Genomic DNA, 72,089 nt, shown 5'->3' with positions numbered 1-72,089 from the left:
ACCCCTTTTATCACTAATATTCTTCTACAATATTATTTTTAATGTATACATAAGCATTCCATTTCATAACCCTATCACAGCTTACTTAATCAGTTTCCTAGCTGCTATTTGGATTATTTTTACTGTTCCCACCATCATCAACTACACTTGGTGAATAGTATTATGCCTAAATCTATCAATGGTATCCTTAGGATAAAATTTTACGTTTCCTAGAGATGAGCCAAATATAGAGCATTTTTGAGTGTTTGATGTAACACTAAGAAAAATTTCCTTCAAAAAAGTCTTTACCCGCTCAGCCCACAAGGACCCCATCACCATATGTGAACATGTTCGCCCTGCAACCCTACCAGCTCTGGGTGTCTCAATTACTGTAAGCTCGATTGAGGGAAAAACATGATCTTGCTGTTTTAACTGTTAATTACTAGTGAAGTTAAACGTGCTTATTGGCTATTTTTATATATTCTTTCATGAACTGCCTCTCTGTGTCCTTCATTAACGTTTTCCCTCAGGGCAAAAGAAAAGTTTGTCCTTTTCTTACAGAGCTTGTGAGTTCTGATGCTGTTGGTAAATTTCCTGATTAGCCTTGACACGTTTGCCTGCATTTCCAAGAGGACAGAACTTGGCTTTATAATCTACTTATTAATTCTACTGTTTTTCTATTTTCTATTTCATTAATTTGTTTTTCTCTTGTTTTCCCTAGATTTATTTAATGATTTCCTCTAAAGATGCTTGAGATGAAAGGTTAATTTATTTATTTTCATTATAATCACTACCACAGGGATCATGTCTGCTTTGCTTACCACTAATGCAGTGTTCAGAATATGGTGAGCAAAAAATAAAAGTCTTTATTCAATTAATTAATGGAAATTTAATGATATGAATTTTACTCTAAGTTTGGCAATTTCCATAATTAATTTTGGATGCATATCATTCACAATTCCATTATTTTTTAAATAAAATGAAATTGAAGGTTGATTACTTATTTGCCCTAAAATAATTAGAGTATTATATCTATAAACTTCAATGTAGGATAGCCACTGTGTTGTTGTGTTTTTTTCTCAGATAATTTAACAGGTAGAAATTCTGTTTTCATGGAATAAGGCTATAGTTTATTTTTATGTACTTTGTTGCCTAAAAAATGATCGATTTTTAAAAATTGTCCCAAAGTTAAGGAGACCCAGAATTTGCGTAATTTTCGCTTTTCTCCCAAGATATTTGTTAGCAACAGAGAGAAAAACAGGAACTTTGCAGTTGGAGAAATTCAGCAGTCACCATCATAACCAACTAATTAAAGTCAGTATCACAAATAATTAGACATATCAGGCCAGTGAATCCCATATGATGCACTGGGAAGGAAATGATACCATTTTATGATATTTCTGCCAAAACTCTTTAACTTCAGTCCAATCTGAGAAAACATCAGATGAACCCAAATTGGGGGACATTCTATAAAACAACTGACCAAATATTCTCCAAAAGTGTTAAGGTCATGAAAGACAAGGTACACAACAAGGAGCTATTCCAGAATGAAGGAGGCCAAGCAGGAATTCAACATGAAATCCAGGATAGGATCCTGGAGTAGAAAGACTTTAGTGGAAAAATGAGTGATATTTGCAAAGGGTCTTTAGTTAATGACATTGCACCAATGTTGATTGGAGTTAAGCTGCTTCCCCCTTTAGGGAAGCTTGGAGAGGGGTGTAGGGAACTGTCTGTACTATTTTTCATTTTTTGTAAATCTAAATTTGGTTCCAAATTTCTTTTAATTGTGTCTGATCTATCACTTTCAAACTATGTAATCTGATAAAACTCTTACTGTTTTAGTGTCCTTATCAGTAAATCTAGAAAAACAGCTGCATCAAAGGATTATTCTGAGCAGTAAATACATAAACTCTCTTAGCTCATTGTACAGGCTCCACAAATGTTTAATGCATCTAAAATGACTGTCTTAAACACTTCTGAAGGCAATGCATATTCTTTATCTGTAGGATGCAAAGTCTGATGCAAGTCTACTAAACCCATATTTATTTTTTAATTTACTTTATCTGCTGAAGACAGAAAAAGGGGTATCAATATTTTCCTGTCATTTTCAATTTTTGAAAAAAATTGAAATAGACTTTTGTGGTATTATTTGGTGGATCAATATTTATGGCTATTCTAATCTTGAGTGTAAATACCTGTTTCTTTGTACTCTTGATTATAGGGCAATCAGTAATACTATGGATGCTTCCTCTTTTTTTTTTTTTTTTTTCAGAGAGAGAGAGGAGAGAGAACATGAGTGGGGGGGAGCTGGAGACAGGAGGAGAGAGAATCTCAAGCAAGTCCCAGCATGGAGCCTAACATGGGGCTCACTCTCATGAACCTAAGATCATGACCTGAACTGAAATCAAGATTTAGATGCTTAACTGAATAAGCCACCCAGGCGCCCCTGGCTCTTTCCTCTTTATTTATAATCCTCTGGCATATAATTTATTCCTTCCTGTGAAAGGCTTAGTCTTTTATTAAAATGATAATTATTTGTATATTTGAGAATGTTGTCTTTTGTCTGTCATGTATGTTGAAAGCATATTGTCTTCATATACCTTTTGTATTTTATTTGAACCATGTGAATTCATTTTACACCCAGTGATACTTCTGCTCAGTTCCATGGTTTTTGGGGAAAAAAAAAAGTATATTTAACAAGTGTTGTCTCTTGAACCACTTGAAATGGTTCTACCTCAAATTTCTCAGGCAGAGGTCCAAAGACAAAAGAAAACGTGTATTGACTATTCTAAAGGACAAGTAGCCTGTCAGGAGTCAGGAAGGGGGTGTCTATAGGTGTGAGCTTTAATTCTGGGCCAAATTGTTTCTTGGTTCAATTTGAGTTGGCAGCCAAATATCATTCATTGGCTTTCTCTCTGGTTTCCACTCCTGCCCTTATGTCAATGCAAGTGAGCCCCGTGTTCCCCCATATGCTGTTCATAGTAGTTCCTGCAGGGTTTCCTAAGATTCTAGAGGATTTGTGTATGACCCCCCACCCCACCCTGCTGTCCCAGAGTTCAGCTCTCCCTTCCCTAGAGATCTCTTCCACCCACTCCCCTGGCCAACGTTAGCTTTATCAGAATATAAAAAGCAAATTAGTCAGTTTTATCTTCAGTCTTCCCTCAGCTATTCTGGATCTTAGGGAAATGTGGATGAAACCCTTGTCCAGGTGCCACTCCAGGTGCTAGCCTCCTTTGCCTAGTTTGGTGTTGTTTTAAGATAGTAGGGAGACAAAGGTATGAGGTCAAATTGTCATGTAGAACTGAAAAATCACCTTAATGGAAACATCAAATGTCAGGTGAGTAACTCTGATGCGATAAATCCAGTTGGAAACAAAGCAAAAGTTTTTATTTTAAATACATTATAGTTTTTGCTGGAATCCTTTTTTTTTTTTTTTTTTTTGCTTTAGATGGGGAAAGTGGGAAGTATAGACATAAAAAGCTGGAAAATGGAGGGAGAAAAACAGTGACTTGGTTGTATTTTTTAAATTCCATTATTCCAATCTGTATGGCAGTAACTCCCCAAAGTTTATTTAAATTCAGTTTTTTTTCAGCTGAGAAATGGGGAGAAATGTTAAGTTTCCTGCCTCAGAAGGTTGTTTTAGGGTCTAGATAAATTATTCTCTGCAGAAGTGCTTTGTAAATTTTAAACCCTTGTCAGTGTTGAAACCTTGCACAACTCAAAAGACCACCATTTACACTAAAAATGGTGCCCTCTGAGCAAAAATCCCATAGAACTCATGTAAAATACAAAGTGAACAATAGTCCCTGCAGGTGTATGTGTGGTCCTGAGACATTCTGAGCACTGTTAGTACAATTACAAGTCAGACCCAGTAAATGATAAAAAGATACAGTGTGGTAGGTAAGACTCAATCAAAAGGAGACTCTTGTGTGAAACCATACTTGGTGTCAGAGAATCTAATGAGAATTCTGGGGCAAAGTCTGAGGAGAATTTCAAAATCTCATTCCATTCCAGGAATCAGTGAGTCAGGGTATTTGGTTGCTGGATCAAACAACACGGAAGACTTAGAGGATGCAGCATGGTTTATTGAAAAGAACCCACAGTCTTGGTGGACAAAACTGATGAAGATAGCCAAGACTGTTGGCAAAACTTCATCGAAACATGTACCCTACCAGAAGGACAGCCTGTAGCCTTGCTCTGGACACGGATCTCTAGACCAAGAGCAGCATCTTTCCCTGGGCGTTAGAGAGGCAGAACCTCAGACCACATTCCAGATCTACTGATTCAGAATCTGATTTTAACAAGGTCCCCATGTGATTTGCACACATTAAATGTGAGACATTCTGATCTACAAGGATCACTTTAGGTCTTCTACACGTGATATTTAGGGTGGTGATTACCGGATGATGAAAAGCACACGTATAACTCTATATTTTGGTAGCACCTGATGTTTTTCGCAGAACTCTCGCAAGCATTTGTTCGCTTGAACCTTACAACTACTCATGAAGAAACAGCACCAAAGGCTTTAATCGCCAGGACAAAGTTAAGTGAATTGAACAGAACGGCCTGTAGAGATGATCACCTTATTTCCTTTCAAGTAGTAGTTTTTTGAAGCTAATCCTTCCTTCTCATAAAATCCCATAGGAATTTGCTTATATTTTGATTAAAGCAATTGCCACAACCTGCCTTGTATTAATGTCATTTATGAATGTTGATTATGACCCCAGGGAGGTCTGGTATTCTCCCATAGTACCTGGTACATTACTGGCTCACAGTAAGTGAACTCAAAACTTGAATTGAATCTTCTATAAAGTTCAATTTTTTTTTGCAGTTTTAAAATTATTTACTTATAAGGATGCCAGGCTGACTCAGTCAATAGAGCATGAGACTCTCAATTTCCAGGTTGTGAGTTCAAACCCTACATTAAGGGTAGAGATTACTTAAAGCAAAATTAAAATTATTTACTCATATATTGCTGATGGGAATATAAAATACCACTTAGGAAAACAATCTGACAATTCCTTAAAAAGTTATGCCGACACCATCTGACCCAGCAATGCCACTCCAAGGTATTTACCAATAAAAATAAAAATATACATTCACATAAAGAGTCATACGAAAAGTCCAGAACAGGGGCAACTGGGTAGCTCATTCGATTAAGCATCTGCTTTTGGCTCAGATCATGATCCCAGGGTCCTTGGATAAAACCCCACATTGGGCTCCCTGCTTAGCAGGGAGCCTGCTTCTCCCTCTCCTTATGACCCTTTCCCCCACCCCCTCCCCCATGCGTGTGCTCTCTCTCTCTCTCTCTCTCTCAAATAAATAAATAAAATCTTTTATGGAAAGTCCATAAAAGTTTTCTTCATAATCACCAAGCACTGAAAAAATAAATAAAACAAATTTCCACCTGCTAATGAATAAACAAATTGGGATATTTTCTTACAATGGAATACTACATGGCCATTAAAAGGAAAGAAATACTGAAACCTGCAACAGAACACATGAACCTCCAAAACATTAGGTTGTGTCAGAGAGCCACGTACAAAAAAACTGCAAACTTTATGATTCCTATTTGTATGCTATTCTAAACAGAAATGCAAAACTGCATTAGCAGAAAGCAAATCAGTGGTTGTAGGAGGACTAGAAACACGGAAGAAAACTAAATATAAAGGGACACAAAGGAACTTTTAGGGGTGATTAGAATGTTCTACATCTTGATTGTGGTAAAGATTTCACAACTACATACAGTTGTCAAAACTCACAAAATCAGACACAATGGGTAAATTCTATTATATGTAAATTATAAATCAATAAAGCTGATTTCAAAATTACGGTTAGAAAATTTGTGGTTAAGATATATCAATAGTGTGTTTTCTAGGTTCACATAGTTTTATATGTTTTTGACAAAAACATTTATCATATCAACTTCCATTTTCCTCTCCGTATGCTTACAAATGATGTGATGTCAGAAAAAGTTACAAAATGGGGGCACCTGGCTGGCTCAGTTGGTGGAGCTCATGATTCGTGATCTGAGGGTTGTGAGTTCCAGCCCCACATTGGGTACAGAGCTCATATAAAATAATATTTTAAAAGTTGCAAAATGATCTTTTCATCTGAGAAGGAACAACTGCTTTTGCCTAAAGGCTTATCAATGAGATTTAAACAAAATCTTTGGATGTTTATACCAGTGAAGAAAAGAAAGAAATGAGAGACAGAGAGGGAGAGAAATAGAAAACTAAGTAATATATTATAAAAAGCATTAGAGGACCAGAGATTAAAGGAGGAAAGAAATCCCCTACATAAGGTCAAGAGTGTTGAAGAGGTACTGAAAAAGTCTCCTGGGTTACTTCTCTTTTTTCCCCTAGTTTTATTGAGGTATGATTGGCATAAAACACATGTAAATTTAAAAAGTACAATGTGATGGTTTGGTATATATACTGCAAAATAATTACAACAATAAGGTTGGCCAGCACCCCCATCCCCTCACAGAATCATCACTTTTTTGTGTGTGGTGAGAAGATTTAATATCTACTCCCTTAGCAACATTCAAGTATAGAATATAGTATTGATAATTCCAATCAATAGCCATGCTGCTAATTATAGCTCCAGAACTTACTCATCCTATGACTAGGAGTCTGTTGCCTTTGTTTCCCCATTTCAACCACCCCACTTCCAGTCCCTGGAACCACTATTCTACTCTCTACTTTTATGCATTTGGCTTTTTAAAATTCCACATGCAAGTGAAAACATGGGGGTATTTGTCTTTCTCTGTCTGACTTATTTCCCTCAGGATAATGTCCTTGAGATCCACTCATTGTTGTAAAGGGCAGATTTCTCTACCTTTTTATAGCTAAATAGTATTCCTTTTTTTTTAAAGGATTTTATTTATTTATTCATGAAAGACAGAGAGAGAGAGAGAGAGAGAGAGAGAGGCAGAAACACAGGCAGAGGGAGAAGCAGGCTCCATGAAGGGAGCCCGACTTGGGACTCGATCCCAGGTCTCCAGGATCAGGCTCTGGGCTGAAGGCGGCGCTAAACCGCTGAGTCACCGGGGCTTCCCCGCTAAATAGTATTCCATTTAACACTTTCTTTACCCATTTATCCATCAGCGGACAGTTAGGTTGTCTTGGCTATTGTGAATAACGCAGAAATGAACATGGGGGTGCAGATACCTTTTTGAGGTAGTGTTTTTGTTTTCTTTGGATATATATACCCAGAAGTGGGATTACTAAATCATCTGGTGTTCTATTTTAAAATTTTTGATGAAATTCTATATTGTTTTCTCTAGTGGCTGTGCCAATTTACATTCCCACCAACGGGACACACATTTCCATTTCTCTTGCCTTTGGACACTAGCTGTTCTAGTGGTACAATGTGGTATTTCCTTGTAATTTTGATTTGCATCTAAGGATTAGTGATGCTGAGTAGCCTTTCACACATCTGTTGGCCACTCATATGTCTTCAATGGAAAAATGTCTATTCAAGACCTTGCCCATCTTTTAATCAGATTTTTGTTATTATTATGACTATTATTTGGCTGTATAAGTTCTTTATGTATTATGGACATTAACCTCTCATAAGATTTAAGTCTTGTAAATATTTTCTCCCATTCTATAGGTTGTCTTTTTTGATTGCTAATTGTTCCTTTAGCTGGTGCAGGAAATGTTTAGTTTGATGTCATCCCACTTCTATAATTCTTTGTTACTCATGCTTTTGGTGTCTCACCAAAAAATCTTTGCCAAGGCTCATGTCAAAAAAATTTTTCCTTGTTTTCTTCTGGCAGTTTTTCAGTTTCAGGTTTTACAGTTAAGTCTTTAATCCACTTTGACTTAACTTTTGTGAGGGGTGTAACATAGGAGTCCAACTGCGCTCTACAGCATGTGTCCACCAGTTCTGGCATGAGTCACTTTTCATTCTACCACCCATCCCTACAGGATAAGTGAGGATTGTTTTGCCTCTTTTACTGAGTTTTGAGCTGTGATTTCTTCTACTCTCTACTACCCAGGGTCATTTTATGTAATACCACCTTTTAAAATATTACCTGCCTCAATCCATCTGGCCCAAGTCAATTCTTTTTTTGAATCTCTCAAATATTCAACCTAGCAAGTGCTGAATAAACATTCATTGAGCAAACTAAAGATTTCATGAATCAATAGTACAGCTAACATTTATTGAGTCTATGTTCGCCTACTAGGGAGCATATTTCAAGCATTTAACGTAATTTAACTACCTTAAACTTAGCAAGAATCTTGAGATAAGTACCATTATCATCCAAACTTTATGGTAGAAAAAAAAAGGGGGTGGGGGTTAAAGGGGATTGAACAACTTGTTCCAGGTAAATCTCGGTCTCAGGCGGGACTGAGAGATGCACCACCACGCAACGTAACACCAGAGCTCAACTCGTGTGTATCCTACCACACCATCCCCAGCATAGGACAATGGGCAGACTCTCCTTCTCCTGGTGGCATTCAAGTTTGACCTGGAGGAGATCATTTTTGTTTCATTGATCTTGGTAAGGAAGCTGTGAGAACGTCAAAGCTGCTCGGTCAGTAGTGATTAAATGAACCAAGCCTTATTGCATAGGGGCTCTGGGCGAACATTGTCTTTCCAAAATGGCAATCTTTCTGAAAAGTACGAAAAAATTAGTTTTTGTTTCCTTTGACATGTCATTTCTCTAAGCAGTCTTCTTAACTCGCTGCTCTTCTGACCCCCTTAGTAGCAGATACAATTCATTTCTTATGCAGACTGACAAAAACGATGCCCGGTATATGGCACTGCATATCTTGACTTCATTATTTCCTCATAGCAAAGACTTGAAACTGTAATGTGTGAGAAGGAAAAGGTGCCAACATGACATTTACTACTGCTAATATGAATCTGATTAATTCTACAACAAGAAACATCATTTAACTCTTCGCATTCTACAGTGAGCGAGACTGGGGGAAGCCAGCAGAGTACCCTTACTCAATCACACACATCACAGGATTCTTTGGGGATGGAGTGATAATGTAAACACCACCTCGGCAAGACACATCTGCAAATTTCCTGATACAAAAGGGACCTTTTTCCTGCAAAAAGAAAAAAAATCTCCAAGCCAGGCACAGGCAGCTTTCTCTGCTCAGTGCTCAGCTGGGACTCCCTTCAGCTTTCAGGGGAGTTTGCTCATCGAGGGGAAAACAGACCCCGCTGGGTGACCGGGCCACCAAGAGCCGCAGTACCACTCTCCAAAGAATGCGGTGGCTGGTTTTATTTTCTTTTATTGACTCCCTCGAAATGTTCTTCATTGTCCTGTGGCCTCAGGGTGCGTGTTCAAAAATGATTCTACATTTCAGCAATCCTGTACTTGGAATTGCTATTAAAAAGAAAATGCCAGAAGACTACTCACTCTTCTCACTTAGGGGCGGCTAGACTAAAGAAGAATGCCCTTGCTCGTGACCTTAAGATTAATTTCAAACACACACACACACACACGCACACAAGTTTCAGGTAATTCAGGATTCTGTGGGACATCTAGTTGGTAACAACTTATTCCTGACCTGTTTTCTACAGAATATTTCTCATTATAGAAAACTTTGATTTCAGCCAGGCTCCCCCTTTCTTTTTTTAAGATTCTATTTATTTATGAGAGACACAGAAAGAAAGGCAGAGACAGGCAGGGGGAGTAGTAGGCTCCTGTGGGGAACCTGATGCGGGACTTGATCCCAGGACCCAGAGATCACAACCTGAGCCCACCGCAGAGGCTCAACCGCTGAGCCCCCCAAGGAACCCCACCCCCTCCGTTTTTATCTTCCCCTCCTCCTTCTCTCCTTACAGCATACACATCTCAAAATATTTATACATCGTTTTAAAAAATCACTTTATTGTCTCCCATTGACTGTTGGTAGTAAATCTTTGAGTTCTTAGAATGTATACTAAACTATCATGCCCCCCAAACTTTGCTTTCCCTCAACTCTTCTATTGGCAGTGGTTATTGAAAGCTAAATATTGCAGTTCTTCAATTTGATTTCCCCTCCTAACAGGTTTGGCTAAAATGTCAAACATGTAGAAACTGTGAAAAATACCATAGAATGTGCCGAATAATGTATCACAAGAAAAATGTTTTTCATCAACACACACGCGCGCACGCGAGTGCACACACACACACACACACACAGACACACAGGAAAGGAAAAAAAAGGGGGGGAGAAAAAGAAAAGTGGCTCAGGAGATTGAAACATGCATTTGATCATGTGTCCCTAATCTTTTCCTTATGTATTTAGCATGTATGTACTCGGGAAGCTTGGCAGTTCTAAAGAACAAGATCACTTTTTGAGGTAGGTCTTAAAAATTCTTTCCAAAATGGTGTTTTAAAGAGAGTGAGAAGTAACTATCTTGTGCCTTGGTAAATAGCATCCCCTCGGATTATTTATCCCTGTTATTGTTTAGGGCAAAGGCGTGAAAGTTACATGTCAGTGGCAAAGTCGCAAGGGTGAAAAAGCCAGAGCTCCCCCAAGCAAATAACACTAGTGGGTCAGGAAAAGAGAGACGGGGCATTTGGAGCCGAGTTTATTTTCGGAGGTAAATTGTACGTGCTCCTGTTTACAGGCTACTGGTGACCAAGGGCGGCCACGGGGGCTGCCGCTTTGCAAATCGAAGAATACAAATAACTCTGAATGCAGGCAAATGACACATGGGGCAGGGTTTTAAATGTGAACACATGCTCCGGAGGAGCCCATGCAGGAATTAAAAAAAAAAAAAAAAAAAAAAAAGAATGTTCCTGTTTGGTTAGTTTAGATTCTGAAAGAAGCTTTTGTGCGTAAAGATGTAACGGGATCCCGGGCTGGAGCGCTGCCCTGTGGCATATAGGTCACGGCGTCCGTCCCAGCGCCCGGCTCCGAGCTGCCAGCTCGCCTGTGCCCGCCCCCTGGCACCGCCTTTGTGAGCCTCCTTTCGCTTTTGCCAGGATGATTAAGAAAGGGCCCCATTTGTGCCCCTCTGTGGAGGTCTTTAATAGGGGGGCCAGGAGGCTGCGGAGAGGTGTTTTTTAGACGACGGATGCTCACAAAAATTAAAGAGCGGCTCTGTTGCAGCATTATAAAACTCCACTCATTGAATACCGTCCAGAAATCTGCTGGTTCAATTTCTTCGTCCCATCTGTTTCCCTCTCCCTGGCTATATTTGTTAATATTTCCTCAAGCAGCATGCTGGATTGCCCTCCCTGTGCCGGAGAAGAGGGCGTAGATTGATCATTTTTGCGGGCCGCCGAAAATGTTTAGTTTGGGAGGGAGAACAGGGCATTGACTTGCTTCCTGTCCAGAGTCAGAGACAAAACTTCTCAAAAAAAACAAAAAACAAAAAACAAAAAACAAAACAAAACAAAACAAAACAAAAAAAAGGCCTATAAGGGAAAAAAAAGGAAAAAGAAAAAAAGAAAAAAAACAAAAAACAATAAAAACCCACAGAGGTTGTTTTGGCGACCCGGGTGGGGGTGGGGAGCGCGGGCAATGTCAGGAGAGCCATCAGCCTGCTTATCTGTCTTTCTACTTTGGCACGTGAAAGCTCCCAGCTCAGCACGCCATGTGTCAAATCTATCATTTCGTATGTCAGCAACCATTATTCCCTCTTTTGTCACCAGTTTTGACCAAAGGATGAAAAATTGCTGTCTTACTCAGACAAAATTATTGCTGGGGATGAAAAAAAAAAAAAGAAAGAAAAAGAAAGGGGAAAATAAAAAAAGAAAGAAAGAAAGAAAGAAAAGAAGGCCACTCCAGTACAGAGGAGTAGGCCAAGGTGAAACGCGGGGAGACTCTCCTCAGATTAGGTCTGGGTTAAGAGAATATTGATCTGTGTGCTAAAAACTGTTGATCTCTGAGCAGAGGATGACAAATGGTGGCAAACAAACAAACAACAACAAAAAAATTGACTGTCTCCAAGGACGTTTGAGCTGCTCCGTGTTTTCCGCTAGTATTTGTTTGGTTTGTGGGTTTCTACACTGGGGATTTCAACACAAATAGGCAAATATTAAACAGAAATGAAGCAGCCACAAAAAACGATACAGGGGAAAATCTAGGGTATGGGCAGAGAAGCCCAGAAACTGGGCAAGGTCCATCTATATGTTAAGTAGCACGAGCAGTGAACATAGACAGTACTCCTTGTCTATACTCGTGGGTTATGCATTTTTTTGGGGGGGGAGGATTGTTTAGTGCTGGATTGTTATAAGTAGGAGAGAAGGGCTCTCATCCAAAGTAGGTATCTTTAATTACGGCAGGTTAGGCACTTAAAAAAAAAATCCAACCACATATAAAGTAGGATGCTGACGTTCATAAACCCACAAATGAAAGGAAATATAGAGGCTTGCATTCATTAAGCAAATGCAGTATGACAAGGCACAAATTCAAATTGTTTGGGGGTTTGAGTAATTTTTCCCAACTGTACGATCTGAACTCCAAGTATGAAGAAGGGATCGAAAGAACATAAGATACCAACAACTTGCTCTGCATTCCAGAAGAATGTGGGATTGTGGCTGAGGGCAGGGACATGGACCCGTAGGCCCCAGTTGGAATTTATCTCTTCAACTCTTCATGTAACATTTGAAGTGTGATTTTTTTTTTTTTTTTGAAGTGTGATTTTTAACCTTTGTGATCCTCAGAGACCACTCGTCTCATAGGGTATAGTCCCAGAGTATTTGTGTGAGGATTAAAAAAATTAGGGTCTAATTTGACCCAGCACAGGGTGGCACAAAGGAGGTGTGAAATAAATAGTAGCTGTACCGATATTATCATTACTTGTTTTTTTATAAATGTATGGGTTTCTATTAGAAAATCCCTTCTCTCTATTCCTTCACAGACTCTGTTCCGGGACACCTGGGTGGCTCAGCCAGTTGGGTGTCTGATGCCTGATTTCTGCTTGGATCTCTATCTCGGGGTCATGGGATTGAGCCCTGTGTCGGACTCTGCCCTCAGTGGGGCATCTGCTGGGGATTCTCTCTCCAAGATTCTTTGACCCTCTCCTAAATCATGTGTGATATCTCTCTCTCAATTAAATAAACAAACAAATAAATCTTATTTAAAAAAAACAAAACATACTCTGTTCCTTGCACATGGAACACACTCACTCACCCCCACCCATTGTCCCCTTGACTCCCTCCCGTCCTTCAGCTTACACCCCAGCATTATATTCATAGAGAGTCCTAACCCAGCCTGCCCCTTCCTCACCTTCCCCAAATAGTATTGGACACTCTTCATTATTCTCTCTCATGTCTCCCTATTTAGTTCTCCCGGGATCTGTGTACTACAGTTTCTCCCATACTCACAGATGAATCTACTCATTTAATGAATTATATTAGAGCTACTATTTCCTCAGTAGTGAGTATCTTACCATAGACCTGGTGAGTAAAGGGACAGAAGTGCCACCATGTGAAAGGCATGTCTAGTCTGTTCTGTTTGCAATGAACTCCCAGCCCCTAATCCAGGGGCCCATCTGGAGAAGATGTTTAAGTAATATTTGTTAATAGAGTGAACCAACAAATGAATGAATGAATGACTCCCTCAATACCCCTACAAACCAGGATCCTGTTGGAGAACAGATCTGGGGGTCAAGGGGCAAGGGTCCTTGTTTTGACTCTGTGACTTGGAGAAAGACATCATCCCTCCTATTTCTGGGCTTCTGGAAGACACGAGGATGGCTTCACAGGGGAAGAGCTCACCTCTCAAAAGGCCTTCTCAGCCTGATTTCTCTTGGATCCTAGGAGCCACTCACATCTTCCTGTCCTGAAAAGTTTAAATGTTTCAACTTCATAGTTGAAAAGTGTGTTCAGATGCAGTAATACTCAGTACTGATACATGAAGATTGTGTTTACACACCACATGACAGAGCCTGATGGAACACCTGACACATCAAAGTCTCTGCTAAAATATATGATTCAAAAATTAATTGTGGAATGAATGAAAGAAAGAAGTACATTAGAGCTCTGTGCATGTATCATTACTTAAATGAGAGCGAAGGAGTTGTCCAAGACAGAGTCTCTCTTAACACTGATTTTAATAGCTCTGTGTGAACTCTCATACTGAATATATGCAAATTAGCTGCTTCCCTCAGATTAAAACAATGTGTCTCCCTTCTCTTTCACTAGGCAAAAGTTTTGATCAGGTTAAATAAACGACCACAGTTCAAAATTTCGGAAGGAGAAAAAGATGTTGCTTTTACTTCTTGTGCCCACAAATATAATTTTGTTTCACTGAAATAAAACCAAAATTAACAAATTTAATTGCCACCAAATGGTAATCAAAACCATGAAAGCATGTTTGAGCAAGTTGCTCTGTCTTATGCTGTGAAATGTGAGCATCAGTAATAGACTATTTTATTTTAGATGTTTTCAAGGAAAGAAAAAGTTTTCTTTTATTTGAAACACAGCACGTAGACTAAAAGTTGTTTCAATACTAACTAAAAATTTAGTGCAGTGTAAAATGAAACCTTCGCAGAAATGAATTTCATAATTTAGTGTACCACATACTTGTAAACTAAATGTTCCCAAAGAGTAAATGTTAATATTAACTAATAGTGTAATTTTAAGAACACTGGGTTTACAGTTAGGAAGACTCATGTTCCACTCCCAACGGTGTGATTTTCTGTCTTTGTGTGTTTTCTGGCAAGAACCTTAGTCTCTCCAGCTAATTTTCTCATTATAAAGCTTACAATTCTAACAAGATGGGTTGCTTTGAGAATTGAATTAAGTAATATATATCTTCCTACCTACATCGTTAGAACACAATAAAGATATATCTATAGACTGTTATAAGTAGTTAAATTTCTCAGAAATTTTATAGTGCAATGCAAGCATACTAAACATCTTGGAGATTCAAGATTTTTTTACCTGAAAATTCACTGTCATCATATTTATTACAAAATCTAAAAAACTGTCTATTATGAGGTTTTTTCTTCATTAAGAAGATATCCAAAGCAATGCAAATGAAAATATGAAACCTCATAAATGCATAAATATGGAATTTGCACAGTTGTTTTGTACTAATAAGAAATGTTTGCTCTTAATCTACTTGAGAATTCGGTGTCTAACACATTGTCAGGATACCATAAGAGTTATTAATAATAACTCCACATATTAAAATTATTAGCTTTAAAGTGAAATTCCAAAACAAAATTTCCTAGCCCCACATGGACCTAAAATGATTCTTTAGCGTGAGAGGGATAAGAATGTATAAATTGGCTGTAAGTTAGAAACCTATCCTCAGCCATTGACCCAAAGGTCTTCCTTCAAGTTAGCATAAAACATGCTTGGATGTCCTGATCACTGTTTCTTTTCTCTTGTCTCTCTCCTGGTCGCTCTTGTATTGACTGTGATCCTCTCTTGCTCACTCTTTTCTTCCTGCATTTCTTTCTATTTTCCTCCAACATACTCTGACCTGATTCCAAAAAGATATTGGGAAATGTGCCAGCAGGAAAGAGATGATACAACCTAATTAGGATATTCATAAATCTAATAAAAAACACTGTCTACAAAAGCAACATTTAGGGCAGTGCCCTGGACTAGCAAAAGGGCTTCTTACCTTATCCCTAAACCTGAAGGCATCAAGGTGGGGGTCTACAGAGGAGGGTTATGGGGAGGCAGGGGGGTCTGGAGACAGAGAAGTCCATGTAGAGAGGGGTGCCTTGTGTGAGCTGAGAATCTCAGCAAGCATGGCCCAGGAAGCCCCCGATGTGGACAAAACAAAGGCATAAATAGCTAGACTCATGACCGGTGCTCCTTGCTATTTCCTGCTGGAGTGCCCCATTGTCAGGGCCTAGCTGTAAGCCAGAGGCAAGAGCATCATCATTAGTCCATACAGGCTAGCCTGTCTGGACACAGAGAATGGAAAAAGGTGGAAAGTAAAGTTGGAGAGATAAGTGGAAGTCACCCAGCCAGTGGTTTTAATTACACACATCCCCCCCAACACCATCACTCTATGTGATAAGTGTTAAATGATTATGAAAGGGGAGTCACCCCTTCAGGACTGGGACAGGAAATATATAAGATGAACCCGGAGCAACTTACAGTCCCAGAAAACAAGAAAGTGCTCAGAACCACAATAACATTGACCCACAACGGTGGAGGTGTGCTAACAAAACACAGGAGCCAATCGTTGCTCACAATGACCGACACTAGAACCATCCTAGCCACAGAACGAAGTATTGCTGGATCATAATCCCAAGTACAAAATAAATATAGAGTCCATACTGATACTCAAAAAATGATTGCATGAATAATAAAAAAATAAATAAAAGAGAGAGACAAATGTCCCCTGTAGAAGAATTCCATAAAATTTAGTAGAATCTCCACCCTCAGAAAAGTAGAGCAAAACTCCCCACTCCTCGGGTGTGGACTGCACATGGTGCACTATCCCAAAGAATAGTGTATGGAAAGGGAGGGGAGGAGGGAGAGTAACTTTACAGTGGAGAAATCTGAACCCCCAGCTTGGTGCTTAAGTCAACATTAACGGCAGTAAGTCCCGTGGATAGCTTGTACCACCCTTGATATGATGTGATGAAAATGCCACTTTATATCTCTGGTGTTCCTCCCCCAAACCCATAACTTTGGTCTCACCATGAGGAAAATATCAGACAAACCACAGATGAAGAACAGTCTACTGAGTAACTGATCAGGAGCCATCAAAACTATAAGGGGTACAAAAAACAAGGAAAGTGAGAAATCGTCATAGCCAAGCAGAGCTCAGGAGGAAATGGGGTATACTGGATGGGTTCCTGGGACAGAAGAGAACATAAAGGAGAAACTAAGGAAATGGAAATAAAGTATCAACAAATCTTAATAGTAACACATTAATCCAGGCTCATTAAATGTTAGCAAACCTACCATGCATATAACACATGTGCCAAGACTTTAATAACAGGGGAACTGGCTGTGGGGTGCATGGGGATTCTCTGTACTAAAGCTGTAATGTTTCTGCACATTTAAAACTGCCCTAAAAGCTGAAGTTAAAAAAAATCAGTCTGTGAAAATACAGATAGGAAAGCAAGACAGAAAAATCCAGGAGTGAGGCTGATGCCTGTAGTGAGTGCCATAATAAAGTTGGCGATCTTTACTGTTAATTCTGGTCATTCTGTTTTGGAAACTGGAGTTCTTCCATCACTAATCACAGTAATCAAGACTTTGAGTCTGCTGGATTCCTACAAGTGGGAATTTGGAAGCGTTAGCGAAAAATTCTACCCCTACAATCTCATTTTATCTGCTTGTACAGCTCCTTCTCCACTCACACAAATGTAATGTTGACACACACGTGCATTCTCAACAGACACACAAAGCCCTGCCAAATCTGTAGGAGGGAGAAGCAAAGATCACCGGTCTTCTACCGCAATCAACCCCATGACTCTCTCAAAATTTTTCAACTTCTTTTTATCTTCTTTCAACTACCCTTTTATCTCCTTTTTAGCCTATAAAGTTATAGGGCCAGATGAACTTCTACTCTTCCTATCTCTAAAATTATTTTTCCAAAAGTAGCTGGGTAATTGATTTGGGTGAGGGAAGAAGCTCTCTCTCAAAGCTCCTTCTCAGCAATCGAAAAACAAAAATACAAGGTCAGTATCTTACTAGCATCCCATTGTTCCAGGACTAAAAGCATATTATGGCGGGGTGAGGACTTCTCCATCTGTGATCTCCTCCAAGATTCCCAGAAGACACATCCTGAAAGCACACTTGCTAGATGCTTGCATTTCTACCTATGACCAGAAAATTGAACAAAGTACCTAGCATTTGCACAGATTACTTTTGCATCGTGCATCAGATTCAGAGCTTTCAGGTTTTCCTAAGCCATCACAATAACAGCTAGTCTAGAGAATAACAAGAAAGTTAATTTTCAAAGGTAATTTTAATAGACCATATCTCTTTCATTCCCTCTGCCAAACTGCCTTTGAAATTCTTCATGACACTTTAATGATCTTGAATCGAAAAGAGGTGGTAATTCATAAATCCCTTCCGTTCTCTGGGCCTCGGCTTCCCCTTTCTGTAAAATAAAGAAATTGGATTAGATTATTTGTAGGAATAATTAAAAGGCCACTAGACCAACCACCTCTTTATTCATTGAATCCCTTGTATAAGACCTCTAGTAATGGATGCTTCTTAAATCTAAAATTCAAAGATGTAATCATTGATTTTAATTATTACATTTTGTCAGTTAAATGTTTACACGTAGCTCATAAAATGTCTGGTTACATAAATACGAAGCTGTGTTCACGATTTCAAAAACTCATCTGTATCTTTTCCAACATGGATGATTTTAGCACAATGCTGTGGTCTGAACACTTGTTTCCTCCAAATTCATATGTTTGAAGTTTTAACCCTCAAAATGATAGCATGAGGAGCTGGGTTTTTGGGAAGTGCTCAAGTCTTGAGGGGGGAGCCCCCGTGAATGGGATTAGGGCTTTATAAAAGAGGCTCCAGAGAGATCTCTAGCCCCTTCCCCATGTGAGGACCCAGTGAGAAGGCATTGGTTGTGAGCCAGGAAGAGAGCCCTCACTGGGCGGTGACCATGCTAACACCTTAATCTTGGACTTTCCAGCCTCCAGGTCTGTGAGAAATAAATGTCAGTAGTTTATAAACTACTTAAGCTCTGGTATTTTGTTATAGTAGCAGCCTGAATGGAATAAGACACATCACCTCCTATTTTCATCATTTTAGTACCAAAAATCTTTTACCCACTGTCATGGCACCGCAATTAATAAGGGCTCTTAACAAGTGGCTCCAAAAAAAGTGGAACTTATGGAATCCTTTTTGAATTAGATGGAAGCTATGAAGCATTTTCCCAGAAATGATACTTATATGTAAATACACATTTAAAAGTACGTGAGCACACACACGCACACGCATGCACACACACACAATAAGTTCACGAACACATCTCCCCGAGGTCCACCTCTTTTTCCAAAGTACGTATGGATGTCAGTTTATGAAATCCTGATCTAAGGACTGATTATTGTTGAACTAGGGAGAGCGGTAGAATGTAGATTAATTCCCCCATCTGTTTCCAAGACTTTTAAGGGAGTCAGCCCATGCACAAATTAGTAGTTTTTTGACCAGATATTAAAAAAAACAATATGTGAAAAAAGAGAAATACAAAATAATGTATATAATATATATGAGAACTATAAGTAATTTTTAAATGGCCAAGTAAAATAATATTGCATGGATATGTATGCTTTAAAGTATAAAAATATACCGGAAGGACCAATACCAAATTTATGATAGTGGTTAGTCTTAATAAGGAAGAGACAGCAATTAAAGTAAATTAAATTATTATCTGTAATTCTTATTTCTTTACAAGAAGACAGCAGAAATTCAATACCTTGTTAACCTCCTGTTAATGCAGGAGGTTGGCCTTTGGGTATCCTTTGATCATTCTTTGTACTTCTTGGAGACTTTTTTGAATCTCCCACATGGTGCCCAATGCCCAGCCTAGCACAGCTACAGAGGGCCATTGTCAGGACCGGTTTTCATCTTTGCTACAGGAGGATGTTAGCAAGCTGACAACGGGAGGTCTGGGACAGGTCTTATTGGGAGGGACTGGTCAGCTGTATGGCCATTGAAGGGTATGTGGAAAGGACAGACCATATGTGTGTAAAAAAGGGTGCATATACTTTACTTTTCTGAGGAAGCAAAAGTACTCATCTGTGTTACTACTCCTTTGTTGCTTGCAATCCCCAACACCAGCCCCAAACTATCTGCCTGTCCCCCTCTGCTATCTCCCTGGTATAAGGCAATATAAAATATAATGACCTGGATATAATCACTGTTTGCATACATTCTCTCAAAATAATTGACTGCCTACATAAAAATTAGCTCTTTGAAATGACAGCATGTGGTGTATTTTCATGCTTTATCAGTTTAACTCTCAATCACATCAAACCTAAAATACTGAAATTTTAATTTCTAAATAAAATAAAATTCTGAATAAATTTCAGGTAAAGAACAAATATAAGTAATCCAAATTTTCTAATTTCATCAGTGGAATAAATCTTTTTTTGCCTGATGTGCCTTTTGCCCTAAAATAAATTCTGAATAAATATTTTTTGATGAAAGAGTAAGTGACTTTAAAACATTGATAATTGTTATCTAACATATATTTTTAATCAGCTTTTGTGTTGATTAAGAATTTAAATGCCAAATTGCATGAGACTGATTTCATTTTTTTAAATGTATATTGAGTACCTACCATGTGGCAGTTACCGGTTAGCGGCTGGAATAGAATTAGTCAACGTGAAGACATATATAAAGTGATTTTTCTTTCCATGAGGCCATGATTAAAAATAAAACTAACCTTCTCTTCTAGAGTTAAATCAGATCTGATTTAAAATATGCTGTTTTAAAATGAATTATAAACTGTCAGAATTCATGGTTATAAAAAGGAATTTCCAGATATTTCTAATGACTTGGAATTTGTGTTTAATCTAACAAACCACACTGACTATTGAATTTGTGTGTCTGTGAATATAAAGATTTATTGTCCCTGGAGGTAATTATTGACCTCAACATCTTATCAGTCAATATTTACCTCTCGGGCCAATAAATCTTGATATAACCTCATGAAAGTCAATATCTGTTTAATAGTATACATGGAAATCTGTAATAGTTTGATTACAGGCTTCAATGTCATGCTGGCTGGTGCACCTCTTCACATCTAAGGGATACTGAATCATTTCTTTTTTCTTCTCAACATAGAACATTTCTGATTGCTATGATTCACTTGTTCTCCATCCAACATTGGGTTGGACATATTTATATCTTTGCTTAATTCTCTTTAGCATACAAGTTTTGCCTCTTCAATCAAATTGTAAGCCCCTGTGAAGCCAAAGACTATTTTAATGCTTTGTGGTTTCACTCTTTGCTCCTAGTACAGCTCTCCATCACTGTAAATAAAACAGTTTCCATGGATGGATATGTCTTTCAAAGCACACGTGGTCCCCCAGAGGTTACAAAATAAGTCATCGCCCTTCCAGCATGCACATCACAAAATATCTTCCAAAGCCAGAAAGAATCCAGTGTTATCACATGCCAAGACATCAGAAATGACTGTTTAATACTAAGCATGATGTTCCTTGTTCTGGAAAGTCAGAAAGTGGAAGCATGTAGGGTGGTAGTGTGTTCAAGTGTCGTGCTGTGACACTGGATAATACATAGCTAGCTTACATGGCACACTGGTTACTTAATGCCCAGGAAGTATTTATGACCAGATCCTTGAAGTGGAAAATATTGAAATCAGTTTAATTGTTTCATGGGTAGCTTCTAATACATTAAAAATGCTGGGGAAAGAAATCCCAGGCTACTTTAAAGAGTCCTTTCTATTGATTAAGCAAAAATGCAGGCCAAAAATTAGGTTGCATCAAAGGGGCTACATTTTCTGTAGTTCCTGATATCCTTAGCAGAGTTTCCACAGCATCCTACAGCTTAGACGGCACCACTGGGCTTCTAAAGGTATGAGTTGGGAAGCTCCACCACATTTCAGAGCCTCAGCTTGATTTCTGTGTTAATAACTATTTGCCTTTGTAAACCTGCCTACAGTGGTAGTTCAGAAACCAAATGTATCTTCAGCCTATGGTGTCTTGCACACTGCCCAACAGCATGCAGTCCAGGCCTCCTGGAGCAGCGAACAGGGGGGAGACTCATGTGGACATGATTGGTGGGCTTCCTCATTGCCCATTCAGATTCAGATCTCAAGAGCCCCTGAGATCTAACAGGATTAATGTCATCACTGAGGAAGGTGCCTGACCCTTGAACTGTGCACCTTTTGTGAAGTGTGGTTTAAAAAGTGCTAAGTCCTCTCCTGATTTGATCATAGGCCAGGATATAAAAGTAATATGAGATGACAAAGCATCATCTTCTGCCCTGTATTACCAGCTCAATGGCTGCGGTCAGTAGCAGCATTAACTCTTCCTCTGGCACTGGGTGCAGAGGTTGAGCAGGGGTGGGGAAGACTGGGGTCTGACCCTGCTGTGGACCAGGATTGATTGCAAGAGACACTGGACTTGAACCAGTTTGCACAGACATGTGCAAGAGGCCAACCCTTTCCCATGACCAGTCTTAAATAAGATATTTTTTTACCCCCTCTGTCTATGCTACAAACCCAAAGGATGTTCCTGAGCATAATACTCAAGCCCATCAACAACCCTTACCACTTAAACCTCTAAGATGTCTGAGGCCATGTACTGACATAGTCACAGAGGACACTAGGCATGGTTAGAAATGGCTGGGTCGCTGCACCTTGCAATCATTTGTAAGATCAAGCTAGGATATATACACTTTCCCAGAAAATGTCATAAGACCAGCATCAGCAGTCTTTTTGGAAACACCACCTCTAAATCTCTTCTAGTGGCTTTGGAACCTCTATCATCCTAAAATTAAGAAAAACCTTCACACACAATTTACTCAACACCCAGCCAAGAGATAACAATGTCGACAGGTTGGTGTCTGCCCTGTTTGAGGCATGGGCTACATTCCAGATATTTCAATTGCTTAAGAGAATCTGAGTGGAGGAAAAAAAATATTCTCTGCAACTATGTTGATCCAAACCATCCCCCACACCTAACTCTGGTGTTGCTAAGACACAGATGTGAGAAGGGAGAAGCCTTAGGTTTATTCAAGGCTTGTATACACTGGTTTAGGACAAGCACTGAGTGGGTGCAATTTGTCTTGATTTGGCTGTTCCAGGGTTCAATTCCTCTGTCACATTAAGGGCCATTGTATCCCATGTGAGACAGTCCAGCATCATATTTGCTGAGAAGGGAAGGGTCCATGTCTGATGACTTATATCTGAATATCTTAAGTCTTGACTACAATCAGAGTCAGCTGCAGTGGGTCATCTAATGCCTCTGCCATGACTCCAAAGTCTGCCTTGAAGATTCTGATGTTTCAGCTAACAACCAAAGGTCATCCCTTTGGGCTGATGTTTTACTATCCAAATCTCAAAGGATATAACATAATTCTTAGGTTCCTCTCATTTCTGTCATCCTGAGAGTATATTCTTTAACTCTTTCTTTCATCAATACTACCCAAATTGTCACCACTATGTCCAATGTATTGGTCATGAAAAATGTACAAATGCAATTTCCAATTTTAAGAGTTTTGCCATATGGATTCAGGGGAAAAAAAATGTGCTGGTATGACCAGATAAGTCAGTGGATATATTTTTTAAAAAGATTTATTTATTTATTCATGTGAGACAGACAGAGAGAGAGAGAGAGAGAGAGAGAGAGAGAGGCAGAGGGAGAAAAGGCTCCAATCAGGAAGCCTGGCACCCTGGGATCACATCCTGGGCCAAAGGCAGACGCTCAACCACTGAACCACCCAGGTGTCCCTAAATCAGTGGATTTAATGATGAATCAAAGCCACAAAAATATGAAATCTTTTAAGATGGGGTTGGCCTATGTGTCTAATTAGTGTTGGGGTATCTGAATTTGTTCAGGACTATTAATGTTCCAAATACCAATACCCCAATCTAAGCTATTCAAAGGTACTCACATCAGGCCTCATTTCTTTCTCCATACAACACAGCAACAAAATATTTTTAGATAGCGAATCTGATTGTGTTAATCACCCTCACCCCAGTCTATTTGGAGGACCTTGAGGGAAATAGATTTGATTGGGTAAGGCAGAGCTGGAGATCATTCTAGGAGGGAAACACTTTGTGAACAAAGTCAAGGAAACCTGTGGAAGCATATGATACTTTTAGGAGAAGATGCAAGATTCACATTAGAAACTAACAGATAGAAGGTTGAAAATGTAACTATAGCAAGTTATATTTTCCAGAGATGGGCACAAGAGCATTTCCCATTCCCTGTGCTCTTCTGCAATGTCTACTGTGGTGATCTTACGATGCCTCCACTATGGGGGCAGATAGCTTGTCTCAAGGAACTGCACTCAGAGACTTTGATGCGTCAAGCTTCCTCTCCATCTAGTCAATGAGACCTTGAGTTGATGCTGTAATGAGATAAGACTTTGGGGGTGTTTGTGCATTTTGTATGAATATGAATGGTTGTGGCTAAAGGATGGACTGTGGTAGATTTTATTCTCTGAAGATGACAATATCAATACCCCCCATCCCACAATGTAATATAGACAGTGCCACCATCAAATAATGGGGCGTATGTCCCTTACTGTGGAATGTGAACAGAACTTTGGGACTGCCATGACTGATAAAGTACAGAAGACTTCTGAGGCTACTTCATAAAAGTTCATGCAGCCTCTGTCCAGATTTCTTGAAACACTCTCTGTCTATAAAATCCCTATTACAACACTCCATCTCGGAACCCAACTACCTTGTTGAGAAAAAGCCCAAGCCAAATGGAGAACCCACATGGAAATGCTCAAGCCAACACTCCCAGATGAACTGAGCCTCTCATTCATCCCAGTCCAGGTACCAGACATGTGGGTGAGCAAGCCTCCAGAAGATTCCAGCCACAGACATTTGAATCTCCCCAGCTGAGGCTCCAGACTTCCAAAGTGGCAGACATGTGGCCTGGCTGTTGTGCAATCTTAATTTCTGAGGCACAGGTTCCATGAGCACAAGGGAGGAGTGGTTGTTTCATGCTGTTAAGTTTGGGGTGGTTTGTGTGCAGCAATGAATGGTGGGAATGATAAAATCAAATTGTGGAAGCTTGCCTACCAGCCTGAGGAATGTTAATTTCACCCTACAGGACAATGATTTTCTTTTTTTTTTTTTCTTTTTTTTTTTATGATAGTCACAGAGAGAGAGAGAGAGGCAGAGACACAAGCAGAGGGAGAAGCAGGCTCCATGCACTGGGAGCCCGACGTGGGATTCGATCCCGGGTCTCCAGGATCGTGCCCTGGGCCAAAGGCAGGCGCCAAACCGCTGCGCCACCCAGGGATCCCAGGACAATGATTTTCTAACTCTGGTCCACAGAGAACCTCAGCAGCCTTGAGTGGGGCAGGGTGGGGAAGGGAAGATGGAGTATTTGGGGTGCACATCCATCTGCTTCTACCACGTGTGTCTGCTTTATATGCTGGGTTTCCATGTGAGGTTTTGCTTGCAGGCTACCATGTCAAAAATAATAGAATATAGATATTAGTGTCTATAAACCAATAGATAAGTAGATAAAGTCATGATCTTAAAACAGAATAGCTTCTCGTGGACACCGTGCTGGTGGTGTAATGGTTCGATGGTCTTTCCAGGTATATGATGCCATGTGCACAGTTACCACTGTGATGCCAGATTCAGTTTGGGTCATTCTAGTAATATCTTAGCACTCATTGCTCTCCGGTCAGGCCTATGCTACTCTAACAGACTGTATGTTTCACCTGAGGCTATTTTTTTCTCGAACTGACGTGTAATACTAAAATGCTACTCAAGTAATGTCTCTGGACTGCCCTGCAACAGAATGACCTGTTAACAATGAGTTACATCTACCTATGGAATCAGAATCTTTGGAGATTATAACAACTAGCTATTCCCAGTGTGAGAAATAAACTCTACCTCCTGGTAGGACTGGTTATGAAGTCACAACATAAAAGCTTGGATATAGGGGAGGTCCCTAATTAGGGCTGGCAACATAGTAGTCTACCATAGGGGTAGAGATTGAAAGTATGCACTTTTTAATATCTTATTAGAGCATAAGGGAATCTTTTACACATAAATGTTTAAGAGCCCTAGAAAATACAAATAAATAAGTTAAATAGCCCTCCCAGGATTATGTCGCATAGTCAACTCTATGAAGCGACATCAATGTCACAAAAGCCATTCAAGGTTCATGTGATGGGTTTCACTAATAATGTGTTAGCTTGGTGCAGGCTGGATTGGAACAGAGATAAATGGTGAGCAAGTTAGGTTATTTTAGTAACTCAGGAGTAAAGTGACAAGGCCCCAGAAAATCAAGGTGTCAGCCAGCCTGTATTCTTTTCTGGAGTCTCTGGAGCACAATCCGTATCCTTGCCTTCCCTAGCTTCCAAAGGCAGTGTGTATCCCCTGGCTCATGTTCCAATTTCCAATTTCAAAACCAGCAGTGGCAATATCTTCAAATGTGTCTCTGATTGTCCAGCCTTGTTATCTCCTTTGATTACATTGGCCGACCCAGAGAATATAAGATAACCTTACCATCTCGAGATCCTTCACTTAATCTCATCCAAAAAGTCCCTGACGCTATGGAAGATAATATTTCACAAATTCTGGGAATTAGAATGTGGATATCTTTGATTTTATTCTCTTTCTTCCACCATCCCTTTCCCTTCTGGGGGCCTTCATAGAAACTGCTGTGTGGAATGAGGGGCAAAACAGCTGGGGTATGGGTGCCTGGGTGGCTCAGTAGTTGAGCGTCTGCCTTTGGCTCAGGGTGTGATCCCAGGGTGCTGGGATTGAGTCCCGCATTGGGCTTCCTTCATGGAGCCTGCTTCTCCCTCTGCCTGTGTCTCTGCCTCTCTCTGTGTATCTCTCATGAATAAATAAATAAAATATATTTAAAAAGTTGGGGTATTCGTTCTTTGGTTTCCCATTCTTGATTGGCTGAGGGTTGTACTGGAGGCATTAAACCTTCAGACACTTCCTGACTGCCTTGTCCATGGGCTCAGCAAGCTCCTGTGACACAACAAAAAGACCTTGGGCAGAGAAGCAGAGGAACACAGTGCTTAGGTGGAACGCTATCCTTAGTGATGGCAACAGTTGCTCCCAGGTTGTGGGTGAGCTCACAGGTGGACGAAGGGCTAATGGCACAGGCAGTAGCAATGCTGCTACAAGCTCTTATTACTTTCACTCCAAGATCTGTAACATGATCGTACTGGGCTCACCTATCCCTAGGCTAATTTTTCTGCCCCTTCTCTTTGCATTCCTTTTATTGAAACCATATTTTCTGATCAACGACCAGCAGAAATTTAACCTCATTTACAGAATGTTCTAGGAGTTCTAGGACAGTAACCTTCTCTGTTCTTCCCTGGGATTTTGCACTTCATAGTGGCTGAGATCTGATACCACCTGGCTTTATTCTGTAACAGTATCTACTATTTTAACATCATCTCCACTCTGCAATTGGGCAGCTAACTGCTTGAAAGCAGGAGCTATATTTTTTGAAGTCATTTCTTTATTTCCAGCCAGAGGAACAGAGCTCAGACCATGCTTGGTGAATAAGTACCTGGAAAGCTAAGGGCTGCTGTGTCAGCTAGGGGTTTGTCCAATCCATCATCAATGATCTTTTCTTAACATTACCTGAGTATCTGTGGTTGGTTTGGGAATGATGGAAGAAGTTTCACTTGGGATCTTCTTTCGCATTTCCCTCTCCATGGTTGTTTTTGTTTTTGTTTTGTTTTGTTTTGTTTTACCTAAACCTCGGATTTTACAGCAAGGAGAAAAAACATCATAGGTTGGTAAACCAAAGATCACACATGATGGGAGCACTGAGTATTAATTGAGCCTTAAAATCTGCCCAAAAGGTAACCACAGGAGAATGAATCACCACCTTCACTGCTGAATCACTCAGGGCCCCTCTCACCCCAGAACACCAAAACCTCAGCTGGGTTTTGATCCTTTAAGCCTTGGCCCTCTCCACATCAGTGGGCCCACCAGTGAAGTGGTGGGGAACCAGAGCATGAGAGGCAAAGGAGGTAGGAGACCACAGCGGTGACTTCTCAGCCTGTAATTATTTTTAAGAGGTGGAATAAAACCTTCATTTTTAAGAAGCAAATAAATGTGATAGCAACGTGGTGGGCTTTAGGAAATGTATTGACCTTATTATCAACTATGGATGCCGCAATTTTGAAGTCAGCAAGTTGGCTGCTTTGGCTTAGAAAGACATTATTATAATGATTTCACAACTCATTATCTACTTATTTTAAAAAAATACACACTTCTTCAATAAAAAAAAAATGAAAAAAAAAACCCATAGTCCCCAAACCTGGAATGAATGATCACTAATACTGTATTTGCCTTCACTTTAAAATTAAAGAAACAAACTATTATAAAACACACACACACACTCCTGATTTTATTGTCCATGGGGATTGCATAGTGGTTACCTGGAGCTTCATCATGTAAATCTCATGCCTATTGGTCTTTGCCTAATGAATTCACCAGTCGTCAAATGAGTTTAAATGAGATACATATATGATTTCCAAAAGGTGAGTCTTTCATTTTACTTTCATAACATTTGTTCTCTTGTGCTTCAGGTCAACTGGATGCTAGAATAAAAGATTATTTCAGGGACTATGCAAAACTGACAGGACAATCTGATTTAAGCTCAGACTGAAGATAGGGTGACTTTTCAGTCATTTCCATGGATTTTTCTCCTCTGCTTCCCTTCTCTTCCTGTGTCAGACTCTCTGAAGGAGAAATACATGAAAGATGTTCATTCACTCATTCATGGACATATATTTATTCAGAAAAGAGTTATCAATATCTCCCTTATTATTTTTATATCACTCTTACTACATACAAATACACAAAAAAAATGATACTAGCTATATATTGGATAGAAAATTACCACTAGAGCAATGATATAATGAATAAGAAATATAATTCTTAAATTATACTGTGTGATATTCAATCTGAGTTTTTGCCAGAAGCTAACATACTTGTCTAACTCTCTTAGGTCAGACTTGATCATAACTTACGTGCAACTGGATGATATTGTTCGTACTTGGGAATTGTATTAAGGTAATAATTACTTCAGTCAAAAGCCACCTTTAGGCTAGTTAGAGAGATGATCTCACTGTTGGGTTATAATGTCTGCCTTCATTTCTCCTACAAATCCATCACTTTATCTGCTTTTCCTCTCACATTGCCAGTATATGCTTAACAGATTTTATCTATGCTTTTTGATTTATAATGCACATTACTCATATGATTTTAGATATCTGGCATAAGATATGAACTCTTTTTATGAATATAAAAGTAATATAAGGTTTAAAAATTAAAATCAATACATTTACCATTGTTCTCCCAATCAATGGGAATGGACACTTTCTCTTAGCTTCGATTCCCTTCTCCCTTTCATGCCATACATTTAGTCGAGACTTCTAAAAGTTATATCAGGCAGGGTCAGAGAGCAAAGCCATAGTCAAACTACTGATTTCATAATTCTGGTCTTAATATTACTTACTTTCAACTGTACGTGGATAAATTAAATCCCACTTAAGTATTATGGAAGGGGCATTTTGGTGTGAACATTAACACTGAACCACAGGATACAAGTTAACATAATTTTTAAAAATTCACTCATGTACATATGAGTGTACTTTTTAAGATATTCTTTCACTTATAGAGTACATTTATTCTTCAAAACTTTATTATTTAAAATTTCAGATGTCTCCTTCCAGGTCCCTGTCCTAGCCATGCCCCAGACACCAGCCTTCTTTGCAAACTGATATCCACAAACCCTGCATTTATTTGCACTGCTCTTAAGCTCAGAACATCACAAAGTCCCCAGGTCCTCAGAAAACAGATGCCTCCTGAGCCTAAAAGTCAAGTCCTCAGGACCTGGCCTCAGTTAAACTCCCATCTGGAATAACTCCAGTCCTCCCACAAGACTGGCTGACAGCCTGGCCTCTATGTATCATTTGCCTATAATAATCCTCATACCTTTCTTCACGGATCCATCTCCATTCACCCAAGCATATCTGTCCTGAATCTACAACCTTCTAGAAACTTTCTCTTATCAATCCAGTCTGCAATGACCTCTCACTTCTCTCTTTAGCCATTTTCCCTTCCAATCATTGACCCTTAATTATGCACTGCCCTGTAGTATATAGGCCCTTTTTAAGGTATGTAAGTAAAATCTCTTCAAGAAGATCTTAGGCCTGAAAGTGAGATTTTTATCTGTTTTTTTTTTTTTTTTTCGAGTCACCACTGTGCCTAGCACAGAATCTATTTGCATTGGAGCATGTTAGAGGCATGGCTTGGCTTGATGAATTGATATAGCACAAAATTAGGCAAAATCACTCAGGATATTCTCCCCCAATAGATCCTGGTGTGTAATCTTTTTCTAAGTCTTAATTAGTCTGAATAATTTACTCTATGTTCCAATCAAACCTAGGAGATGTTCAAAACAAAAGAACCAAGTTCTGTAATTTGACATGCCATTGAATAAACCGGGCTCTTTGGTGATTTTATTTGAAAATGAAATGTTAATCCCTGCCCTGGTGAATGTCTGAACCACTTGGAAACTGCAACACTGAAAATCAAGATCTTTGTTGTGAAGGACAATGGTGCTGCAGTGGTTAAGGCACATTGCCTCATGGAGACTGTCCCTTCAAACTCGAAAGTGAGACCTGCAATTATGGGTGTCAGGGTTCTTAAGATGAGATGACTTTACCATTCTCTTTAGCTGAAAATTCTTTGGTAGCAGCAGATTTTTATCCCTGCCCCCAAATCCCACAGCATTCTGTGTGGTTCTTTTTTTTTTTTTTTTTTAAATTTTTATTTATTTATGATAGTCACAGAGAGAGGGAGAGAGAGGCAGAGACACAGGCAGAGGGAGAAGCAGGCTCCACGCACCGGGAGCCTGACGTGGGATTCGATCCCGGATATCCAGGACCGCGCCCTGGGCCAAAGGCAGGCGCCAAACCGCTGCGCCACCCAGGGATCCCCCTGTGTGGTTCTTAAACAACTATTGAGCATGCCTTGAAAGAGCGAATTATTGTAGAACATTCCCTAATAGTCAACAGATGATATAAGCCCATGATAGCAATACAGCTCAAGTGACCTTTTTACTAACTGATCTGCTAACTGGACCTGAGAAAGTAGTATCAATGAAGACTTTACATAAGCTATTTGACTTCTTGTTCATACAAGATGGAACAGATTCATTTCTTCTGGGTTTTCCCTTCCAAAGTACAACTATAATCCCTGGAAATAGCACAAGAGACAACCAAAGGAGAACTATCAAAGGTGAAAGGAAGAAGGAGAAAACGTCAGGGACCTCAGGGCTAGAGGAACAACATGGCTGCAGGGCATCTTAGGGCCACCACAAACAGCAGAAGTGAAAATTAGCTTGGCATTTCCTAACCTCCAACCTAAAGGCAGTCTAGGTAGTAGGATCATTTTTCCAGAGGACTGAACTGGAGTCCCATCAACAACACCAGGTGAGCTGAACAACATAGGCAAACAGGAACGACTGAGAATCCTGCTTAAAATCACTGGCCAGGAGAAGTGTTCTCCTTCCCTATTCCTGGCCTGAAACTTCTCTCCTCTATTAAGACACCTAGCAGTTGGGAAGCTCCAGCCAAGAGACAAGAAGTGGCTGAGCTGACCAGCAAGGGAGAATCCCACCACAACAAATAGCTAGACTGGGAAACTCAGTTATCTCAAAATAAATAAATATATACATAGAACAGAATAAAAATGGAAATATGACATATTAACATATATGAGATGCAGCCATAGCAGTACACATAAGGAAATTGTTGCCACAGAAAAGAAGAAAATTTTCAATCAATAACCTAAGCTCCTACCTCAGGAAACTAGAAAAAGAAGACCAAAGTAGACCCAAAGCAAGCAGAAGGAAGGGCATAATAAAGATAAGAGCAGGAATGCCTGGGTGGATCAGTGATTGAGCATCTGCCTTTGGCTCAGGTCATGATCCTAGGGTCCCAGGATGGAGTCCTGCATCCAGCTCCATGCAGGAAGCCTGCTTCTCCCTCTACCTATGTCTTTGTCTCTTTCTGTGTGTCTCTCATGACTAAATAAATAAAATATTAAAAAAAAGATAAGAGCAGAAAACAATGAAATTGAAAATAGTAAAGATGACCAATGAAACAGATATTTGGTTCTTTGGAAAAAAAAAATAAAGTTTATAAAACTCCAAAGAGACTGATAAAGATTTTAAAAAGGAGAAAACCAAAATCACTAATATTAGGAATTAAATGGGAAATATCACCATAGATCCTGCAGCTGCTAAAGGAATTATAAAAGAATATAAACAATTTTATGTTTACAAACTTAATAACTAGCAGAAATAGACCAATTTCTCAAAAACCATAAAGAGCAAAATTCAACAAGGGTGAATGAAGTAATCTGAATAGTTATATAGCCACTAAGGAAATCAAATTTATAATTTAAAATCTCCCAGCAAGCAATCTCTAAGCCTAAGTGGCTTCACTGGAGAATTCTACCAAACATTTAAAGAACAGTTAATATATTTTACACATTTTTCCCTAAAAACAGAACTAGAGAGAGCACTTTCCACCTCATTTTATGAGGTCAATATTATCTTGAAACACAAACTAGAATGGCCAGCAAAAAAGAAAACTACAATCCATCGTCTTCATAGACTTAGACAAAAAAAAATCAACAAAATATTAGCAAGTCAAATCCAACTCCGTAGAGGGGCACCTGGGTGGCTCAGTGGTTGAGCATCTGCCTTTAACTCAGGTCCTGATCCCAGGGTCCTGGGATCAAGTCCTGCATCAGCTTCCCCATGTGGAGCCTGCTTCTCCCTCTGCCTCTCTCTCTGTGTCACTCATGAATAGATAAATAAAACTTTAAAAAAAATCCAATACAGTAGAAAACAAATATTACATGATGACTCAGTAGGATTTACTCCAGGCATATAAGATTGGCTCAGCATTTGAAATCAATCAATATAATTTCCATATCAACTGTCTAGAAAAGGAAAAGCATATGATCATATTAAGTGATGCAGAAAAAACATTTGACAAAATCCAACACCCATTCATGATAAAAACTCTCATCGAATTAAGAATGCTGTTACAGGGAATCACCTCAACCTATAAACAATAGCTATAAAAAAATCTACAGCTAGCAACATACGTAATTGTGAATGTTATGCCCTTAAAACCAGTAACAGACAAGAAAATCTATTCTCACCACTCTGATTCAACACAGAATTGTAAATTCTAGCCACCTTAATAAAGCAAAAAATAAAATAAATGAAAGAAATACAATTGTAAAGTAAGAAAGAATACTATCCTTATTTGCAGATGACATGATGATTTCCCTTAAAAATCCAAGGAATCTGTAAAAATTTCTTAGAACTCATAAGTTTGATGAAGTCATAGACTATGAGTTCAACATACAAAAAGTAATGACATTTTCTATATAGCAACAATGAGTACGCCAAAACCAAAATTTAAAACAATACAATTTACAATCACACCAGAAGAAATTAAATGCGCAGGTATAAATATCCCAAGGCATGTATAGTGTCTGTATGCTGAAAATTACAAAATCCTGATGAAAGTTATCAAATAAAACCTAAATGAATAGTAAGATGTGCTGTGTTCATAGATTGGAAGACTCACAGTAAACATAGCAAAGATGTTTATTCTTCCCAAATTGATTTATGGGTTTAATGCAGTTTCTATCAAAACTCCAAGAAGATCTTTCTGTTGACATAGATTAACATATTCTAAAATTTATATGGAAGGCATAAACTCTAGGAAAGCTAAGTCTATTGAAGAAGAAGAAGGAGGAGGAGAAGGAGGAGGAGAAGGAGAAGAAGAAGAAGAAGAAGAAGAAGAAGAAGAAGAAGAAGAAGAAGAAGAAGAAGAAGAAGAAGAAGAAGAAGAAGAAGAAGAAGAAGAAGAAGAAGAAGAAGAAGAAGAAGAAGAAGAAGAAGAAGAAGAAGAAGAAGAAAGCATGAGAAGTCATTGTACCCTCTATTAAGCTAATTTTTCTACTTCTCTATGAAGTCCGTAGCAGTTAGGCATGCTCTCCATTACGTATTTATGGTATAAGCCCTTTTGAAGAGTCTTCTATAAATGATGCCTTACTTCCCTGTCTCCACCCAGTGAACAGTGAAATCCACAGGGTAGAAGGAAGGAAGGAGTCATATTGAACACTTTTTAAAAAAGATTTTATTTATTTATTTATTTATTTATTTATTTATTTATTTATTCATGAAAGGCAGAGAGAGAGAGAGAGACATAGGCAGAGGGAGAAGCAGACTCCATGTAGGAAGCTCGACGTGAGACTCGATCCCAGGACTCCAGGATCGTGCCCTGGGCCAAAGGCAGGCGCTAAACTGCTGAGCCACCTAGGGTCCGTCTTATTGAACACTTTGGGGGAATTAGCATTTGCTAAGAGACTGAACTCAACAAATATTATCGTGGGCTCTCTGTGTATACGAGCCCATGCTACTTATACGATTTCAGTTGTGCTATCTAACTTGTTTTGCTGTTGCAATAAAAATACGATCCTATTGTTTCTCATGTTTTAAAGAGAAACAGCATTTATTCACAAATTTCTTCTCAGAGGTGTCGAAGAGTTAACTAGAAGCATGGTTATGGTGTTTGTTTAAATCCTTAGAAATTGCCTTCAAGGAAGGCAAAGCTGCAAATTGATAGGAGATGCCAAACAGGGTTAATCCAGTTGGGGGAAAAATGAAATATTTACTATCAGAATAATCCGGATTTGTTGAAAATAGAAGTCTGCAGCTTTGTTGTCTGGGGCTTAACCATTTTTGAACAAATTTCTGGGCATTCTTTGGGCTTCGTCTAGTTAACATTAAAATTTCAACTGTCATTAGATTATCAGGGAATTATAAGAATCACAGCTTTGACTTTGCACTTAAATTTTAAAACCTGGAGGTAGAAGTCCACATATTTATTGCTATAACTATTGAAGAACCTCACAGCAGGATTCTAGGCTTAAAGACAAAAGGAAATAAGCACTGGCATTTAGGGGAATAAAAGTTGTAACATGCATTAATAATGACAAAAACACTCCAGATAATATCTGAAAATCCTGGGAAGTCACACTGAAAATGTTCCCCTTCATCAAATAACATGAGACTGTAAGCACTTGTACAGAATAGCAACTATGATACCACTACCACCCCTACCACCAATTGACAGCCAGGAGGAAAGAAGGGTGTATAAATTTCTCAGATTCAAAAATCAAGTACTGTATACCCAACAAAAACAAGTTTAAAGGATCTAGACACACCCCAGTTTTATAAACCAGTTGTATTCAACAAAGAAGGGGCATATCTCTTCTTCATCCAACACCTGTCTGGTTAATCAACTTGCTGCATTGTCCTGCGCTAGGACCTAGAAGGGTTTCAGACAAGTAGACTTCATTCTTGCCCGCAAGGAGTGTGAAGCACAGACAATAGGCAAGATGTCTGAATACAAACAAAATGACATGGGTAATCAGAGAGTCTGCAACTTTTCAGACAAGAGCTTGTTAAGGTCAGTTTGATTTGGACAAGGGAATGTGAGTGGGGAGAGAGAGGTTAAGTAAAAGGAATGCAGGAAGACTAAGTATGGAGTGTCTTTTGGGAATGGCTGCCATATTGGCTTCATTTTGGATATTGATTAAAGATGATGCTGGAGAAGAGGATCAAACCTTCAAAGACAGCCATGTTGCTTACAGATTTTTTTTTACAATAGTTTCTTGGGGAGACTGGGTTCTGGTCAGAAGAATGATGAAATCAGATGTATTTGAGAAGGGTTGGGTAATTAATTGGAGAAATGTGTGTAAAACAAATCAGAACAGTCAGAAGTTGGCCACTAACCAGAGCAGGAAGAAGGCTGTTGTAACGGTGCACAGGTTACTTAACTGGGACTTCAATTAATGATGGCAATGCAAATCAGATGGCCAGAGAGATGCCTCCCAAGTAGATCAAAAGGGGAGGAGGAATTAAAAGGATAAATTTTGAGAGTATGTAATCTGTGGGAATGGCAGGGCGTTGGTGTGAGCTGTGTGACAGGGAGAAAGAAACTTCCAGGGAAGAGGAGAGTTGAGGAAAGATGTTTAGTTTTTATTGTAAACATGAGTGAAAGTTGGTCTCTTGCCACCAAGAAGTAAAGAAGCCATTTAAAAGACAGTGATAAAAAAAAAAAAGACAGTGATAGAAGGAAAGAAGCTAAGGAATCAAGGGAATAATCCTACAAGAGGCAGGAAAAAAAATAAAATCAAAATTCAGGTGGTGCACATAGACTTGGGGAAAGGTAGGATGCTTCCTTCTCCAAGATAGGAAAGAGGGAGGAGAGAATGCACAAAGATGGACCTCAGGCATTGAAATGATTGAAATGTAATGAAATAATTGAGCTCTTCTAACTTAAGGCAATAGCTATAGATTTGCAGGATTTCAGAAAAGAGGCCCAAAGGAAATAGACCTTCTAATTTAAAGAAAAAAGAAAGAAAATGGTGTCCCCATATCACACAATGTCCTTTGTCCAATGCTGCAGATGTTAAAAATACACAAAGGACACTTCTCACAGAAACCTTCAATGTCAGCTTGGGGCTGAGTAAGGTGAGTGAGAAGAGTTCAGTTTCACTGCACTTCAGGATCTCTAGCAGACATATATGAAGATACAGGATGAGCAAACTGCCAGTTACTGAAGTGAACTAATTGGAATTTTGAAGACCAAAAAAACAAAATTTAGAAGAAAAGATTTGTGTCACCATCCTCTTCCTTCTTTGACCTCCCCATTTTCATAGCTTCAAACCCAAAGAAGCTAGACATGTTAATGTAGACAACAATAACTAAGTGACTCAGAGAATCCTTGAATCGGAAATATTCCAAGGTCATTTACCCCACTCACGGCAGAAATGCACTCACAATATTGCTAACAAATAATGGTCCAGCTGCTGCCTGAATGATTTAGAAGAAGGTAAGACCACTGTATGTCAGGAAACAATATTCTAGTTGGAAGTAGAAGTTTCCTTTCTACAGTTACATGAAATCCTCCAGCCACTTCTGGAATAAGGTGGAATAATACATCTACAGGTACGTAAAGAGGAGAGTTGTGCTCCATCCCCAAGTGTCCAAATCTCCATAACTGTCCCTCCACGTAGTCCTCTTAGTGAGAGAACTTCACCAACTCAGCATTTCCCCCAGATGCTCAAGTCAGTCTTTTTCCATACAGAGGAGGACCCCACCATCGTGATGAATGCAGAGTTCAGCCACCTTGCTCCCCACCTTGCTCCCATCCCCTATGTCTACTACATCAATATTCCATGGGCTCCCTTGCATTTTCCATCTTCTCTTTCAGTTAAGTTGGGGACTTGCAACTAGTTTTGGCAAAAGGATTCTTAACCCACCTTGGAGGTCTCATGTTCAAAAACAACAAGAGCCAGGATGCCTGGATGGCTCAATGGTTGAGTGTCTGCCTTGGGCTCAGGGCATGATCCCGGGGTCCTGGGATCAAGTCCCACATCAGGATCCTTGCAGGGAGCCTGCTTCTCCCTTTGCCTATGTCTCTGCCTCTCTCTTTGTGTCTCTTATGAATAAATAAAATGTTTTTTAAAAATGAACAAGGGCCACCTGGCTCACTTGAGCAACTATTTTTTTTTTATTGTTAAGCTACTGATGTTTAAGGGGATTATTTATTTAAATATATTTTAAAGTATTTATTTGTTTTTTATGCATAGCCCAGCCTATCTTGATTGTGATGAGTAAATATCCATACCATTTTTCTTTTTTTCTTTTTTAAAGATTTTATTTATTTATTCATGAGAGACACACACAGAGAGAAAGTGAGAGAGAGAGTCAGAGACACAGGCAGAGGGAGAACTAGGCTCCATGCAGGGAGCCCAATGTGGGACTCGATCGCAGGATTCCAGGATTGTGCCCTGAGCTGAATGCAGAAGCTCAACCACTGAGCCACTCAGGTGTCCCTCCATATCATTTTTCATATGAACTTGTTTTAAGCTGATCTTTCTCCTTTTCTCTGGTTTAATTTGAGTAACATCTCACCCTAGTCTTTGAGGCAAGAAAAGAGATCCTATGTTTTCTCTGTAAGGATTCCCATGTCATTATATGACCCATCTATAGACACCTCCTCGAGCTTCCTTTCCTGGCTTTCTTACACTCACATCGAATCCATCAACAAGCTCCGCTGATTCTACCTCCAAACTCCATCTCTGCTACATGCATGTCTCTTTTCCGAATCCTGATCCTTGCACATGCTGCTGACTACCTGACCCCTCTTGTTTCCAGGTTCGCTCTTTCCTAAACAATCTCTTCAAAGAAAATGGAACTGTATTTCAGAAATGTAAAGCAACAAATCCTGCTTAAAACTCATCAGTGGTCTCTGTGAGGGTTTGGTAGAAAAAGGTGGAAAGACAAAAAAAGTTTTGTTGCAAAATTAACAAGAAGCATATCATCTGTCTCTCTAACCCTGAAGACAAGAGCTGTGATCTCAATAGGAAAGTCTCCTGTAGAATTAACCCCGCAAAATAGCAGTATGCAGGCTGTCCTGTGTGATTGGAATGCAAACAAATGTGAATTATTTTGTAGCATCTCTTCAGGAAAAAGTCAAAGATGGACTGGGAGAGTCTGTGGAAGAACCCCAATCACTTGCTTTTACAACTAATGCTGAATCACATTCTCAGTCATCCCAGCTATTAAAATATGTCTACCAAGATTTTTAAAAATTATTTTCTTTTTCATCTTATTTTTTTCCTCTTAAGGAATTTGAATTTAACAGATTTCCAAACTCATCCTGTTTCAAAATAATTTAGAAATTAATTAGCTCCAGTGATGTCACCTTCCCTGTCACCAACAGCCAGTGTTCTATGGAAGTTTGTGGATCACTCAAAGCACTTCATAAAAAAATACATTAATAGCATTTTTGGAAAAGGGGGTGATGTGTAATCTTTACTTTTCATCTTATAATAACTGAGTAATTGAAAATCTTGAAAAAATTATTTCTGGAAAACTGGGTAAATTGTCAGATTAAACATTGTTAAGGGGTGCTCATCTTGAACTCACTGCTACATTTTATTTCACTCTGCTATTGTTAACTCTCTCCTTTCCAGTGGGTTCCAGTCTAAATGCAGTGGTGGTCCTGGCTGTGTCCTGGACCATGAATTAAACTAAAAAATATTCACTTTATAAATTCATTGCTTCATCTTTGCTATTTGCTACTTAATGATGAGACTGGATCCTCAACTAAGAAATGGCCTTGTCTGGGAATTGTAACTCTCTACATTACAAACAGTTTGTGAAGGTCTATCCATCATCTCCTCATCTTCTCTCTCCTAACTGAGTTACTAGTATCCTTGAACTTTGAGGGTAGAGCGTGGCAGTTACTACAGATTCAATACATTGTAATAATTAGTAATATGATACAATAACTCGTTCATATCTACTAAGGACTTTCAGGCATATAAGGCTGTTTATTACCTTGGGAAAACAAAATACTCAATGAGGCAGGTCCAAGGTTAATAATTCACTTATAAAATAATATCAAGCTCTTGGATCTGTTTTTCTGTGCAGGTCTTGGCTTTCCCCTCATGCTTGCAAGATGGCTGCTGCAGCCCCAAGCATCCAGCCTTCAAACAACACCTCCAAAATTAATAAGGAAGAGATATTTTTCTATATATATCTTATTTATTTATCAAAGGGGAAAAATTTTTCTCAGAAACCCCAACAGACTTCTCCCAGTCCCCACCAGGCAGAATGTAATCATATGTTCATCTTTTAACCATTGCTTGGCAAAGGGTAATGGTTTTACTACAATTGGCTTAGTCCTATTAAGTCTCATCCTCTGACAGTGGGGGAAGAGCCCATCTTTGCTGAGTACCTCATTCCTCAAAATCTGATTCTTTTAGTTGAAGGTATTGGCAGGAAGCTCTTGGCAGGGTACTGTTTGCCCCAGACAGATCCTATCAATGTCCTTATTGAATAAATGAGGAAACAGAGGTTGAGGAGACTTAAATAACCAGCTCAAGGTCACATAGGAAGCATGTAGCAGCAGAAGTGGGACTTGAACCCAATCTGGGTCAAGTGACTTCAGAGCCCTCTCATCAAGTAAGCTGTGCTAGCTCTCAAGGAGTATGAAGCGTGGCACAATTTCAAGACTATCCTCTTTGAAACAGATAAAACCCATGCACTCTATTTTAAGATTTATGTATTTATTTGAGAGAGAGAGCAAGCAGAGGGAGGGGCAGAGAGAAAGGGAGAGAGAGAAACATCAAGCAGACTCCCCACTGAGTGTGGAGTCGAATGTGAGGCTTGATCTCACGACCTCAAGTGAAACCAAGAGTCAGACACTTAACCGACAAGCCACCCAGGCACTCCCAAACCAGCACTTTTTATTTCTAATCCTCCTCAAGAAATATTCTAGATTCTCCCTGAAGGCCTAAACTCCAGAAAGAGACTGGCCACAGCCAAGGTCCTTGCAGCTTCCCTTGGTGTCTAAGAAAATGGAGCAGAATCCCCAAGGAGTGAGGCCAGCAGCCAGGGGGTAGGGGGAGGCCTCCATGCCATACCTAGAAAAGAAGGAACATTCAGGCTCTGAAACATTGCTGGGAGCTCTTGATGTGGCTCTGGAAGCAGTGAGATGGGGGTGAGAGCAGAAATAGAGCTCATAGGGCCATGGGGTCTCTCGGAAGCCTTACAACTGTAAGAAGGAGACACAAATGTTCCATCTCAGCACTAGGGAAGCCTAAGGTCCAGGTGGCAGGAGCAACAGCAGTCCCCTCTCATTCCTGTGCTGGTAGTCTGTAACTTAACAATCTCTAATTCCAAGAGAAGAAAAGCCTTCAGATTCCATCAGCCAGATTTATCTATGCTTCTCAGTCATTCAAGACTTTTTACTACCTTATTCCTTCCCCAACTGGTTTTCTAACAATCAACTTATAAGAATGGACCAACTCACATGAGTAGCCATTAAATTCATTTTGCAAGCTTCCTACCCATTTGTTTTCTTGTTATATTTGTTATGATTTGATGACCAATACTATCTCTCTGCTTAGAATAATTTTATTCATCCATAAAAGCGTTCAGTAAATGTTGCTAGTTCCATCACCTAGCCATTTGTACAAGTGGGCATGTACATATACGTGCACATGTACATGCCCATATTCATACACACACACACACACACACACACAAGTTAGACTTGAGAGTACACCACACATCAAGATATAAGGTCACGGGGATGAAAAGTACACAATAGGACATAAAGTCAGTAGCATTGTATTAGCATTGTATGATGACAGGTGGTAGCTACACCTGTGGTGAGCACAGCATAATGTATAGAGTTGCTGAATCACCATGTTGTACACCTGAAACTAATGGAACATTGTGTGTCAACTATATTTCCATAAATAAATAAATGTATATAAATTCCAAATGAATAAAATTTTACATACAAAAAAATAAAACAATGAAAGTTCTAGAAAGAAAGATGGAAGTTTAGATAATATTTTTTGAAAGTGTGGTACACAGCAGGAAAAACAGAAACCATGAAAGAAAGATGATAGAGAAACATACACGTCAAATATGTGGAAATCACTATAAAAAACAAAAATACTCAAAACATTGTGGTGTATATCAGACAAATGGCTATTAGTTTTAATGTACCAAGAGCTTTCACATATCTTAGAAAAAGTTAAGAAGGGCAAGGAAAATGCATAGAGATTTGGAAGAGGTAATTCACAGAAAATGAGCAAATTTTCAATAAATATATATGAAAAAGTCACTATTTTTCATAATTAAATAAGCACTGGTTAAAAGTAGGTATGAGGTTTTTTTAACCTTTAAGGGAAGACTAAAACCCCAGTCATAGTACCCATGTTTGTGAGGTATTGTAACTCTACTATAATGCAAACTCTTATAGTAATAAAACCAAAGGGGCATCTAGGAGGCTCATCCCATTAAGGATCTGTCTTTGGCTCAGGTCATGATCCCAGGGTCCTGGGATGGAGTCTTGTATCTGGTTCTCTGCTCAGCAGGGTGTCAGCTTCTCCCTCTTCCCTTCCCTCTCCCCTCTCTCTGTCACACATGTACTGTCTCTCTCCCTCTCAAATAAATAAATAAATAAAATCTTTTTAAAAAAGTAATAAAACCATAAATTGGTGCAGCTTTTCTGAGTATGCAGTTTGGCACTATGTGCATTACCCTAAAAAGTTTTTAATATAGATCTAGATACCTTTTGATTTAATTATTTATCCTTTAGGAATTTCTCCTTAGGATATCATTAGCTAAGATTTGCCTGCAGGGATTTTTCTTGCAGCATTGTTTAGAACAGGGAAATAAATAACTTAAAAATTAATCAATAGACAGTTAAATTATTTATTGTACATAACATTAGTTGGAATGGAATGCAACCATTTAAGTGGAAAGTAATAAAACTATTTAATTTTGTAGAAAATATTTGTAATGCATTGTTATTAACAAAATTGTGTTCTTAAATACATTTCAAATATATATACGCTTATGCATAGAAACATGGTAAAAATGAAGGAGTTTTGCATGTTTTTCCCTTTTCTCCAAATTTTATACAATAAAAGTGTATTACTTTTGTAACAAAACAAATTTATCTTTATCTGATCCATCTTCCCAGGCCCTCTTTACATATGATCTTCATAAAATGTTCTCTGATTTCCCCAAAGACGGCGTTCCTTCTCATGAAGTCCTATATCTAACTCATCGTCTATAAAACTCAAAGTATTTATGAAAACCCACCTGTGTCATATGTGTTGCTGTTATTATTCTGTGTACATGTCTCATCCTCCTCATTATACCATCAGTTCCCGAAAGGTCAGGACTTGACATTTGTGCTTTAGTATTCTATATAAAATACTCAGCAATTAATATGTGCTCAGTAAACTGAACCATTATAATGAGGTTTTCCCTTTTCTGAGATAAAACTCTCTGAGATAGTGTGTGACAAAGAATCCTAAAAATGCAAGAGCAAAAGTGATGATGTCCTTTTGCCACAGCATCTGGTGACCCAAACTGCCCAGTACCCATACCTTTGGATAGTTCCCTCCCACATTGAGGCTGAGGTTGGCCATGCGATTTTCTTTGGCCAATGGAACATCCATAAATATGATGCTGGCAAAGACTTGACAAACACTTGTACAATGAGGCTTGCTTTCGTGGGACACTACCACCAGCATTAAAAAAAAAAAAAAAAAAACCAGTCTATCCAACTGAATGGATCACAAGAAACAAAAAAAAAAAGAATTGTTCCAGTCAACAACTTCAATTAACTGCCAGGCATGTGAGTGAAGCCATCTTGAACCATTAGCCTCAGGCCAGACACCAATTGAGAGAAGTTGATTAAGTAACCCCAGGCCGCTGTCAGAACTGCCCAGCTAACCCAAACCAAATAAAGAATTGTAAGCAAATGAATGTTGTTGTTTTAAGCCACTAAGTTTTGGAGCAGCTATTATAACTGACACATGTCCCTATCACTGCATCCTATCCGTCCGGCCACCCCAGCTGATCTTCATCCACCATAGGATATGTGTAATGGGTCACAACACTCTTTTACCTCAAGTCCTCACTCGACTTCACAATCCTTTCCACCAGGACTCTCTCTGGTCAGCCCTTTCTAATCACAGGAGCTGACATGTAAGTTTGAAACTTTGCCGTCCCTGAATAAGATCACCCTCTCTCTTGTCTAAATTGAGACAGACAAGGTTTTGAACATGATTGTAAATCTATGTGTCAGATAGTTCCAACATTTAGTTTGAATTATATATTATTTTTTATAAGCAAGGGATTTCTGCTGCGAATTTATCTGTCCATAACTATACCATCAGATTGGTAGCAACATGTATCAGGCTGGCCTCCATCTTCTGGGTGGACTGGTACACCAGGACCTACTACTCTCTGTTTCTGAAGTAAGGAAGGTAGGTAGAAATTGGGCAACAGTTATCATTTGCTGTATATCGTTCCTTCTGTTTAAGCAAAGAATTTAACATCAAAATCCATAAAAGTCTCAGTAGAAGCCAGTATCTAGCCCAACTTCACTTTAGGCGAATTTGGCCATCTGCACCCCCCTTTTCCTTATCTGTAAATTGAAGACTGTTACATCTGTCCCTTACAGGGATCTTATGGTAACAAATGGGATAATATACATGAAAACATATTCTTCAGAGGAAACTAGCTATAATTATCATAATTTAAGAGAATGCAGAAATCAACTTGTGTTTATCAAAATGTGATACATCTTTCGATTGTTGTCAATTGAATTCCTACCAGGTATGTGAATTTAGATTTTGTTTACAATGATTTCAATGAAACCATAATTTAGCTATTTTAATATCGGTCCAGCTGTTTTATCATCAGTAATTTCAATTTGGGTAGAATCCTATTCAGATAAGTTATATGTGTATTGGAAACTCTAGTGAGAGTAGTATTTCTCTGAGAAATCATTTTGCTTTATGCCCTAAAAGGAAAACTCTTTGAAGTCAATGATAGTTTGTAAAACAAAAGATTTATCAGTAAAATTTTGCAAATGAAGTTGTCATATCTAAAACTGAAGCATGTCTGATTTTAGTCTGAATGAAAATTGTAACTGCCATAATAGGTAAACTTTCTGGTTACCTGTGACTTAACAGAAACTTTTCTTTAAACCAAAAACAAATGTAACATCTGTGGTGACTAAAAAACCTTTTAATCAGTCATAAATCATAGAAATTTCATCACTAAGACGTATCTAACTGATCATTTTAGAATTCTCCAGTTTGGGGCATCTGGGTGGCTCAGTGGTTGAACATCTGCCTTTGGCCCAGGTCGTGATCCCGGAGTCCCAGGATCAAGTCCCACATCCAGCTCCCCGCAGGGAGCCTGCTTCTCCCTCTGCCTGTGTCTCCGCCTCTCTCTCTGTGTGTCTCTCATGAATAAATAGATAAAATCTTAAAAAAAAAAAAAAAAAAGCCTCCAGTTAGCTCTACAAACTAAAAAACTAGGGGGAAAAAAAGAAAAGACCTCCATGCCACTTCTCATCTTCCATGCTTAGCCTAAGGCAGAAAGCCAGCAAAATAAAATAGAGTTGAGGAAATATATACATAGTTCAACCTCAACTTTCTGCCCTGTTTCTTCTCAGATTTGTCTTCATCGTTCCGTAGTTAAACCAATTTTCATACTCCTTTTTATCTTGTGCAAATGTAGACCCCTGAACATAATTTTTGAAATCCAACCTGGATATAAGCAGTTTCAAGGCAACTTTCTTTTTTCATATGATTTGCCTCCTTCTGTAGTCCTCTCTGGCCCTAGAGTTTAGCTGAGCAGATGTTAGGATCATCCACATTTTAGGGAAGAAACATTCAAAGCCTGGAGAGATGACTCTGATTGAAAGAAAACCAGCAGAAGTAAACCCAGCTGTCTGGACTTCTACTGAGGCATGGCCGGGTGTTCCAGGCCACCTTCAAAAACACGGACCGATGGAAACATGGAGGTGTCTCAAAATCCTTTTTCCAAAATGATGTGGCTAGCCTGCAGGCTGCCAGGCCTCGCTGGCAGGGTGCTGGGCAGCGTCAGCCCAGACACAAGTGGCTTTCTTCTGGGTCATGGGCGACAGCCATATACCAGGGGTTGTGGCGCATCTGAAGTCTCTTTCCCCCAACTTTTGGTGTCAAAACCCCCAGGTCAGTTGCTGACCTTTGTTTCCAGACAATGATTCTCTGCAAGACCTGTCTTTTTCTCTGTGCTCTGTACTTTGCAATTGCCTGGTCTGGTTTTGGGGGAGATGATGGTAGGGGGAGCAGAGCCCCTTTCAGGAGCCACTGAAAGTGCCTACTTTTGTCCCTACCCCACCATCTGCAGGCCATGCACAGATCCGGCCCCCTTTGAACCGGCCTGTAATTATAATCTCTGTAAGGTATAAGGGTCATTCTGCAGGCCTGAGCAAGTGCAGTAACTCGGAGTAACTGAGTTTCTTTAAAAGGGGGAAAGGGCTATTGGGGTGGTGCAGTCAACTGAGATCTCAGGGTGGTGGGATCAAGCTCGAGCCCTGTGCGGGCCTCTGCCTGGTGCCAGAGTCTGCTCAAAATTCTCTCTTCTTCTCCCTCTGCCTCTCCCACTTGTTCTCTCTCTCTCTCTCTCTCTCTCTCTCTCAAAATAAATAAATAAATCTTATAAGGAAGGGAGTCGGCATTTTACAACAAGTGATTAAAGACTGGCTGGTCTTTGTGCCACTAGATTGGACCAGGTGAACAGGGGATAGAGGGTTACAAAGGGAATTCAGCAGGAACTATTGCCAGAAAAGCATCACAGAGTGTAGGGGATAAGCCCACATGGAAGCCCCAGGGATAAGCTCTCTTCTGGGGGGAAAAAGACATAGTTCAGCTGGCCACATCATGGCTTGTCTGAGACTCTCCCTGAGACCTGGATGATCTGATTTCAGATCCATCAGAACCTTCTGATTAAATTTCTCTGACACATAAAGCTCAGGCAAGCGCTCCCCAAACCTACACCCTTCACTCCTATTTAATTAAGTTACCCCTTGCACTGGACTATTCATTTTTTTTTTAAGATCTATTTATTTTAGAGAGAGAGACAGAGAGAGTGAAGTGGGGAGGGGCAGAGGGAGAAGGAGAGAGAATCTCAAGTAGAAGCCCAAGTGAGTGCAGATAATGACAAGGGGGCTCAATCTCACCACCCTGAGATCATGACCTGAGCTGAAACCAAGAGTCAGATACTTACTCAACTGAGCCATCTGGGTGCTCATCATTTTAAAACAAAATCAAGCCATGTGCCCACTGTTAAAAAGAGGGAAGTCTGATGATCAGGAATGTGTTGCAGCATGCGGACACTATGACACTGAAAACATAGAGCAGGTGTTTGGTGCCTGGATGGAGAGGATGAGCATCATACAAAGCAGCGTTGTCAAATGAAGGTGTTCGTTCTTGGGAGGCTGTCAATCAACAAATAATTTTGAATGTCTGCCTCTAGGCTCGCTACTTGGCTCCCAAATTTTGTGTTGAAGACATATGGAAAGGCCGAAGAATGAAACTATATAATCAGCAATTATAATTTCCCAAATACAATGCTGGTTTTCTTATATGGAAATTATTTAGTGGGTCTCCCAAAACAGGTAACTGAGGTAATAACTTCTAAATGGAAAATGATCACGATGCATATAAATGTTCACCCAAAATAGATCATTCTCTGTGATCCTGATTATAAAAATCATTATGACACAATTCGGCATCAGCAACTGAGATTTGTGGCAATGACCCTTCCCTGGGCATGTGTTTGTATGTGTGCCTAGATGGCCTGGGGCAGGGCAGTTCATCAAGGTTGAGGAACATAAAACTATCAGAGGAGTTGGACCATCTGATGTATTTGAAAGGACTCAGACTCAAGTCATTCTGAACTTGGGAACCTGATCAATAATAATAAAAAAAAATCAGTACAATGGAAAACATGATTGTCTATCACATTTTTTAAAGAAAATTTCTCCCTCATTTATGGAATGTATTCCATATTTTTAAACCCAAATCTTTGCCAGGAAGAAAATAAAGGAAATCAAAAATGAGATGTATGGAAATTAAACATGGTGGACACCCTCCAGATGCCCCAAGTCCAGCAAGGAGCTCCCTGGGTCTCTGGAAAGGAGTACTGCACAGTCACCTTTCATCTCAGACAAACTAGATCAACAAATGCAGTCTCATCCTGTGAGGGCTCCAGAGAGATACTGAAACAGATAGTTCCCACTCTTTACCTGGGAAAGACCAATACACTGTACCTGAGATTATTCAAGCCCATGTCCTGGTTCTATGTTCTCTAATGGGTAGCTATAGAACCTGGTACCAGTTTTCTGTCTTTTTCCACTTTCATGCTTCCTCCCACAACCAGTGATAATCTCTTGCAGATAGAGATGCCTCTCATAGACCCTACTGACTGCCTCTGGACCTTGTGCTCCAAAGCTCCAAGGGCTAAGGGTACATACATACAATATCAACAACTCCAGCCTAACCTCACAATACAGAACACATACTGTTCAATCTTCTTGGAACACGAATCTGACACAGGCCCAAATAAAATTCACACACACTATGCGATTAGCATCTGGTTCCTCAAGGACTCTCAACTCACTGGGTTAGAAAGAGAAAACTATTATATATTGTCATTCCCTGCTTCAACCACGCATGCTCTGTCAAATTCTCCTTTTCTGATTCTGTAACTTTCTGGTCATTCTATTAAATCCTAGCCCAGTCCAGCCCAGGATCAAAAGTTTGAATATGCCATCTGGTTCAAAGCGTTCCCACATCCTTGGGTACCACCAAAGTCTGCATCTGTAATTCTAGGGGCCTGGAGTGGGGAGGGAGTGGTCCCCTTCTTCCTCCCCCTCTCCTGTGTGCATCTTCTTCCAGGGGTGGGAAGAGAGCAGATGGGGCACCAAGGAGAGTTACCTGGAGGCGGTAAAGCCTGACCTCTAGGTGAATAAGGGCAGGAAGCCAAGATCTAAAGCACAACATGGGGTTTTGTGGGAAGGGTGCGTTATTCTGTATGGCAGGAGCTCAGCGTCCACGCGGCACAAGTCTCAGGAGGCCAGAGACCTCAGCCAACTTCTCAGAGTAGAAACAAAGTTAAATGGTAAAAACATTGTGGAGTTTTCCATATAAATATTGAAATACGTCACAGTTCTATTTTTGTCTTCCGATGCTATAAAAATGTACTTTTTCATGAAAACAAATTGAAAGCAAAGGAGAACCATAAGCACTTGGGGAAAACTGAGCTCATGCTAATCTACAAGTTTCTCCTCTCTTCTTGATTTTATTTGTCTCTTTGTTTATTGTACTGGAATATGGTTGATACACAACGTTACATTAGTTTCAGGTGTACAACATAGTGTTTAACTTCTCTCTCACCACAGGTATAGGTCCCATCTGTCCCATGCAGCACCATCATGGTATTATTGACTATATTCCCTGTGCTGTGCCTTTCATCCCCATGACTTATTCATCCCTTAACTGGAAACCTGTACCTCCCACTCCTCTTCACCCATTTTGCCCATCTCCCCCCATCCCCTTACCTCCTAATTGATTTTAAATTCAACTTCTTGCACCATCATTCATTTTCATGTTAATACTTGCAAAGCTTTTCACTGTTTGATGCCCACAATTTTGTACTCATCTCTACCTGTTCAGTATTTTATGTATGACTGCTTGAGATTTATCTCTTTCTTATTTCCATTGTTTGAACATCTGTTTGAAATAAAAGTGGATGTTAGCTTATTTTTCCAGAAATATCTCTAATAGTTCACTAGAAGAGTAAAGGTATGGTGCTAATGGAAGTAGTGTAGAAACAACAGAGTATTTTATCATCATGTTACTTAATTCATGCGATATGAAAATACAATTAGAGAATGAAGCATCTGGAAACCAGGATCCTCTGCATGACCAGAATTGTAAAAATGTACATCAAATTTTGTAAAAAGTTTATATCAAGGAGAATGTAGTTTCAACGTGAAAAAAAATTAAGGCAAATCCCAAGGTTTTAAGAAGACTTTTGTACTTCCCATTTTCAGTGATTAGCTTATAGCATTATAAAGATTCTGTGCACAATTACCAGATAGATTGTTCTCCCAACCAAAATTCACACGTTCAAGTGAATTCAACAAGGCAAACTCAGTGTATAAGGGGTTTCTGATTAGTAGATGACTCTAGAAATTGTTGGAAATTGTGAAAAGTGGAATGCATTTGAAACATTGTAATACCACAGCCAATACTATATGGGTATTTCTGACAAATCATCTTTTGCCCAATTAACTTATCATCAGAAAAGTAGACTTTGCTTGAAATTGATAGTTGTTTATTTCCTAGGAAACAGAATTTATTATTAAGAAGGCATGATAAGTAAATCTGGCTCAGGTATAGAGGAAGTTTTTGGTACTATTAGAAATTACCATGAAAGCTAAAGAGAAGCACTTCAAGGAGTGAGCTCCTGATGTAATTTTGACCAAAATGCACAAGTTCAAAGTCAAATTATTTAAACAATAAAGATTTAGAAATCTTAGAGCCTTATGAATGAGATCAATATTTATTCAACGTGTTCAATAAACTAAGATTAGATTGTCTGAGATATATGCAAAATCATCAAAGACTATTTTAATTAAAAAGAAGCTCTTAAGTTTTTTCAGTGCTGGATATGACTGACGGTGTCTTACACAATACAAAACTTATCTGTCATAAATCAAAATTAATATTATTAAATTAACATTGTGGCCAGGCTATATTAACATAAAATGTGAGTAGAAATTTTAATGGGATTGTAATGAATTATAGAGCGGAAAAGAGCTGTAAGTATGTATACATGCTTTCAACCTATCTTTTAGACTTAATGAGGAAAGGAAAGACTAAAATGCTCTCAGACTGTTGATTCTTCATATGTTCTATGTGTACTCACAGATATATGTGTACATATGCACACATATGGTTTGGGGGAGCATTAACGGATATTTTTAAGGAAAAGGAAGAAAAAACATGAAGGTTGGCTTGTATTTCTTCAAACACACAACACTGGGCAGTACCTTATGAAGAATCATTAACTTGAGGCCTGGGTAGCTCAGTCAGTTCAGCGTCTGCTTTCAGCTCACGTCATGATCTTAGGGTCCTGGGATCTAACCCTATATTGAGCTCCTGCTCAGCGGGAAGTCTGTTTCTCCCTCTTACTTGGCCCCTCCTCCTCTCATGCTCTCTCTCTCTCTTTCTCTCTGTGTCTCTCTGTCTTAAATAAAAATCTTAAGAAAATAATAATCATTAAGTTTATTAACTTAATTGAACCAACGGAGATTATGGTCACATCCCAAGTATTTCAGGCTCTATCGATAGATTTTCCTTTCCTTTTTTTATGTTCAAAATAAGGAGCAAAGTACCATTTTCATAATCTGATAAGAATAATAGATACAGCAAAATCATTTGGGGCTGGGGCAAAGAAATGCTGCCAAAAATAACCTCTGAAAGTTTTCAAAGTTGAACTCTTTTCCTTCAGAAGAAAAGAGTTTAAAAGAAAAAATATATCATGGTAGTGCTTCTCCCTCACTACATCATCAGTAAAAGAGCAGAAATTTTAAAGGCCTTTGCCAAAGATTGAAGGCCACCTCACTAAATTGAAATATAGGAGTTTTAAAAAATGAATTTGGGAAAAGGAAACAAATTTTAGAACTACTTTTAAAATATGGAATGAGCCATTATATGCTGCAATGTCCAGTACAATGAAGAATTATATGCAGTGCAAATTTAGAACAAATCCAGGATTCTAATTTTGCCTGCAACTTGAAAAGCTCAACTTTAGGGTTGCCTGAGTGGTTGTCAGTTAGGCAGTTGACTTGGATTTTGGTTCAAGTCATGGGACCCAGCCTGGTGTTGGACATTCCCCCTCCTTCACTCAGCCCACTCAGTGAGAAGGCTGCTTGAGATTTTCTCCCTCCACCCCTCCCCCACTTGCCCATGTGCTCTCTTTCTCTCTCAAATAAGTAAGTGCTTACCACTTACACTGATGTGGATGGAACTGGAGGGTAGAGTGAAATAAGTGAATCAGAGAAAGACAATCATCATATGGTTTCACTCATATGTGGAATATGAGAAATAGTGATAGGGACCATAAGGGAAAAGAGAGAAACTGAGTGGGGAAAAATTAGAGAAGAACATAAACCATGAGAGACTCCTAACTCTGGGAAACAAACAAAAGATTGCAGAAGGGGTGGTGAGTAAGGGGATGGGGTAATTAGGTGATGGACACTAAGGAGGGCACTTGATGGGATGAGCATTATATGTTGGCAAATTGAATTTAAATAAAATTTAAAAAAACAAAAGTGTTTGGAGGAAAAACTCGCCAATGTAAAAAAATATATATCTTTAAAAAAAAAAAAAGAGAAGCTCAACTTTATCTAAGATTGTTGGTTCAACTGATTATTATGGCCTTTTGGCAACTGATTGTGGCTATTTGTTTATTCAGTATGCCCCCACATTTATGTTCCTCTGGCCTCCAAGCTCCCTGTTACTGCATTGGACTGGCCAGTGAAGGCAATACATTTTCTATTCCGTACTACTCCAAAAATGCACTTAGCATGTAAGAGAAAATAGAGGCAGTGGCTGGGCAGTGATGATGGAGAATTGCTTTGTGTTCACATGTTGACCACACACACACACACACACACACACACCTAGAGCAGGCCTGGAGAACTTCTTGGCATTATGGGAAGGCTACCAGAGCATCTTGCTGCCCACTCAGAGGATACAGTTGATGCTGTACTAATTGAATCTTCTCTCTAGGATTTGTGTGTGCTGTTCATACACTACCACACTTTAAATTTCAAGCTTTAAGTCAAGGCTTAAACGTGTTTTGAGTTGACCATGCAGTTTGCAGTCTCGCTGGCATGGCCTAATGCACAGTAACACCATAGTTATGAAAATGTCTTCACATCTTTCCCAAAAAAATATTGTGTGAAAAGTGGTACCTGGCATTTGCTTTAAAGCTTCTCACTTGCTTGATTAATTTCTCCTCGCAGAGAGACCAATCACTCTGACTGGCAAGTAATTTACTCCCCTCCCAAACCTTAGAGTCCCACACCGCTTAAGAGCATGGCAAAATGAAAATATAGAGAGCTGGAGAGGGGAGCAAGGATATGGTCCAGGAGTGTGTATTTATATATAAATAAGGAAGATATGTGGGTTTCAGTTAAAAATTAAATATATTTTACAAACACACAAGTACAAAGAGAGCACAAATTGACCCTAATTCCCAGAAACTGAGACCTCAAGCCATACCTGGGAGCAGCTTCCTTAGCTGAGGCATTACAGCAGGTGCATGGCACGGTGTGTTTGTATGTGGATCCTAACACCTGGTGAGAAGGCAGGAATAAAGACTTGGGATTTTATCACAATTTCAATTTGTCAGATACCTTGTTTGGTTATCCAGTGTATTCCCAGTGCCCAGACTAGTGTTTGGTGTCCAACACGCAGCTAATACATATGTTTGAAATGGCTGATTGGCATAGATAATTCATTTCTGGTATGGTTGAAGGGAGTACAGTTAACTTTGGACTGACATTGTTTAGTTGAAGTGGCCTTTTGGCAGTTGGGAAGAAAAGGAGAGACAAAGCTTGGTGGGAAAAGTAGGGAGAAAGTATATGAAATGGTAAAAATTATATTCATAAGCAGAAAAGGTGAATGGCATGGGAGGACAAAGCATGTGGGACAACCATTTGCCTGAGATATTGAGAAAGTCTAGAACATTACAAAGGAGGTCTTAAGGGGAAAAGAACCCTAAAAGAATCAAAGAAGCCATTTAAATTTGATTAACTACCTCAGTGTTAATGAAAGGTTGGAGGAACTAACTTGGTCTTACCAGAATCAAAAAAGATAGTACCTTGGATATGGAAATATCTTGAGAAAGGAATACAGTAGCTAAACAGAAGATAATTTCACTATCTTAGGAGTGAAAATGTTTTAGACATGGAGGGAAGATTAGTTTCAAAGATTTTATACAGAAGAAAATCAGGCACAGTTTGTGTTAAAATGGATTTAAAATATAAAAGACATTTGAATGAACCATATTCATTCATTTATTCAGTCAGATTTATTGAATATATATGACAAAGCAATAAACAAAGGAGGAAAAAGAAACCACCTCACCTTCATTTACTTTGCAGTTCATGGCAAAAACATGAAACAAAAAATTTAAAATAAAATAAAAATAAAATAAAATAAAATAAAATAAAATAAAATAAAATAAAATAAAATAAAATAAATGGAACCATACAGAAGTTCATAAGGTTCTGTGCATAGTGTGCAGAGAGAGGAATAATGAGGTGGGGACCAGGTAGAGGAGATCAAGGGACTGTGATTGTATTTTTTTGGCAAGTGCTCAGTGAAGGTCTCATCAAGAAGGTCACATTTAAGATGAAGGAGGTTCCAAAGTTGCTTACTTTCTAGAAAGTTAGAGATACCACCATACTTACAAAGAATATAAATGGCATGAAGACATGGGGACAAGTAGAGTTTACAACCTTTGTTTGAATTAAAAATTGAATTATTTTCTCTGTAAAATCTAATTTAGTGATACATTCAGATAATCTGGAGGAAGGATTTCCACCCCCTCATGCCATATTAGAGGATTGAGGACAGTAATGATTCTCAATGTCTTTCTCATTGACTTCATTTTGCAATATCTCTTTCAGTTCATCAAATGTCCAGTAAGCAATATGTTCGTCGGAAGCTACAAGAATAAGTGAATTTCAAACCATGATCTCCCTAGAAGGATGAGTAGCAGGGCCTACAAAATTTGAGTGAGAGATTAATTCAGTAATATAAAACAAAGAGTCACTGAAATGCAGCAGAGAAAATGGTCCCTTAGGGAGAGTTGAAAACGGGCCATGGGACACCATGAGGCGTCTGTCTGCAATGGGAGGGTTCTGAAAGATTGAGATGTAGCCTGAGTGTCTCACCTGCAAGCCGTTCCAGAAGCAAAGGCCAAGTCAGAGCTTCTTTGGGATCTGTTTAGGCAGGAGCATGAAGAACAACACACTACAAGAGTCTGCAAAAAAATAATTTCTAGTCACATCCGAAGACTGAAAAGCAATCGATTTGTTCTTTGGGCAGGCTTTTAAAAATCCTCACACTCCGTGTCTCCAGCTCCATGGAGAACAGCTACGTGACTGCGAGGTCTCTGGTTCCTTCCCTCCACGAAGGGACTGGTGCTCCTTCAAGTCCCTCAGCTTCAAAGATTTCACTGCCCCACTGCCAAATGTCACGTTACTATCGACAATGCAAGAAGTAGGATTTATAACCTAAAAAATTATAGACTGTCATTCTCCCAATCATCAGCCTCATGTTCTCCCATTTCAAATTCTCTAAGACCGTGCTGATAGTTTTTTTACTTCAAACTGACAACTGCTTTTATTTTCTCCCAGTGCTTATTCTCGAGACTTCCCTCCTGTGTAAGTGAAGTCCCCCTGCGTTCTCATTTATTTCATCTTTCTTTTGAGTGCATTTCTGGTTGTGCTACTGAACCAAGGAGATTTGACCTAAATTAAGTGCCAATTTGGGAAAGAAACAGGAGACAAGAGGAATGGTGACAGTCAGAAATGATAATGAGCAAATGCAGTATTGTGGGGGACAGTTCAGTCTCTGCTTTAATTGAGCTGCGTGCAAAAGAAACACCCTAATATTCTGCTTTTGAGTATATCCTCTTCAAGCACGTATACAGGGCCAGTTACTGACTCAGAAAATGGTTTGAACACCACACTGTTTTCAACGTTGGCTTACCTTTTTTTGAAGATGATGCTCCTTCTCATTTTCCTTGAAAACCGAAGTTACCAGTTGGTTTTCCATCACCAAATTTTCTGATCATGAAACAGCAAGGAGACAGTTTTGTGGTATGGAGGACATTTTCTTAATGGGAAGCTGGTGAATCACAGGAGCCATGAAGGTCCTGTGACTTACAGGCACCCTCAGAGGGTCCCCAGGTTGGGTCTCTCCCATCACTTGAAAAGTCAAATGATGCAGTTCTTTAAAAAAAAAAAAAATCAAAACTAGAATATGAGTTAGCAATTCCATTTCTGGGTAACATGCCCAAACGAATTGAAAGCAGAATTTTAGATATTTGGATGCCCACGTTCGGAGCAACGTCTTTCGCAACAGCCCAAAGATGGAAGTGACCCAAGCGCCCATCGATGGATGCATAGATAAGCAAAATGTATGGGACCCCTGGGTGGCTCAGCGGTTGAGTGCCTGCCTTTGGCTCAGGTCGTGACCCGGGGCCCTGGGATCGAGTCCCACATCGGGCTCCCAGCAGGGAGCCTGCTTCTCCCTCTGCCTGTATCTCTGCCTCTCTAGAATAAATAAATAAAATCTTTTAAAAAATAAGCAAAATGTGATATATCCATAGAAGGGACTATTACTCACTCAGCCTTTTGAAAGAAATCCTGACACAAGCTATAACACGGACCGACCTCGAGGACGTTGGGCTAAGCGAAAGAAGCCAGACCAAAAAAAAATCCGGACAAACAGGGCATGATTCCACTTATGTGAGGGGTTTGGACTAATAGGAAGCAGAAAGCGGTTGCCAGGGGCTGGGGGCTGGGAAAGGTGAGGAGTTAGTGTCTCGTGGGGTAGAATTTCAGTTTGGGAAGATGAAAGAACCCTGGAGCTACTCGGTGGGGCCCCTGGCGGTGCGTCTCATGCTGCGTGTGTGTTTACGGCCACACAGAGAGGATCACACGAGCTCAACTCATCCTCCTGGGAGACGATAGAGCTCACGTTCCGCCAACCCTTCTCGGGCCACGTCGTGGTTGTTGCATCAGGTAAACACAGACACGGGGTGCATCACTCGTTGGGCAGCACCCAGAGACAGCCCCGGCAGGTGGGGTGCTCCAGTCTGGCTGCCAAGAAGCCCTATCGGGATGTTTTGACTCATTACCCTGAGCCTTCATCAGCTGATGAAACCAACTTTTTTTTTTTTCATCAGCTGATTAAGATTCAAGATAATGAGTCAAAACATGCCAGTAGTAATTCCCAACAGTGCTGAAGACAGGATGTGAACTTTTCCGCGCACCTACATGCGCACAGACAGACGCAAGGGGAACCGACGTGGCCTCCCGCCTGCGGAAAAGTTCATTCCGTGCCTGGGAGGCGTGGCAGTTACCACGTAGAGCTCGAGGAGAGGCACCAAAAAAATTAGCTGACCAAACAACTGAGTTGAATGCTAATAATTTTCATAGGAAGAGAGAAAGCGCATGAAATTAACTCACAGGAGAACACAAGGGGAGGAAAGAAAATAAAAATCGCACAGGAAATTGCCATGCGCAACGTTGAATGGATTCTAGGAAAACCCAAATTCCAAATGCTTTGTGCTTCCTCCTGAATCAACAAATGCACTTCAGAATGTTTTTGATGGCAACTGTATCTAAGCTCAAAGTTCCAGAAATTTTCCACAACTGTTCTGCATTCTGAGGGCCTTTGGTCTGACTACAGAATATTGAGTTTTACCAACAAAAGCATTTGATCAAATGCCATCCCCCTTAATATCAGATATATATGTATTTTAAATTCCATTAAGCCTCCATTGGGAAACTACCTAATATTTGGAATGCACTGCTTAATGTGCTAACTGATCTTATTTGCGTGTGGTGCTCACTGTCAGAGAGACCAGAAGCGTAGTGACAGTTATTGCTGTTGAAAGGATGCTAGGAGGGGCGTGAGTGGAATGGTTAATGGGCCAGGAGTCAAGGGACTTAAATATCCCCTAAATGTGGTAACAGTCCAGCATTCCAAAGGCCGAGGGAGATCGGACATCAAATCTTATACGTATCAGCCTAGGTTTCTCTCTTTCAGGAGTTTGAGTAAATCAACTTATAAGATCTGCTAAGCAAAGTCCCCCTTTAAAAAGATAATGAATGTTAAAACATGGCATGAGCTAGTCTCAATGGCAAACTGAAAGCAAACAGTTTACTCTGAGAACAAACAATGGCTCTGATCCTAATTCTTTGAATCGCAACAACCGAGAAGGCAATGCTTTTAAATGCAAGAGTCAGAACAGCAAAGAGACTGCGTTCTCCGATGCACCATTAAGGAACACTTCTACCTACAGCCGGCTGCTGATGGCAGGCTCTCTGAAAGGCTTCTTGTGGGAACACGTTGTCAGAATTTTCTCTGAGGTTTTGGGGGGGGGGATGAGGGAAAAGCATAGCACTAAAAAGATGAAAACACTCTCTTTTCTCTTTTCGCTTTTTTTTTTTTTTTTACCCCCGTTCTTTCCTGACTGCTGTATTTCTACTGTACCGATGCCTGTCACTTGCAGTAGACACCATGGCTCAGCTTGTTAGGAAAGCATTGCTCCTACTATTGTTCTATTTAAAATGTGCCATTTGGAGGTGCCACCTCTAAGAGACCAAATTATGCATGCTTTCGGTGAGGGTCTTAATTGATGCATGATTTACTACAGGATGCAAAACTTTGCTTGGATAAGCTGAAATGTTATGTCGAGGAAGAGCCCTTTCTATGGTTTTACGGGCTTGTCTTCTCATTGGGAGCATACATTTACTAACTGTATAATTGGTGGCACGGTTCTTCCATCATAAACATTGTTATCAGTTAATTAAACTTGAAATGCAGCTTTGTTCCACAACATGTTTTGTCAGATTGTTTTCCTTATTTATTTATCATCATAAAATTTTACTTGGTGACTGGCAGCTTCTCAGCCCTCCAATAATAATATAAATCAAAACATAAGATTTTAGTCTTCGTGCAATTTCCTTTTGGTCTGAAAATATGAAACCAGATGTTTTTGGCATGCTAAAGATGCTTTTCATCTTTTTTTAGATTCTTTCAGTGCAGTCAAAGTAAATGCATTTTTAAAACCAACTTATGAAAGTTAAATTCCCTTTGTTCATCTTAGAGTAGTCTGGTTTGCATTGATGCAGTGGCATTGAGAGACCTTTCAGATAACGTACTGAATTTCTTGGAGGAATTACACATGTGCAGCTAAAAGCTCAAAGGGCAGCAGAAATTGTATTAATAGCAGATCAGTAGACCATGAACCGTGATTCACCAGAGGGTCCTACCACGCAGCATGCCTAAAGGTAGAGGTTCAGGTTGGTCAACAACCAAAGTGGTCTTGACTCTCTATATATTATCGGGGTGAGGTGCCTAATTTGTTCACATAGTTATCACATACTTGTTCCGGCTTGAAAATGTGGGGCCCATGAAAGCATGGCCGTTGGAATTTCCTGTGACAGTGAATCTCATTTCGGTAGATATTACCATCTATCTCAGCCTAAGGCTATCACTAAAACATCTAAACATTCCCAGATGGAATCTACTTCACTGATATTAGAGGGATTTGGTGTTACTGGAGAGACGTGGGGTCAGTAAATAGGAGCAGGAATAGAGTGGCACATAGGCTAATCTCATTTGTACGTGGCCTCGGATTGCCACCACGTCCCTAGGCAGTTTTGTGGTTTGGGTCTTGGAACAGTTAGGACAGACTGAAATATTTGGGGATCTTGGTGGGGTGGTGTATGGAATTATTTACAATCAGTTTTGCTATCTAAGCTTTGATGTGGTTCGCCCCATCCTCAGCCCCCAGCTTCATTGCATAAATTCCACGACAGCCCAGCGCTCAGGACACTTCTACTTCTTTACCACTGCCCCCAACAATCATATCAGTCTCTGTATTCATTAAGAGTACAACTACCCTGCATCTTACTCTGCTTGATTTTTAAGCAAGCTTTCTCAGAGGCAGCACTTTTCTCCATACTCAGGCTTCATGAACTTCCTTATTACTCACTGAGGTCAATGGTTGACTTCCCATCCCCAACAACCCACTGATTTCCCTGTGTCAAAAGTCAGTAGTGATCCCCTTGTAGCCAAACATAATGTCTTCTTTCAACATCATTGGCTTTTGGACAATGGACCTCTTCCTTCTCTCTTGGCTTACACAAACTACTCTCTTTCGGTTCTCCTATTTCTCTGAACATCCTTCCCAATATTTTCTGTTTCTTCTTCTTTTTCTGCCTGACACTGAACATTATAATCTTTATGCTTTTGCCATTTGTCTTCTTCCATCTTCATTCCTTATAATCTTTTGGGTGTTACATTGACTGCCATGACCATCTGTGTGCTGACATCACCTATAATTCTAACTCTCATCCACAGCTTGTTCCTATGCTGAGGAGCCCAGTATCTAACTAGAAATGCAGACAAATTCAGCATAAATACCTCATTTTTACCCCCAAATCACTGTTTTTCCTGAATAGTTGAGCCTAATTACTATCACCCAGACATCCAAGCCAGAAACCTGCCACCTTTACATGAATCACCTCAAATATACTCACTCTCAGACTTCGAATCTAGCTTTTCATTCTTTAAAACGTTTCCAATTCATTCTGTTAATATTGAAAACAAAGCACTATTTAATGTAATGAGGGAATATTTGGTTATCTGGGTCTATTTTTGGATAAAGCTTCTTCCTTGCTAGTTTCAAATCACATAGCATAAACCATCACCTTCTCACCAGTCTGACCTTGAGGGACACAAGAAAATGGAAAATGAGATACAAGTTTAACAAATAAAGAGAGGAAAATGGCAAAGGAAGAAAAGACAGGAGGACAAGAAAAGAGGCATTTCTCAAAACCATTTTTTTCCTATTTTCTTATTTTTAAGAATGCTCACTGTCAGAGAGACCAGAAGCGTAGTGACAGTTACTTTTCATTAGTTAAGTCAGGTAAGGGGGTGTTTTGTTCTTTTCCCCTTATTTCCTCTTTTTCTTCTCAGCTCCTCAGTACATTTACAATGTTATGGTTTCAGCTTCCCTAGCATCTTCTATAGCCATTCCCACTGCCACAGACTCATTTCATGCCCTCACTGTATCACTAATCTACTGTTGCTATGTGCCCCTACCATCTTTTTTCTTACTGATCTTGGTGGCCTTTCTAAAAACAAGAGCTGCTTAAAATTCTTTGATGCTGCCTCATTACTGTCAGGTCAAAGTCCACACTTCTTAGTGACATGATCATAGTCCCACCATCTCTTTGGTGTTTATTTCTCTGCCTTTTCTTTGGCAGCCAACATTTAGGTGCGTTGAAGATTCTATGTTTTTAAAGTGCCATCTGATTGCCACCTCATCTTTACTAATGCTCTTTTGATGTTCTTCCCTCCCTTATCATCCTCTACCACCTGCCCAGTGAGCTAAGCTCCATTACTTAACTATAGTAACACTTGGCCCAAGTCTCTCCTGCTGCCCAGGTAGGACTAATCTAACCATACTTTTCTTTATTTTTCCCTAAGCACTTTTACCATCTCCCATCCATTAGCATCTGTAGCACCAAGTGATATATTCTGTATGTAGTTTCATGAATTAAACTATAACTCTTGAAATTCCAGAGCCGTTTCCGGCTCAGTTGGTGTTCTGGTTCTTAGCACAGTGCCTGGCACTTAATAAACCAGGGCAGTATAGATCAGGGTGCCCATTCTGACTAGCCACGAGAAAGCCACATCCTATTTCCCATCCCCTGTTGTTGGAGTTTTGATCCTGGCTCCACCACCTAGAGGCCAAACAAACCTCTCTGTTTCTATTGCATCTTCTGTCAAATGATGATAACATAGCACACCTAAGAGCATTAATGAGATAATAACAATTAGAAAAGCAGTGTACCAGGCATCCCTGGTGGCTCAGCGGTTTAGCACCGCCTTCCGCCCAGGGCTTAATCCTGGAGACCTGGGATCGAGTCCCACGTCAGTTTCCCACCATGGAGCCTGCTTCTCTCTCTGCCTGTGTCTCTGTCTCTATTTCTCTCTCTGTGTCTCTCGTGAATAAATAAATAAAATATTAATTAAAAAAAAAGAAAAGCAGTGTATCAAATGCTTAACACAGTGCCTCATGTGCAATAACTCTTTAAGGAATGCTGTTATCAGCTGATCTGTGTGTGCTTATTAAATGAAGAAATTATAAGAAAAAGTGCAAGAGGATATCAGGATCTATCAGTTCTCTGAGATTAAGAACCATGCCTTGAATTTACTGGGATTTTGTTGTTGATGATGATAATGATAATGATGATGACGATGATGATTTGTTTGTTTTTTCTTTCAATAGTCTCAGCACAATGTCAAACTCAAAATAAGAATTCCATACATGTAGTTGAATGCTAGATCAAGAAGATACTATGTAGGGAAGTTCAGATTTGGGGAGAGGATAAACACAAAGGGAAATAAAATCACATGGGAAAGAGAGCTAAGCATAGTCCCCTGAACCCAGTAATCTATGAGCCTCTGGGTGAAGCAGTCACTGTTATCATGATACACAACAGAGAGCAGACTGCAGAATACTGCATTGGATAAGGTGGTGGTAGGAGGGTCCAAAAATGGCCATTTCCCTTGCTCCTTTTCTTCGTTATCATTATTTGAATCATCTATTTTCTCAAAGTCTTACAATTGAGCATTAATTATCATAGCATATCTCAGGATGGTTGTTATCTCTTTGTAGATGTATCCAGATTCCTGCTTCCATAAAATCCTTGCTAAGTGCCCCTTTCTCAAACATTAAATTTCTCCCTCCATAATGAGGCCATTTCTGTTCATAGATAAAGGAATTTTAAGAATTGAGCTCTAAACCTGCTTTCAGATTTCAGAAAGTGACTAAGAGGACCTCTTAGTGTCCTGATTATGCTTAAATTATTCTTCTAGCAAACTTTACTCTGCACCTACTATGAGTAGGAGAGCAGAACCATATTTCCTGTTAAATAAACTAAGTATGACTAGTTTGAACTGCATTAATAAATTTAAATCATGTTATAGGACAGCTGTGGGAAACTTCTGATCTCACTATGAAATATATTGTTTTCTCATTGTTAGCAGACGATTTTGCAGGTTTCTCATTGGAAGCAGGCAAACTGAACAAAGGTCAAGTTCAGATCTACCTAATACTGCCTAAGTTCATTGTCTCTCTGCCCTCCCATACTTGCCCCCTCCTTCTGGTCTGTTGCACAGAGGGCTACTGAAAACTACAGTTCCCAGAATCCCTTGTTCACTGGTTTCCTGTTAGTTTCAGCCAAAGGAAACAGGAGTTGGATATTAGGGAGCAGGTAAAAGGAAAGGAAAGCCATAGTATTTCTACCCTGCCTCTGTTTTCACAAGCTTCTCCAGCAATGGCTTTGCCTCTCCCAGAAGTCTGTTCCCACAAAACATGCCTGTCCTCCAAGGACTCACCCCTAGGATCTAACGCATGGTCCAGAGCAGTACATACCTCCACTCTTGCCCTCTCCAAATCTTTGTGGTGGCAGCCACTTCCTGCAATTGTTAATCTCTGGATTGCTTCACTTACCCCTGTTCTCAGGTCTCCCAACACCTGTGTAATCTGCTTTTGTATTAGACTCCTGTAGTAAAGCATCAAGGCAGGAGCTGTTTTCCTGATAGATCCTGACGAATAGAGCCAAAAATAAACTATGCAGTTTTTTGTCATGTACTTAGGGTATCTCTTCTTGATTTGCACTTTGAGAGTACGCTATGCGAGCTTTGTAGAGACACCTTTAATCCTTTCAGACAAAGGCTTCAGATTGTCTTTATTCTCCAGCCTCACTGGGTTTGAGAATCTCTTTGTTAAGGACCCACTGAGGTAGGCTAGATTGCAGTTACTAAGAAGGAGCTGGCAGTGTGCAGGCTGCTTGGAGCCTTGGCTTATAATGGTCTCTTCTGGAAGGTGGTTTCTCTGTGAAGAAATATTATTTTAACTGTGATAATCTTTTCGCAAAATAACGTTGTCATCATCTGCCTGAGTTTTTCTCAGCAGCATTGTGAAGGGGAATTCTGTACTTTTATCCTAGACTGTGTAACCTTCAGGAAGGAAAATAAGCATCTGAAGGAAATTCACTCACATGTTTGGTGGAGACCTTCAGATAGCAAGACCTAGATCACCAAAGGAGGTAACTCTATATAGATTTTCATTGGTGAACTATAGATGTTTACTTTATTTAAAATAGCTAACAACCTTGTCTTCAGTCTTACCTGTCCCCAGGCAATTTCCAGTGCTGCTGAAAGAGTGGTAACTCCAAAACCCAACTTTGATCACGACACATAAAACCCTTATTGGATTTTTATAGCTTTCAGGATGAAGACCAAGTATTCTAGCTGGTACTTTAAATATGTGGTTCCTACCTTTTTATGTGGTCACCTGCCTCCTCCTTCTGCCCCACTGTTGTTCCCTCTGGAAGCCACCAGTACCCCAAATCTGCCATACTCTCATATATCTACACTTCTGTGTTACTGCTCTGTCTATAACAGTCTTCTTCCTCCTTTCTTTTTTCCCCTGGTTCACCCCATCTGGACTACTCAGACTCTGCCCATACGCCACCTGAAAACCTTCATCTCTTCCATCCCTCACCCTGTTTGGCTGAGGGGTCACCCCATGGTTTTCAGAAGCATCTGCTGCAAATTCCTACACTTTACATAATACAGTGATTATTTGTGCACCAGACCAGCCCCCTTACCAAACTAGCAATCTCATGGGCAAGGACACCCTGTTACACTTCCTCCTTGTTGTCAGTGCTTAACATAGGCCTTGGTTTACATCAGACACTCAATATCCATTCCCATCATCAATGCATAAGAGTTTCAGATGCTCCACATTCTTACCAACTCTTAATATTTCTAGGGTTTTCCCCCTAAATTTTAGCCATACTAATAGATTTGAAATGATATTCCATTTTGTCATTTAATTTGTTCCCTGGAAACTAATGATGTTGAAAATATTTTCACATACTCATTAAACCACTCATATAGTTTCTTTTGTCAAGGGTTCATTAAGGTCTTTTGCCCATTTTAACTTATGTTTATTTTTTTATTATTGATTTGTAAGAGTTTAATGCACACAGTTTTGATAATTTGATAAATGCAATTAATAGGTTGGTATTATATTTATTATATTAAATATGTTAGAACTTCACAAGAGAACTTTTGTCACAGTGCCTACGATGTTGATTGATTTTAAATTTTTATTAGGTAAGTATGCCATTATTATGAGCTATATGAATCACTGATTTTAAGATAATCCTACATTGTATAGAAAGGGGAAATTCCAAATAATATCAGACTACAAAATATTGCTTAACATGTAGCATACACGTAATATATGCATTGCAAAATTTAAGGGCTTTTATGAAAGGGAGGAGCAAAAGATAAGTGAGAATCACAAAACAATGTACTTCTGGAGAAAATATACTTTACTCTAACTAGAAATGTTCCTCCTACAATTTAGCAAAATGCACAGTGGAAAAACATGATACTAACCATTTTCATTTGTTCTAATAAACACACACCTATCCATGAAAGGAATTTGGATCTAAATTATTTTTTTATAAGGAATGGGTATGTTTCTCATGGATTCTGAACACACCATACAGATAACAGAATTGGTTCTTAATGTGTTGATCATTGCCAGAACAAGCACATTTCCGGATTTATTTATTTTTTTTCCCCAAAGGTTGAGTAAGACATAACAAACACTTCCTGCCACAGGCATGGCATGGCGGTAGGTCGGATACCTGGGTTATATAAATCTTTATGCTGAACGTTTATGACATTTCAACTTAGAAGTTCATTCAGTTTGATGATTGAGGCAGCAGGCAATTATGACATTAAACAGTTCACAGACCTTAACCCCAGACCCAAATGGTTTAATATTTTTAATGGCTGACTCTGCCTCTCCTGATGTGCACAGACCAAAGCAGAGTTTAAAACCCTCACCCATCTTAATTGCCCCTGCTTTGTTGCAAGCACCACTGACTGCCTTCTAGTTCCAAATGTCTTCAGTTATTAAAAATTATCAATAGAAAGTAATAGAAAGTAATCCAGACTTACACTGGCGATACAATTGGCCACATATGCCCTAGTGGAGCATAAAATAAGAAAGATCGTTACTATTACTACTCAAGTGTCATATCGAGGAACATACTTTAAAAGTGAATCACATTATGCCTGTTCAGTCAATTATTCTACTTGCAAAGACAAAGCTTCTTCCCGAAGATGACTTTCCTTTTCCTAAGTAAAGACACAGTCTTAGATTCAAATGCATACTGGAGTCTGAAGATGCTAGTCACCAGTGTAAATAGGTTGGGGAAAATGTTAAACTTAAATAAAAGTTACATAGAATTTTGTTGTGACAATATATTTGCACCCAAAATGTCCTTCGTTTACTGAACTCAGTGCAATTGATAACTTGGCATCGTATTAAATTTCTCTAGTCTTCCGGGTTTCCTAATCTTGCATTGATTTTCACCACTGCTTAGTAAATATAATCAGTGTTGGTTCTAAACTCTAGATAACAGCTATAGTCTTCTAGAAAGACGGCAGAAGATTTACAGCAGCACTTACTGAGGCAGGTGGGGGTAGTGAATGCTCACTATCTTAAGAAATGCCTTGTACAATCATAAACATTCCTGGACATGGGAGTTTGAAACACTTATTGGTTATATGCGATAGGCCACATTCACCACATTCACACTAACTCTTTTATTCAAGGCTTGAAATATATTTTACTAGTCACAGTGATAGAAAGAACATTAAAGATATTTTAGTTAATTTATTCTTTCCTACCATCTGCAACCTAAAGTCATTTTCAAAAAAGTATGGAATATTTTGCCTGTAGATATGGTTTCCTTGAAGATTTTTGACTGTATCTTGTCAATAGATTAACATAAAATTGAGTTTTGATGTTTCTCAAAATCATACTCTTTCATCCCTCCTGAGAAAAATGGTCCCACTTCCAACCCAGCCACAGTAGCAGTCATTACCTTAGCAATCATATGCTGAATCCTTCAAACAAAAACAAGCTAGTCTATGTTATTTTGTCAACAGTGGTTGTTTATACCTTCTTGGAAGTCTTTTGGTCATCCAAGTTCTCCTTCCCGTTACTCAGAAAGATGTTTCAATAAGAACACCAGTAATTCCAAGACTAGTTGTCATAGTGACCTGAGGCAGGTGGAGATAATTGATGGCTGAACTCCCCTCTAAGTCACTCCTCACCGAAACATCAAGTCTTGGCTTGATGAAATCTGTCCTGGTCCCACAAGAGACAGAATGTGTCATATAACTTTATCATTTAAAGCAAAATTCATGAATGCATTTTAGAAGGTCAGTGATCTTATATCCCGATTTTTGTGATTATGTATGCTTATCCTTTCTGTGAAGAAGGTATAAGTCTTCTTCAGCTTCTAGCTAGTGACCTAAAGAATGTTGAGAAAATCCCTGGCCATGCTCTAGCCTTATTGCCCCCAAATGTAAGATATTATCATATCAGAAAAGGATCGCCAGACTCAAGTGTCAGGTCAGTAGCATTGGTCAAGCACAAATCTCTTAAACTCACAAACATGTGCCCACTTGATGGGCTTCCTTACATATGACCCTCCATCAAGTTCCTCAAATACGTTCCCCTAATAGCTCGTTCTTATGACTATGGCAGTGCTTTCCAAAGCTGTGCTATTCTTATTTTCCTATCTCTCTGCCAAGCTTCTGAGTGCCTTTATGTCTACTCATTCTGTATTCCTCAGCATGGAGAAGGAAGTCTTGCACATGGCAGTTACTCAATGAATGTCTGATGAACAAATGCATGAATGGATAAATGAATAAATGGAGTGTCCAGAGATGATACAACCACCTCGTTTTCCCCGAGGATCCAGACTGAAACTAAATCTGATGACATAGTGAAATGCAGCAGTAGGGGATTGAGAAATGATGTTTCACGGAGGAGTGGGCCATGGAAATCTGCAAAACCCCCTGCACAGTTATAGTGAACAAGTCACTATCAACAACCTGCACTTATCAGTTACTCAGAAATTCTGCCTTAGAACCGTATTTCATTTAAAAATCCATCCTTCCGGGATGTCTATACAATCTGACACTCTGACTTTTTGCCTCCCATCACTGCCCTATATTCCAGGTCACCCCATCCTCACCAAAAGCATTGCTTGCTGCCTGCCTGCCAGCCATGAACCATGTTGTGTCTTTCTTTTTGCTCCTCACCCTCCTTAGATATACATCTTTCTGTTCTTTACCAAATAAATAATATTACTATAATGTCACCTAATGAGGCTTTAACCATCTCAGGCACCCAATTGCTGCATTTGCCAATCATAACAATCCATGTTTGACTATTTTGACCTCCACTGCAATATTGAAGTATGTGAAGTTTCAGCAGGCTCAAAGTCAAAGTCGCACATCTTGCTTATCCTTCTTGGCTAAACTCAGGTGGCTTTTCCCACAGCAAGTTTCTTCTCACCTGGCAGGCCCAGGTAAGCCTCCTCCTGCCTGGAGTAGGGCACACCTGCCACTGTTTGACAGTTACCTGTGTGTAACTCAGGACACTGGAAGATACTCTATGTTCTTCCTAAAGGACGGGACCACATTTCATCAGTCATTATAACCCCCGAGCCATGAACTGTGCCTGGTACTTAGTAGGGGCTCAAACATTTTTTGTTCTAGTTTGATTTGGGTTTTGTTCCTTTAAGTAGTGACTAATTCTTAGCCCTTGACTCAAACTCTTCCTCTCTGCTCTGACTCTGGACAATGCACTGAACATGAAAATCTCACCCTAGAAGGGCCTCACATTTATCCTGATAGCACTGATCCATTTGTCTTTTCTCTGTGTACCACCAGATGACCAAGGGGATCATGAAATGCCCCAGTTAGGCCCCTTTCCTATTCTAGATCCATCCCCAAACAGGCACGTGGCAAAGTGATGAACAACACAGACCCTAGGGCCACACTGCCTGTGTTCAAATCCCAGCCCTGCTACTTCCAGGTCTGTGACATTAGGTAACTCATAACCTCTCAGTCTCCAAATTCTCATTTAGATAGCAGGGAACATAGAAGGATCTACTGCATAGGAATGGTATCAGGACTAAATGAGCCATTAAATAAGTCATGAAATGATTCAAATACACAGCTCATATATATTCACATATATGTATGTGTGTGTGTTTGCAGTCAGCTCTCATTATTTACAATAGTTGTGCTCTACAAAGTTGCTGCAAATATGTAATAAGCAAATCCCGAATCATTGCTCCTATAAGGAAATACAGGGTTAGGTTCCTTCGAGCCTCGGGTTGCAACATTTTCATCAACTGGTCAATACATAACCTTATTTTATGCATGTTTTATTGAAAGACACCTTGATACAGTTGGTTCATTATCCTTGAATTCACAGCCAAAAATACTAGAGCTCATGCCTGAATGCAACCCATCTAAGCCATGTGTTTTCTCTGTGAGGCATATCACAGCTTTCATGTGTGTAAAAACATTACCCAGCACTTGAGCACTATACTCAGAAGCCATTTTAAACAGCAACATGACAGGGACGCCTGGGTGGCTCAGTCGGTTAAGTATCTGCTTTTGCCTCAGGTCATCATCCCAGGGGAGATCGAGCCCTGCATCAGGCTCTCTGCTCAGTGGAGGGCTTCTCTCTCTCTCTACCTGCTGCTCTGCCTACTTGTGCTTGCTCTCTCTCTCTCTCTCTCTCCCTCTCACTATCAAATAAATAAATAAATAACAATCTTATTTTTTAAAAAATAAACAACAATATGACAAACAAAAAGCACACACACACACACACACACACAAGTGTCACTAAATAAGACTGTGAAAGGACACTTGCTGACATTATGAGGCCTGAAACCAGAAGGCAGAGTGTCACTTTCTTCCTCCTTGGATGGCTTAATTTTTCACCACTCCACACATGTCCTCAAACAACTGTAAAGGCACCATGAACGTTGATTTAGGAGTTACAAATCAATTTTAGCAAGGAGGTGAATTTAGAAAAATGGAATCCTCAAGAATGAGATTTGACTGTGTACACACACACACACACACACACACACACACATGCACTACCAGAGGTAGAAAGGCCTCTGCAGTTTTGGTTCCAAGTCAAATTCCTCTGCCTCCAGCTCTTCTTTTGGTAAATCTTCTCAAAGTTCTCTAAGAAAGGGGAGACGGGGAGGGAGAGAGAGGGGGAGGAGAGGTAGGGGAAGGACACAGGCACTGTGTGAGCTGCCATCCACTTGTAACAAATACCCTCTTTTCTCCTCTTGCCTGCAAGCTCTCCCTGCACTAGTCCTTCCTCACAGGCTCTGGTCTCCCACCTCCCACCCATGCTTTACACCCCTGCAATCTGGCTTGTACAGCACCCACACTCTGAACCCACTCTTCCTAAGACCACCAACTGCCTCCCAACAACCAAATTCTATAGATCCTCCCTAACACTGACCTTTCTGGGTTACTTCAGGTCACTGTCCACTTAAGACTCATTCATTCCATCCAAGTCTCCCACGTTGCCATGTCACACCTCTCAGGATGTCCTTCTGCTGTCACTTTCCTGGATTTCACTTCTCTTTCTGCCTTTCAGGTGTCCTTGTTCCCAGGCTTCCTTCCTCACCTTGTACCCCTCTTGCATAAATCATCTTCATGACTTCCAATGTCCTGAGGATGCTCATACCTGCATCTCCAGTTCAGCTCCACCCCATGTTCTCATCACACCTTTGTTCATACTCTGCTCCTTGTTTGGACTGTCTTCTTTACTGGCCCTTGCCTCCTCACCTATCTGATGCCTAAACAATATATGAGTCAACCAGATGTCTTATAAGATGTAAAAATTTTTCTGATAGTGGGCACACAATACAATACATGCAGATAGATGAAATAATAACTTTTTGTCACCTATAGCTCCAAACTGGAGAAGGCACATCTACACAGAGGCTTGCTCCCAGGGATGAGAAACAGCAAGCTAGAGCTTTAGGGGATGGTGATATACGGCAAGTGTTTTGGGATTACTTAGGTTTCATAACTCCTTGTTCGTTGGCTAACTTGAATATTTTGAGGCTCTTGGATATGGGAGTTCTCCTTAATTTTCTGGACCCTGGCCCCAGGGAGACATGGGTGGGTACATAGTGGCCCTGGATCAAAAAAAATTTTTTTTAAAAGAAAGAAATGCAAGGACATTGCACCCAGCATCAGCTTCCTTCCAGTGGGATTAGAAGCTTCCCTAAGACCCAGTGTCTCTGTCTTAGCCATCATATTACAACTACCCACTCGGGTATCTGTCCTCTTTAATTGGTTGTCAGCATTAATGGCAAGAATTGTGTCTTCTTAATCTCTGTGCTCCAGGACCCAGCACATAGAAGGTGCTTAAGAGATATTTCCTCAATGAATTAATTAAATGTAAAAAAAAAAAAAAAAAAACAGAGAAAAGTAGAACATCACCCAGATCTTAAGAAAGAAGCACCTATGTTAAAATGTGACCTTTTGGGGGAAAAAATTAATGCAGAGAAAATGTAAGAAACAAGGAAGGGCCTAAAGTAAAACTTCATGTTTAAGTGAACTAGGTATTAAGTTGCTATGGGAAAGAATTAATTCATTTGAGGAAAGATGAGAAGAGTATAACGGAGATTAATTAAAATTTAGTTTATCAGATTTTTCTCAGGAGATTGGCAATTTAGTCAGAGGAAAATCTTATTTAAGTGCATAAGTATATTTCAGCTTATAAGGGGGATGCATGATAAAATGAAAATAGAGAATACCGGTAGATGTTAAGTAATTACCATTTTGGAATGTGATAGGCTCTAAAATTCTAAATCTAGAGACTAAGAGTCTCAAGGTAAATGTTTGCAACTATCTCAGTATGATGAATTTTGAAAATATCAGATGCATGGGGTCACTAGTGAGTTGCATTTCCCTAAATCTGACGGACACTTCTTGGTATTCAACTTATTCTCTGTAGAAACTCACGTGGGACCGCTCCATCAGAGGGCTTCTCGTCTCCCAGCTTCTTTACATCTGTCTCTTGGTTTTCCTCTTGTTCTCTGCTCCTCTGTGGCTTCATGTAATGGCGCCTCCTTCATCCCATCTCTAAATGTTAAATTCCTGAGAAAATGGGAGTTGGTCCTTTGGTCTCCTTGATCTACATCCTCCTAAGAGATTTTACCCTCTCCTGGGGCTTTGACTCCCATCTGAAGGCCCAGGACTCATATCCATGTGCCCAAGTCAAGAGGCAGTTAGGGAGGTGACTGAGGCACTGGTTTTCAGTCTTCGTTCTGCCATTTTCCTCTCAGTGTCCACATCTGTAAAATGGGGATTAGACAATGACACAGGGGTGCAGCATCTGCCTTCAGCTCTCAGCTCGGGGCGTGATCCCAGGGTCCTGGGATCAAGTTCCACCTTGGGCTCCCCCTAGAGAGCCTGCTTCTCCCTCTGCCTGTGTTTCTGCCTCTTTGTGCCTCTCATGAATAAATAAATAAAATCTTTAAAAAAAATAGGGTCTGATGTCAACTAAAAACTTGTGAAGATTAGCTTTGGGTGCTAACATATAGCAAGTGGTCTATAAATAGTAGCCAGTATGAAATCATGAATTAGACTAATGTTTCTCCTGGTGAGCCAGGGTCATTATGGATGTGTAACAATGACCTTGATAATGGCTGAAATTTTAATTTGGATAAAGGAATATTGCCTTTGTGAAGTGCTGCGGGTAACAAAGATGTGACAAAGTAACGCGCTTTGAAATATATTAAGTGTGCTACACTCCAAGCTGATTACAAAATGGCCCATCTTGTAGATGTTTTTGGTGAAAGTGGGAAAAAATACTCTCTGGCATATGGTGTCATTTGTAATAATGAGAGGGTGCTTCCTTTGTACCATGCACTCCTCTTTGCTTTAGGGTTTTGACTCATTCATGAAATCAGTTGTGTGATAGAAGCCACAGCCAGCAGAGAAAGACAAGCAGATTCACCCCTGGCATGCTGACTGTGGGCAAGAAGCTGAATGGGAAATATAGAAGCCTGAAAACAAGTTAATCCCCATGCCAGTAGGGTGTCTGTGACTTTGAACATATCAAGAATATACGTCTTTTAGGTCCACCTCTCAACAGTTAGGATTATAGGTAAGCTTCTTCATGAGATATATAAGGGCAGAGAAGAAAGGTGAGATCTGCCCAGGGTCTGA

At 39.7% G+C, this 72,089-nt stretch overlaps 1 long non-coding RNA gene across 2 annotated transcripts; it reads right to left on the bottom strand.

Annotated features, from left to right (window-relative positions):
* Positions 1-17,862: 17,862 nt before the first annotated feature.
* Positions 17,863-56,472, bottom strand: LOC144323942 (uncharacterized). Of its 2 annotated transcripts, none has more exons than XR_013389331.1 (8): positions 56,363-56,472; positions 54,879-54,955; positions 54,059-54,147; positions 52,380-52,453; positions 48,644-48,815; positions 28,886-28,972; positions 27,974-28,276; positions 17,863-17,969 (listed from the first exon to the last, which is right to left on the bottom strand). It is a non-coding gene; the product is annotated as an uncharacterized LOC144323942 (long non-coding RNA). The 2 variants fall into 2 exon arrangements; XR_013389332.1 differs by lacking the exon at positions 56,363-56,472 and adding an exon at positions 55,518-56,141.
* Between the last annotated feature and the right edge of the window lie 15,617 nt (positions 56,473-72,089).

Source organism: Canis aureus, chromosome 11 (assembly GCF_053574225.1).
Source record: "Canis aureus isolate CA01 chromosome 11, VMU_Caureus_v.1.0, whole genome shotgun sequence".
NCBI lineage: Eukaryota > Metazoa > Chordata > Mammalia > Carnivora > Canidae > Canis > Canis aureus.
The sequence above is the reverse complement of the archived record's forward strand: the minus strand, read 5'-3'. Positions and strand labels throughout refer to the sequence as shown.